The sequence below is a fragment of the Papaver somniferum genome, chromosome 2 (genome assembly GCF_003573695.1).
Source record: "Papaver somniferum cultivar HN1 chromosome 2, ASM357369v1, whole genome shotgun sequence".
Lineage (NCBI taxonomy): Eukaryota > Viridiplantae > Streptophyta > Magnoliopsida > Ranunculales > Papaveraceae > Papaver > Papaver somniferum.
In genome coordinates, this window is record NC_039359.1 from 94,611,095 (window position 1) to 94,683,183 (window position 72,089).

General features: G+C 37.3%; 2 protein-coding genes across 2 annotated transcripts; both read right to left on the minus strand.

Annotated features, from left to right (window-relative positions):
• Positions 1–20,173: 20,173 nt before the first annotated feature.
• Positions 20,174–23,413, minus strand: LOC113348453 (dicarboxylate transporter 1, chloroplastic-like). Its single transcript, XM_026592225.1, has 3 exons — positions 22,157–23,413; positions 20,867–21,088; positions 20,174–20,723 (listed from the first exon to the last, which is right to left on the minus strand). The coding sequence occupies exons 1-3, from the start codon at positions 23,288–23,290 to the stop codon at positions 20,361–20,363; spliced, it is 1,719 nt and encodes a 572-aa protein (XP_026448010.1). The 5' UTR covers positions 23,291–23,413; the 3' UTR covers positions 20,174–20,360.
• A 4,827-nt stretch (positions 23,414–28,240) lies between these two features.
• LOC113348454 (25S rRNA (cytosine-C(5))-methyltransferase nop2-like) lies at positions 28,241–33,768 on the minus strand. Its single transcript, XM_026592226.1, has 17 exons — positions 33,353–33,768; positions 33,067–33,266; positions 32,912–32,972; positions 32,687–32,820; positions 32,467–32,550; positions 32,249–32,323; positions 32,099–32,170; positions 31,925–31,998; positions 31,558–31,610; positions 30,824–30,933; positions 30,199–30,267; positions 30,022–30,096; positions 29,416–29,508; positions 29,256–29,335; positions 29,077–29,176; positions 28,716–28,981; positions 28,241–28,501 (listed from the first exon to the last, which is right to left on the minus strand). Exons 1-17 carry the CDS (start codon positions 33,675–33,677, stop codon positions 28,417–28,419), a joined length of 1,956 nt encoding a protein of 651 aa, XP_026448011.1. The 5' UTR covers positions 33,678–33,768; the 3' UTR covers positions 28,241–28,416.
• Positions 33,769–72,089: the final 38,321 nt, after the last annotated feature.

Genomic DNA, 72,089 nt, shown 5'->3' on the forward strand with positions numbered 1-72,089 from the left:
GTTCCTTCAAACCTGCAAAGACGAGCAAAATTCATTATTCAAAATCATGACTTGATTTTCATTAAACCGTGAATAACCCACGTGAATTTTAACATCCACTGGTTTTTCAAAAATTGGACAGACGTCCATTCTATAATTGTGAAAACTTACATACAGACATTATTTCACCGTGTATAATTGTCTACTTTCAACAGTTGTTCAAAATCAAAACATTGGTTTTACAAAAATATATATATTTAACGTGAAACTCACGTAAGTTTGAAAAATAATATATATATATATATATATATTTGCTCCCTCGCGCGAGCTTCTGTCTTTGAAGCGAGAGTATATTTTCAAAGATTTCTGAAAGATCGAAGATAAATTTTTTAATGAAAGCTCATAAAAAATTTTTTTATTACTAACAGACGCATGTCTGTTCAAAAAAAATTCTCTTGTATGAGCATCCACCTTTGAAACGAGAACTTATTCCACTTTGTGAAATCTCACGTATTTAAAAAATAAAATTTTGTTTTTCGTGAATGCTCATAGACAAAATTTTTATCATTAGACTCAGGTCTATTTTGTTTGTTTCTTAAACTAACGAACGAACGAACGTCCGCGCTAAAACGGATTCCTTTGTTGGGATCGGATCCGTTAATCCTAAACCGACCAAGGTTTCATCACCAAATTAGCGGTGCTACACCACTTTACCCTAGTTAGACAATGCTCTATCATGCCACTGGGATCTTCGTTCAAGCCATGGTTTACTCGTACAATCGAAAATCCGGTAACACCTTCTCTTACGACTAAGTTCAATTACTTATTTTATTTATGACTAGAAAATCACCATCCAGTACTGACTGAGGAACATGACTGTCCCTCACAAAGGCTAAAATCGTAAAACCATAATTGTACATACTCCTGATCCAGCAATCAGATGAGTATTGAGGCTCATGTCTCTCATCGAAGCATGAAAGTTCATGCCGCAAGAACCTCTGACTGAGAATACTGTCTCTCAGAGCATATGCAGATGTGCAGTCTCTCAACTGAGACAACGACATATCTCATGAATACTGAGCAATTTCAGTAATCACTTTTATATAGAATCGAACGATTTGACGGCTCCTAGACAGCTTGCCTGCTAGTATAGAGCGTTAACGTCTTCAGGATGTAACAATGTTTTCCCTGACTATATAAAAGACATGTGTGTAGAATCATTATGATTGGACGGCTCCTAGACAGCTTGTCTGCTAGTATAGAGCGATAACGTCTTCAGGATGCAACAACGTTTTCCGTGACTGTATGTAATAAATATGACGCTTCAACAAGCTCATATTACTTAATTCTAAGATAATTAATGCTCCTAGACAACATGCCTGCTAGTATAGAACCATCAATTAATTATTTCTAATCCTTAAATTCATTAACTGAATATTCAGGAATATTCTATGTTCTTCATAATATTTCGTTACTTTAATTCGTGGTTCTTCCCAGCAGAATTCCATGGGTTAGTGATAAATATTCAACGTACGGACATCTGAGCAGCTATTGAGTAAGCTCCGACTAAAATGGTGCAAGTATATTCAACAATGATGCACAAATGAGCACCTGAATGCACAAACGAGCATTCCAAAACACGAAGGAACGATGAACCTATGCAAAATAAGATAAAAAATAATAATAAAAAAATATTGGCAAAGGCGCTGGCGGACTGGTCTCACCGGCCGGCCGGTCACGCCGTGGCCAGTCCCACGCCCAATTTTATATTTTATCATGTTTTATTATTTTTCCCTGATCTCATGAAAATCCCTTCATTTGAACAAATCTCCTTCGTCTCAAGGAAACTCCCTTATCTCATGGTGTTTCCTCGTATCAAAGAAATAATAAAAATTAAGAAAGGTGTCGTGGGACCGGGACCACTAACCGCCCGGTTATGCCTTAGCCGTGGCCAGTCCCACACCTCGTGGTTCCTTATTATTTTGTTATTTCTCTCATACCATGAAAATTCCCTGATTTCATGATATTTCCCTCAACTCATGAAAATTATGTAAAACTAGGGAGAAAACTCACGGGACCGGGTTCATTGGCCGGCCGTCCATACCCTAGCCGTGGCCGGTCCCGCACGCCCATGTCTTATTATTTTGATATTATTTGTTTCCCTCATCTCATGGAAACTCCTTCACTTCAAGGAAACTCCCTAGTTTCAGCAAACTCCTTGATTTCATGATATTTCTCAAAAATCATGAAAATAATATAAAATTAGGGAAAGTGTCATGGGACCGTGCTCATTGGCCGGCCGGCCGTGCATTGGCCATAGCCGGTCCCACACTTCGTGACTCCCTATTTTATTATTATTATTTCTATAATCTCATGGAAATTCCCTAACTTCATGAAATTCCTCAGTTTCATGGTATTTCCTTCACATCAGGGAAAATACTTAAAATTACATAAAATTGGGAAGGGTATTGCGGGACCGAGCTTGCTAGCCGTCCGGTCATGCCCTAGCCACAGCTGGTCCCACACCTTAAAATCCCCTATTTCATTAATTATTTTTCATCATCTCATGAAGATTCCCAGTTTCAGCAAAACCCTGAATCCTTCATATTTTCTCAAAATGTTGCTCAAACGCGCATCAGAAAATATTGAAACTCTCAGGACTGAGACACGTACATTATGATGGCATGGGCATGTCTCCTTGACCCGACCAAGTCCGGCCCTAGGGCTTGAGAATATTCGGTCCCGTATGTTTTAATAATTTTGACCTAATTTGCTCAATTGCTCATATTGGGTCCAAACTCTTCTCAAACAACTTGGAGTTTCCTCAAACGACCATCAGCTGGTCCCACGATCACCAAGAGCCGGTCCCATCGCCCTTGGTCGGTCCCTCATCTCTCCATAATCAGGTTTTACCACCTAACGCTCACACGAGCATTATTTTAATAAGTTAAACTAGCATTTAATCATTCTTTCACCAACTGGTCTTCAGGAGACTTTGGTATTTTACTCATTTGAGCATCTGGGAATTACATGGTCGACTTGTCATCCCATGTATCCGGTCCCCCCTTCACTCTATGGTTGATTTTCAATAAATCATCAATTGATAAAAATTAGGGTTTCGTATCCAGAGCTCTGCAAAAACATAATTCTGAGCAGATTCAAACACCAATAATTTTACGTCGATCCCGTGATCTACACTTTTATTATTATGCTCGGCGTAGCTGTCAGTATCTTAAATTAATATTTTATTTGGTCCTGCCACCAACAATTCATCAAATGAGCAACATTTTCTCAGACGAGCATTATTTGCTCAGACTAAGGAATATTGGTTCAAGTATCAATATTCAACAGTTCAACAACATTTTCTCACCTTAATTATCAACATTTATTCGACAATACCTTTGTCTCAGCAGACATGTTCAACTCATGAGTCTCAGAACATTTGCAAATCACGTTCGACTCAACAATACAAGAACTCATCGTCCCATAAAGTCAGCAACTGACTCCACAATCATGAGATGTCAATCGTGTCACATGAGGGGATATTAACTAGGGTTTTGGTCTGGCGGTCTATGGCACGTGTGTTCATTCACAGGATGAGAATGTTAGCAAGTCATGCGATCAGTTGGAGGAGTTAGCAAAGTAGTGGGTGAAAAATTAACCAAGTCTCCGCACGATGAGCAATTGGTTTTGACACGATTTCCAATTCCTCACTTTTTGACTTCAGCAACTGTCACACTTCATGGGATCAAGGTGTTTACAATTATGGCAATATAAATAAGTCTCTTAATCATGATTGAGAACGAGGACAATCTCTGGTCAAACAGACAACACGAGATTAATAACTCAACGTATGAGCAATCACTCTCAACAGAGCAAATTCAATCAATCGGAGCTTATCTTATTTCTTTACGCAGAAAACACAACATACTTACAATCTTTTATCACCGTTGATCTCACACATTTCTCAGCCTCCCTCCTACAGATCAACCCATCCTCTCTTGTGACCGAATTGACTCTGGAACGACCATTGTCTTGGTTTAGGCCGGAGTCCTAAAGATTGATCTCTCGAACTTAAAGAACTCCCTTCTTGCAGTTCATTTGTGTGAGGTTGAGCATTTTCTCGGTTCAAGGAGTCTCCTCTGCACGGTCATCTCCTCAATTCCGTAAAAACCAGCAAATCGTTTTTCCCCATCTACACATCCACATACTCTACCAAAGCCATCTTCGTACCAAATTTATCATAAAGAAACATTGAATTGTCAACCTCTAGAGGCATGTTTCAATCTATAAAAGGATTTCTTTAAGTGACATACATAAAATGGATGTTCAAATGAAACAAAACCAGGTAGTTGTTTCATATACACATCTGCAGTAAAATATATATCCATGCAGGAAAGCATTGGATACATCAAGTTTCATGATCGCCCAATTTTTTTAGTCATGGTTATACTAAATACATACCTAATTATGGTTTCTTTCACAATAAAAATAAAAGTTTCATCGTAGTCAATCTCATATATCTGATGAAACCCTTTAGCTACCAACCTAGCTTTATATCTCTCTATAGTGCCATATGACTTCATTTTGATCGTGTAGACCCACTTGCATTCATACCAGGTTCATATAGTACCTCTTCCTAAGTGTTTTTCTCATGTAAAGCAATGTATTCGTTCTTTATTGTTTGTACTCATATAAGGTCTTTAAGTGCTTGCTTAAATATTTTTGGTTATATAACAGAAGTAGATACATAACGAAAATTCATTGGTACAAGATTTTTGGTGCGACATGTCATTATTCTAGAATTGATGTCTTCCCTAGCAGTCCGATTATGCTAGACAACATATTCATAACCAAATTTCTTAGTTTCATATGTACCATATTTTGACCTAGTATGCATAAGAACTATAATTAATAGGAAGAGAATAAACATCAGATATATGGTTTACCTCTCCTGTGGTAGCTGAATCTTCAGAAGTAATGCAAGGCAAAGGAGAAACAATCACATAACTTGGAGGAAATATAAAAGGAAGAGCCAAAACAGTTGGAGCAGCAGTTGTAGATGACTTAGAAGTACTTGCATAAGGAAAAAATACACTCACCGAACACAATGTTAATAGATGTTTATACCTTTACACCATAAGGGTCATAACACCTATAGCTTTTATGATTAGAAACGTAACAAAAAAAGATACTGAAAAGACTAGGGTACCCAAATATACCTCAATCTAAAAATTTTCCACCTATAAGTCCTTTGTCCGAAAGTGATTGTCTATAGACCGAGTCGAGACAATACAACTAATCGGTTCACACTCCGTGTGATCGTCTATGGATACGAGATCGAGAGAATACGACAACAAGATAACTTGTGTGATTGACTATGGATATAAGATCGAGAAAATACATCAACGAAGTATGTTTACTTAATAGGATTACTATCAAGTAAATAGGAATTAAAGTTTGTGTATTTTACTTCTAATTATAATAAAAACAATTATAATTACGGAAATAGAAAAGTAAAAGACACATCAAGATTTTGTTAACGAGGAAACCGCAAATGCAGAAAAACCCTGGGACCTTGTACAGAATTGAATACTCTCAGGATTAAGCCGCTATACAAAATCAAACCAACTTTGTATAGTTCAGACCAAGCAACTAAACGTATAGTGCATCTAGTTCCGTATGTATTCCAACGCCTCCAACTTGTAATAAGTACGTACTTGGAACAATTCTTTTGGCTCGTATTCCAAACAGTAAAGGAACAACAAATCTGTTTGGTAACAACTCTTTTCAACCAAGTGATGTGAGTTCGACAAAAGGCTCTTCCGTTTATCCCAATAAACCCTTTTGTCAGGTCCTTAGATCTATCTAATAATAACCACCAAATTAATTGTCAAGGTTTTGAAATCAATAATTTGAATCACAAAGAATTGTATTGATGCCGGTCTACTCAATTAATCAATCCAATCTACCACAAGGATAAACCGATTATAGTTGGATCCTCTTTAAACCGAAACAAGTATTGTGCACACCAAAGATTATGAACCCAAATCAGAAATCTTCTTCGTTTTCAAATATTCTTAGATCTTCAATAAACACCTGCAAAAAATCAACTTGAATCTCTTGTGATCAATCACACACAGAACGGAGTCTGTTAACAATGAATTATCACAAGACGTCTTTAGATCTACAAAGAGTCTAAAGATCCCCGTCGAAACTTCGATCTAGTTTGAGTGAATCTTATATCAGAAGAGAAGATTCTCAAGCATAAAGAAACTAGGTGCAATCAAAGTTCACCAACCGTTAGTCAATCAAATCAATCGAAAACTAATAATAAACCGCAATTATCTAGTTTCCCACCAACGGTACTAATAGAGCTTCTCAATCCCAAAGAAGTATTTAAACCGCGCGGTCGTAAGAGATTTCGCCTAATTATATTACTTTCCTCTCCGAATAGGAGGCTCCACCAATAATAACACAACTAGGTAATTTTGCTGGCTCTGAGGATTAGTTTGCTAGATATGCAAACTTTGATATTTATAGACCAAGGAAGTTTGGGCACCAAGGAATTTCCAAATCCGAAAATATTCTCAAGATATGCAATATATTTCCAAATTCGGTTTCTATAATTCCTGAAAATGCTTTGTCCAAACATTGACCGAAAATCTCTTAGAAAATCTCCAACTAGTAAATGCACAATACTAATTTTCATTTTCCAAAAATAAAATTAAAAACCTTAATTAAAAGATTCTCAATTTATTTTTCGATCCGGGATTTTCCTTTAGATATTAAGGAATATCTTTGAACAATAAAAGATAAGCGTTACTGCACATGTTCAAAGTATGTCGACATCTTTACTTTGTAAGTCCTCTTTCATACTTACAATCTTGAAACCGATTTGCCACACTTCCAAACAAGTTCAGAATTGGTTCATCTGACTTTCAAGAACTACGTGATTGATTATCCTATCAAATCACCAAACATGGGTTTCACGGTTCTACCAAAACAAGTTTCGGTTTTACCTCCATGTGGGTACTGGAATTAGTCACACTAGCTTTCCGAAATTCGGTTGACTAGGTACTAGGATCGGTTCCCACATATATATGGTATCCAACTTGTATTTTTTGCACATGTTCATAGGATCGGTTCCCAATATCTAAAAATGTGTTGCACATGTTCCTAGGATCGGTTCCCAATATCTAGAAACGTGTTGCACCTCTTACAAGGATCGATTCCCCTCTGTGATCGGTTGAACCTCTTACTAGGATCGGTTCTTGGTCATACCAATTACAAAAAATCGATCATACCATCTTAGGTGATTACTTAAGATCGGTTTCACTAATAAAAGGCATACCAATACATAATTCAAGCCTTGTGAATAGTTTTACCAAGAACATAAACAAGTCATGAGCGGTTATACTAATCACACATATTGGTAGTTCAAAAGATATGCAATGAATAACAATACCAATAAGCCTAGCGATTTCCCTTTCAATTCACGAAACAATTTCATGAATTTACTTCCTTTAAACAAATGTAAAACATTGCTTCCTAGGATGAAATCTTTACCTCATACCCATAGATAATCACAATAGCATTCAAACGATTATGTCGACGTCTTATATTCAAAGTTTAATGGTTAAGCAATAAACCTCGTATTGTATTCCTTAATACTACGTCTAATTAGAGTATAATCATTCATGCTTCGCAGTTATGTTTTCAATATGCACGACTTGAAAGATACGTTAGGGAATGAAACAGTTCAAGTCAAATATCACTAACCTCAAGTGGAAGGATGATGTTGTCGTTGTAGCTCCTTACTTCTTCACTTCTTCAAGTCTTCACGTAATACTTGTAATGTCTCATATCCTAATACTTTCAAGCTAACCTATACGAAGTTGACTCTAGTACATAATCAAGCGACTGTTTATATGAGTTTTGGCTCACTAAAATATGACAACCAAACTTGACATACCAACGCTTGGTGGGTTCAACCGAGCTATGCTCTAACAGTTACAAGTTATTGTTTTTGGGCTCAACTTGTCATGTCTTGTGTATGTAAGAATAAGGAAACAAAGACAACCAAATACCTTCAAAAATGAGTAGTCAGGTTGTCTTGAAAAAAGTACTTCAAAAGGGAATCTGTTAATATGGTAAGTAATTAACCTCATATGAAGAGAAGCATTAAAAGCAATTGTATTTCCCATCTACGCCATTTGTCTTATTTTCCTCTTTGCATAACCATTTTGTTGATGAAGAGTGGGAAAAGAAATTCTAACATAAATATCACAGTTATCCGAAAATTTTCTAAAAGGGTCCTTTAAGTGCATTATCACACTTACCAATTCAAGTGCATTATCACACTAAAACTCTTTCATAGTATATAATCCAAAAGAGTTTCCATTGATTTTTTGAGTGAAACAAGACAAACTATCATTGGAAATATCCAGTTGTACTTTCAATAGTCATTAAAAAACAAAATGAAGTACTTAAATCCTAACTGAGAATATACATGGGTCCCCAGATATCAAAATAAACCAAAGCCAAAGGCTTAAAAGACACTGAATCAAAATGATAGAAAAATTAAAAAATAAACTCTTACTTTTACCTAACTGACAAGAAGTAAAAACTGTATCAAAAGTCTTAGAAGACAACCTTAATGTTGATGTAGATGCGATATGTTGAACAATCTAGGAAGCAGTATGACCTAATCTTTGATGCCACAAAGTTTGTGAAGCTAAAACGAATCATAAGCAGTCTGGAATTTCACCTTTCCAAGCTAAGCAGATTGAATAGGATATAAATTCTGGTACATAAATCCTCTTGCAAGCACTAGTTATTAGGAAGAGACTAGATAACCTCGTGGATATAATTCAAAAGAGTGAAAGTTATCATAAGTAAATCTAGTAATGGGTAACAAATTATGCTGGATATGAGGAGCTAGCAAAAGATCTTTGAGCAGAAAGAAGTACAACTATCTCAAATACTATAGTGCAAGATCCAGTAAGATATAGGAAGCATCTTATCATCACCTACCATGACTTGATCTGCACCAAAATTGTAGCGCCCCCAAAGCTAGTATCTGACTAATCCAAGAGATTAACTAAATAAAGAGGCAATAAAAATCCAAAACATTTACTTAAACATTCAATTAAGAAATCTGCTACAAATCTTAACCCAAAACTAGCCCCGCTCTGAAATATATACATATACAACAACTCCTCTCAAATGATACATATAAAATAGTCATTTGGTTTACAAATGGAATATACAACATAATAAACATATCAGAAGTTAACCAACTAACGGACTCAACTCCTCGAAGCTTTCGCTGCGCAACTCTAATTTGTATCTGAAACTAAAAGTGGGAATGGGTGAGCACATCATCCCTAAAGGGGTTCCCCGTAGGAATAACATTTAACTTTCAAGTAATTATTGGAAATCATTTGAAAACAATTCATGTTTTCCCTAAACACTATAATGCAACCAATTTCACATAGGTAAACAATCATGTATATGGAACTAACTCCTTCCAAACAATATATAATATGGTGACTCGTCCGGCACCTAGATAGCTATATGGTGACTCATCCCGCACCTATTAAGCATAGCTCAAAAGTGAGTAGTATAAATGAAGGATCCGCATCCTATATACCACATATGGAAAATCTCATTCTCCAAGCAATCAATGGAAATTCTTATTTCCCAAACAATTCATAAAGACGAACAAAGCATTACGATTCCTTTCCAAGCAATGGAAAGATTAAAAGAAATCAACAGTACTTTCGGAATTTTAAATAAAACAATGCACGGAATACACAATCAGATAATGCATGAATTTGCTAAAAACAAACTTTTATAAAGAAAACAACAATAATCACAAAAGAGTTAAATATAAATTCCCACCTCTTTTGATGACAAGCCACGCCTACCTCGACATCCACGATCCACTGGTTCATCCTTTGAATCGATCGTTGTTAATAAAGACTAACTGTTAATCACACAAAAACTCTAAGAATCTATCCAAAAGGTTCACACAAGTCTCATTACATAATTCATACAAGTCTAACTAATGTTTCTAAGCCCATTATGACTTTACACTTCTTTCAATCTCTACCTTTAATGTATCTAAGGTTTGCTAATTCACTTAGATTGGTTCCATAGTTCATTAGCTATGTCTTATGAATATCCACAACTTTGTAGAAGAGAACAAAGTCTAATTCGGACCATAAGTGGTCCAATTCAACAAATTATGAAGACATGATACTAAGCCTAAGTTTTCTAAACAGGCCCATAACCAAAATCCTAGTCCAACTGGTCAACTGAAAGTCTCTAACGGTCAAACTAATGGTCAAGGGTCAACTAACAGTCAACGTCCAAGGTCGGGTCAAAGTCCTGGTCAAAGTAACTAACTCAGTCAAGGCCAACTGAGTAAAACTGATTCAACTCGGTTTAATAGGGTCAACTCGACTCAGTCAGATTAACTGAGTCATACAAGACTAACCTAGTCAGACATCTGACTTGTAAGGAACTCGGGGCAATTAATGGAAGCAGCCCTTAATACAAAAAGAACTCTAACACCAGTTCAACAAGGAACTCTCTAATGTGCATTTTCACTAACTCAGTTTTATCCAATTTATCAGTACACAAATATTTACTTCAACATAATTCTAGAATTCAAAGTACAATTGTAATTTAAGCTTTACCTGCAATTGCAGTACTAAGACAAACTCATATCAACTCAACCCAAACAACACTCAAACCTCAACCACAATTCTCATTTGATTACACTTCATTCTAACTGTACTTCAACTTCAGCATAAACAAACCCATCATTACAAGTAATATCAGTTACTTTCAACAAACTAATTGATGTAGTTTTTTAAGTGGTAAATAAAGTTCGTTCAACTCGGACTTGTGTAGACTCAATTTCAAACTTAATAATAGAAAATAATAAAAATAAAGAAAATATATACACAAGGTTTGTCACAATGTCGAGAGATTACTGAGACTCAGGATTCCACCAAACCTCATACCATGTGGTTCAAAAATCAATTCTTAGACAATTATAGCTCTTGTTTATTGACTCTAATTCTTTGCCAGGGTAGATTTTAAAAAGATTAACTGTAAATCACTAACATGATGCATCAAAAGCACTTAGACCAAGCATACATCATCATACGACTTCACAACTAATTAAGAAAAATCATAAAACGATTAAATTAATGCAAAAAGTCATAAAAAGAATTAAATATAATTACCACACGTATGAAATATGGCTTCCTCCGCCATCCCAGTGTTGGGGTTTAGCTCCTCATATTAATCATGATCTCAAAATATGTGTTTGTGGCTCAAAAGATGATTAAAAGAGTGAAAAGTAATAACACAGACTGTTTGCAACAGTGTATTGGTGTTGCAAAATAGCTGTTACAATGGAACTGTTACAGAAACTGTTGCTTTGTCGCTGATTTTAAGACCCTAGAATAAGACTGCCCTGAACAGCTTAATGTTCTTCAGCTGTTAAACATCGACACTTTTCTGCAACTGTCTACCTAGGGTCAATGTTCTTCAGTTGTTCTTCTTATTCAACAACAGCAGCAGCAGAAATAGAGTTTGGTAAAACTCTGATTTCTTCTTCTCTGGCTCTCCTTAGGTTCCCAAACTCTCGACACCTCTTATATATGACCCAAGACATCTATTTATATCAAAAATACCGATTAAATCTCTCCCAAATCTTCCAAAATCTCTTTCCTTCTCTTCACGGCCAAGTTGCGACAATTTCTTGTTTTAGGATTTCTACGCGTTTCTGAGCTTTCCTTTTTATTCTAAACTCTTCCTTAGATAGATACAAATCTTTGGGAAGGTTTACAGCGTTTTAATCACTCTAAAATTCCATAAAACAGGTCACACACGTGACTTTCCATATTTTCTTGTTATGAGAAAAATCCGTCGTTTGAGCCAAATCTAATCGATTTAAACGCCCATATCATATTCCTAGACCCATAAGGAGTCTATCCTATGAAAATCAGAGGTTTAATCGACCTCAAACTCCTCCAAATCACGATTGCCAAAACTGCTCTTTAACTACACTTTTTTCCCGCCAAAACTTGAACTTTGAATGTTGAAGATGGTTTCCCCTTATCCAGAGTAGGGGTGCGATTAGCAGATGCCTGGAAATGGGATGCCCTTTAGTAATTAGGTTACCCCATATCCAAAGTGAGGGTCCGAATATCAAATGTCCTCCCATGAACGCAAAAAACACTTTTCGAGCCAATTTTGCGGCAAAATCTTATTTTTCCAAAAACACCTACAAAGACATAAAAAGCCAAAATAAATACAAAATCGAGCACTAACAATATATACAATTGAGATTATATCAGACACAAAAATGTGTCTATCACCAATCCACCACCTATACATACATATTCTATCAACTACTAGCCTGCAATTCAATGGCAACATCATATCACACTGCACATCCTTTTCTATGGCCCCACAACAACAACACAGGAAACACTGCACACTCAACTTGAATTCCTGCAGTAGTATCATTGTCACTTCAGCCAATTACAGATAACATACCAAACACCAATAACTCTACCACTAACTATAATTCCAACTTCATATCCATTTCTTGTTCTTGGTCTAATTTTAACTACAACCCTAACTTCATTTGTAGAAACAGTTCAAATCCCACTATAAACTTAATCTCTTCATAATCACTACTTGCAGTTAACTTAGCATTTATCTAAAAGAACTTCAATCCACTCAAAATTTTGAATTAACATCTCATTCCTCCTTCCTGAAATCCACAACAATACCATTACCCTTCATATTATCTGGATGTTTTTCTTCTTCGTCCGATATCCGATTGACACGTTCGAGTATCCCATTCCGCACAACTTTTTGAGATCTATCCAATGATACTAGTTTCTAATAATTAACATTCGTGTTAATCGAGTTATTATTGGCTAATACGTCTCTTAACTGGTATAATGGCGTTGACGAGCTTGAGGGTCCTTGCATTCTCCCCACCTTATTCATTTTCGTCCTCGAAAATCAAACCATCCTTCTAGTCTTCAAGAACTCCCCACCTTATAGAATAATCTCGTCTCTTGTCTAAGCGCAAACAACATAAACAAAACATAAGCCTAGATAGCTTTTGACAACTAAATTTTTTGGCTCTAGGTTCAACCATATTAACTTTAATAACTAACAAATAAGGAAGTCTAATTTTTCTTAAACTAATTTCTATTTTATAAGATATCTGTCTCTAACTTCAAGGAAGAATTCTACGAATCTTTCTAAATGAACTTACATCTATTGGTTTTTCAGATTAAATTACAGTATACTTCTATGATCGGTCATCTCTGAATGTAGTGGCCCTGTCAAGGTTGGCCAATCCCAACAATGCCTTCCTACGAACAGAGAAAACACAACCTTCACTATTCCCCAGTGCTGGATTAACTAAATATAAATTTATTACGATTAAGTAAGTATTAATTTATTAAGATTAATTAGTCTCTAAACTTTTATCGTAATTGGTGTAAGTCTGATAAATTTACTTCGTAAAATATATAAATAGTTTACATCATTTTAAATAATTTAATCATCTGAATCATTTATTTTTATTTTCTTTTTTACATATTATCTTCAATATATCTATTTTCTTATTTCATTATAATCAGTAAATACCTACTAACAATTCTTCACAGTTGTTTGGTATTAATATTTTATTATTATTATTACATTTATTCCTTATTTCTTATGATGATAAAATTTAATCGTAATTAATTATAATGTCATGTTTAATTTTATTATTAATACTAGATTTGATTTGATCCTACTTTATTCCCTTAAATTTATATTATTGCTCAGTAAACCTTAAGTTGTACTATTAATAAAAAAATTACATTTTGTTTTACTATCCTATATTATTATCCAAATGATATTTACAATAACTCTAAATTTTATAGTATTATTATTTTCTTATCTCATCAAGAATTATTGTCTTAGTTATATTATCATTTTCATTGTTCTTAAGTTAATAGTCCAGTTGGTGCGTTAAGCCTTAATCTTCTAAACATAATTCTACATTCACGTAAATATTGATATCATAAATTTTTATTTATTCAGATTGAATTTGTATACTATATCTTGTTAAATACTGGCATTGGTAATGTAATATGATTTACATTTGAGTCTGCATAAAATTTTAATATGTCTTAATAGTCTTTAGATTTTATTATTAATTAATAAGTATCTTATTCATATGCAAACTTTATTCTCCTTTAAGTTTAATTTTGTACTAAGCATTCAAGTATTATAATTATCACTTCATGTGTATATAATTTAGTGATTCAATAATCATTTATTGGACTAAAGAAAATTCGGGTATAAGGTTGTTAACAAGTTTAGTCTTTATTGTATGCATCATATGACCTCACGATCTTAATTCTGCCTAATAAGTCTTATATTATCCATCTGGTTTAAACGCAAAATATATAATTCTAATTATTATTAGTTAACTAGCAAAATTTAATTTTAGATAAGCTAATCATTATTTTATCATCATATAATTGTTAATGAGATTTTAATTTAAGTTATTCTAAATATAAGTCGAATTTAAATTCTAACAGTATAAGTTCTTCACTCTAATTTTTTCCATTTCAAAAGATGATTGAATCTATTTACGAAGAAGGATCCTATTTATATATGAATTTATTTCCTTTTAATTCTAATATCACACTAATTATCTGAATACTATTATTACTACTTCATGTGTATTTGTTTCATTTTAAAAGTTCACTAAATCATTTGTTAGACTAAAAATTTAGTTGAGTCTTTTTATTTATATATTATATCCTTGCTTTCTTAAGTCTAACGCCTAATAAGTATTATATTGATTATCTACTTTAGACGAAAACATATATCTCTAATTTGTAATTAGTTTAATTTACAAAACTTCATCGTACACAAGCGTTATTCATTTTCCATAACTATTTAATCATAATTATTATTTTTATCCGTTATATATCCTTATTGACATTTTAGTTAACTTAAGTTCAATATGTAACTAATCGAGAAATGCTAACATTACTTTATCAAAACTATTATTATTATTTTTACTATCATTTATAATTACTATTAAGATATTTTATTATTAAGACTGATGATCGAAGTATTATTCTAACTACTCTTACACATATTATTAAGTCCCAACAATATTATTAATATTTATGTGATTATAAATTGTTGACTCTACGTATAAGTCAAGGTTCTCAATAAATTCCTATGTGACTTTCAAGATTTATCAATAACATTAATCTCACTATTTTTATCGTATTAAATTGTCTACGTGTTCATACTTTTTAGATTAATTATTCTCAAATCCTTATTAATTAAAAATTGGTGTATCCTACAATTTTTACTTCATTACATACACAAACAACCAAACAAACGGATCAATCAATCAGATCAATCTTTTAATTATTGACACTTTTAGTGATTAACATTTATCTCACAACCCAACCCAGTTCTAAACTAATCTATTTCACGGACTGGCACTGGCTATTCCTATTGTTTCCCATATAGGATCTAATAGTGAGCTCTGATACCAACATTGTAGCCCCCCCCCCCCCCCCCCCCCAAAGCTAGCAGCTGACTAATCATGAGATTAACTAAATAAAGAAGCACTAAGAATCCAAAACATTTACTTAAACATTCAATTAAGAAATCTACTACAAAACTTAACCCAAAACTAGCCACGCTCTGAAATATATACATATACATATACAACAACTCCTATCAAATGATACATATAAAATAGTCATTTGGTTTACAAATGGAATATACAACATAATAAACATATCAGAAGTTAACCAACTAACAGACTCAACTCCTCGAAGCTTTCGCTGCGCAACTCTGATTTGTCTCTGAAACTAAAAGTGGTAATGGGTGAGCACATCATCCCTAAAAGGGGTGCCCCGTAGGAATAACATTTAAATTTCAAGTAATTATTGGAAATGATTGAAAACAATTCATGTTTTACCTAAACACTAAAACGCAACCAATTTCACATAGGTAAACAATCATGTATATGCAACTAACTCCTTCCAAACAATATATAATATGGTGACTCGTCCGGCACCTAGATAGCTATATGGTGACTCGTCTCGCACCTATTAAGCATAGCTCGAAAGTGAGTAGTATAAATGAAGGAGCCGCATCCTATATACCACAGATGGAAAATCTCATTCTCCAAGCAATCAATGGAAATTCTTATTTCCCAAACAATTCATAAAGACGAACAAAGCATTAGGATTCGTTTCCAAGCAATGGAAAGATTAAAAGAAATCAACAGTACTTTAGGAATTTTAAATAAAACAATGCACGGAATACACAATCAGATAATGCATGAATTTGCTAAAAACAAACTTTTGTAAAGAAAACAACAATAATCACAAAAAACTTAAATATAAATTCCCACCTCTTTTGATGACAAGCCATACCTACCTCGACATCCACGATCCACTGGTTCATCCTTTGAATCGATCGTTGTTAATAAAGACTAACTGTTAATCACACAAAAACTCTAAGAATCTATCCAAAAGGTTCACACAAGTCTCATAACATAATTCATACAAGTCTAACTAATGTTTCTAAGCCCATTATAACTTTACACTTTTTTCAATCTCTACCTTTAATGTATCTAAGGTTTGCTAATTCACTTAGATTGGTTCTATAGTTTATTATCTAGGTCTTATGAATATCCACAACTTTGTAGAAGAGACCAAAGTCTAATTCGGACCATAAGTGGTCCAATTCAACAAATTATGAAGACATGATACTAAGCCTAAGTTCTCTAAACAGGCTCATTAACCAAAAGCCTAGTCCAACTGGTAAACTGACAGTCTCTAATGGTCAAACTAATGGTCAAGGGTCAACTAGCAGTCAATGTCCAAGGTCGGGTCAAAGTCCTGGTCAAATGGTCAAAGGAACTAACTCAGTCAAGGTCAACTAAGTAGAACCGATCCAACTCGGTTTAATAGGGTCAAATCGACTCAGTCAGATTAACTGAGTCAGACAAGACTAACCTAGTTAGACATCTGACTTGTAAGGAACTCGGGGCAATCAATGGAATCAGCCCTTAATACAAAAAGAACTCTAACACCATCCCTGGCCGCACAACAGCAACACAGGCAACACTGCACAATCAACTTGAATTCCAGCAGCAGCATTGTCACTTCAGTCAATTACAGACAACATACCAAACACCAATAACCCTACCACTAACTCGAATTCCAACTTCATATCCATTTCTTGTTCTTGGTCTAATTTTAACTACAACCCAAACTTCATTTGTAGCACCAGTTCAAATCCCACTAATGAAGTTTGGGTTGTAGTTAAAATTAGACCAACTCGAATCCTCTAAGTTTCATAATCACTACTTGCATTTAACTTAGCATTTATCTAAAAGAACTTCAATCCACTTAAAATTCCGCATTAACATCTCATTCCTCCTTACTGACCTCTCCAAATAAGAAACTTAGAGGATTCGAGTTTTCAGACACAAAATTAGACATATTTTGGAAAGGAGATTGAAATCGTAAAAGTTGTAGTAGATTTGGGGATGGTTGATTCAGTGGATGCGGAAATTATGGTGGTGGTAAAGGAGAAAAATTTGAGCTGTTGTTGATAGGATTTTCCAAGGTAGAAACTTGATCGACAATGGAATTTATTGAGTTGTTGGTTTTCTTCACCATTGAAGATGAAGAAGCTCATAGATTTGATAATGAGTTATAGGATCGAGTTGGTATGAAAGATCCGGAAGATCTTGAATAAGTTGTAAAAAGAGAAAACAAATGAGTTGTGAAGATGATTTGTATAAGTTGTATTCAATCAAATAAGAAAAAGATTACATGACATGTCTATCTATAGCTAAAAACCAAAGAAGACTTGGTCCAACTAACAATAACGACTAACGGAAAATAATAAAAAAAAAACAGAATGGTAGTTTTCGTTAATAACACTGCTATTTGTTGTCAGTGAGCTAGCTGTTGGAGAAAAATGAGTTTTTAATTAAATATTTTTGGTCTTGGTATGGTTTGATCTTAGGACTTAAGGGTTTTATGAATACTCACTCATTTCCTTTGAGCAAATGAAACTCTTTAGTCCCACATTGGGTACACTAGAGAAGGATGACCACTATATAACCATTCTTTTATGGATAGTTAGACAAACAAGGGTGGAATGGGTGATGATAGATGGCCCAACACATGCTATATGCGCGTATATCATACACCAAGTCCATGTCTATCTACTCGAAATTATTTTTGCAAGGTTTTCTTTAAAAAATTATTTTCAAAATTATTTTCTTAAGCGTTTAATTATTTTCTTATCCTGAACACATCTCCCCACGCTGGTGGTTTATCATTGCTCTTCTTTAGTATACCCGCGAACTAATGTGTTAAAGGCAACTTATTGAACATGTAATTCTGCCTTCGTGAAATTGTTTATGGTAGAGTTGTTTTAATTCAGTATTTTAGTTGTTATTATTTGATACATTTTTTTTATAAACATTAATATTAGATAAAGAGTATTATTACATTAACTAGTTGGAAGCCTAACAAGCTAAGCTCCAACATCGTACTACTACATTAATTTGAACAGGTTGTCGTGCTAGCCTACCAGCGAGCCTCATGAGGAACCAAACAAGGGAGCCGAAGCGGATAGGGGGGCTGATTATGTCGTAAGGGGGGCAAGCTAACTCTACCTTGCATGTCAAATTCTACAATATTGCGCCATCGGGGACTCGAACCTGAGACCTCCTGGAGCGCATCAACCTTTGATACATCTAAAGTGTGTTTTTTTTTTGAAGAAAAAAAGCAAATTTTATCGAACAAAATACAGACACATGACTTAGAAAAGCAAGAACACTGAAACAACAAGCATACAACTAAAAGACTTCAAGCAAAACTCTAGTTTAACTGATTTTCCTAGATTAAATGACAAAAACAGTCTGAGCTTGCTCCCTAGCAGCTATATTTTTGAGCAAATGAGGAATGATCACTGCTAGATCTTGGTTCAGTCATCCACTGTTGATTACATTTATTTATACGGGCATGCTTAGCTAATGCATCAACTACCCTGTTACAGACATGATTGACAAACCTACAAGTAACTTCAGATAAACCCATAATGATAGTTAAGCATTCAGCCAATAGAACTTGATCTTCCCATTTGATATTTTCAATTTAATTCTTGTGCACAGCTTCCATAATAGATTTATTATCACCTTCTATTAGAACTTTACTTAAACCTTTAGTTTTAATCCATTGTGTCACCATCTTAAGAGCTAAAGCTTCTACCTGATCTACATTCCTTATATTTTTTGTCCAGGCCATGGCTACCACGAACTCTCTTGAATGATTACGAACCACAAAAAAAAAGACCAGCAAAGTTGGTATCAGGAAAAATGGATGCATCATTAAACAATCTAACATGTTGTTCATTGTTGCAAAATTTCAACACTAGTTGTAGCTTGCTCTAACAATTCGGCTATGTTTACGCCCACGAGGTAATGAGATGAGTACGAGTTACGAGTGTTTAGTCGGTTTGAGAGAGAGCAAGGCAAGTAATACAGGTCTCAAGGATGCTATGGAAAATGCTAGCTTGGCCCACCAAAAATCCCACCTTTAATAGATGCCTGGGCCCCACTTTACCGCATCCACCACCCCAAACTAAGAACTCGGCCACTTTACCGCATCCACCACCCAATACTAACAACGCGGCAGGAGCCGTCCATTCTCCTATCAGGATAAAAATCGGGAGAAACACTCGATGAGTGTATCACTTCCGAGGATGCTAAACTATCTACGCTCTCTCGGTGAAATGCCAGTGTGAGTAAAGCTATTAAATACAAGTCTCAAATTCTATAACTCCTTTTGGATTTTAGAGATTAGGATTCATTTTAGACTTTAGGAAATCTAATAACTGTGATTTTCTTTGAAAGCCTTTTGTCTCCCATCTTCTTGTAGAACTACAAAACAGAGTCCGCCACAAAAAGCATCAGCTTACCAACATTAGCAGTTAACCAACTTGACAGTCATTAATTCAATGTCACAAAAAAAAAAAAAAAAAAAAAAAAAAAAAAAAAAAAAAAAACAATTCAATATCACAATGATGACTCGTATGCTAAAAACTTCAAAATTGAAACCATATCTTTGAAATTTCAAAATCCATACTAGGCAGACATGAAGGAAGCTTCCATAATTCTCAAAAAAGAATAATAAATCACACATTTTTACACATGATCTAAATATGACAAAAAATCAGTAACTATGTCACTGCTCAAACAGAAAAACTCTATAAAGATGTGTTTACCACAATCCAATAAATTTCCACCAAACACCTCCAACACCAAGCCAGATGATAATATTGACAATAGAGATCACGAACCCGTATCCCCACCATTTAGCCAGAGGAACATAGTTTGCACCATAGAAAACAGGGGCGGAACCAATTCCATAATGAGTTAAACCTCCCATGAGGTTGGAGAGGAAAGCAAGAACCATAGCCGCGAAGAGTGGTGGGGTCCCTAGAGCGCTAGAGACAGATAGAAATGCTGTAAACATTGCACCAATATGAGCAGCACCACTAGCAAAGAAGTAGTGAGAGTAGAAGTAGAGAAGAACAAGAATTCCGAAGGAGAATTGCCAGGATAGACCTAGACCCCCAACAAACTGCAAAAAAGAAGGAGATGATGGTCGTGTTAGCTGACATTTGTTTAGATTGGTAATGAGCATGTCGAGTGGGAACATAATATCTAACTAATTAGCTGAACAATAAAAGTAACAACTCATGAGGTATAGAGAAGAGAAAAGACCTTAACAACAGTCTCACTGAACCAGGCGATCAGACCATATTTGTTAAGATAACCGGCCATTGCAATAAGAGCTGCAAACCACGTGAGGGTGTCCCAGGCAACTCCTTCAGCTAGGCACTCCTTCCACGTCACTACCCCTGTTATGAGAAGGATAGATAATCCAAGAATAGCAGAAGTGACTGCATCCACACCTAGCATGCCCCCAAAAATCCAAAGTCCCACCTGAGCATGATATAAACAACGAAAGGTGGTTAAGAACTGCATACTAAGACCTGGAATTTCAATAAGAAAAATAACTAAATTGTATCGATTTTGGCTTTCCAGCATAAAGTAGGGAACAAAAAACTTGTATTGTATGCGCGGAATAGAGGATATTCCTTACAGGAGCTATTGTAAACATTTGGATATATTTACATGCGTGATCCCTTGTTTGTAGACCAAACAACAAAGTTTACTGTGAATGTACGATTTGGCCACTACATTCCTCGATAACATAATACGAATCGAGGTCTTGACAGCATCATAACTGTTACCAGATAATACCCACTTAGAGCATCCACAATGGTGGAAGCTAAAATGGTAAAATTGCTAAGCTAAATTTAACTTTAGCAAAAGCATATAGGGCAAAACCCACAGCGGTCAAATAGCTACACGGTGAGACGTGCTTTAAAATCCCGCCTCAATGAGGCTCACTTTAAGATCCCATCACATGTAGTTTAATTAATAATGTAAATGCGTCCAGCATAATTCAAGAACTCGCTCCATAAACCAGGTGGATTTAAAAGGGAGCCTCGCTCATATGGTTTTACATATCATATGTGAGGGCGCTATCTTAACCCTCACCTACTATCAAGCTCAAGTTTAAATTTCGCCAAGTACCAAACATAATTTAAGAGACGCCCGGCCAAATTTGGCAAATGCTAAATTTTGCTGCCACATTTGGCATAGCAATTTGGCATTTTTGGCTTTTGGCAAGTTTAGCAACTCCCACTGCGCTTGGATTTTTATGCATAAATAGCATATATGGCCGTGACTATGGATGCTCTTACAACCGAATCTTAATGGAGTTCGGGATACACTATTGTTTTTTTACTTTTTTGAAGATCTAACTAATAACTTTCTAACTGGACAACCTTGTTCTACTCCCATCCTAGTAATCAAACAAGAAGAACAACAGCCTTTCACCCTCAAGAATCTAAACACACATAAGAGCAGTAAAAGAAAGTGGAAAGGAAAAGCATAAATGAGCGCACACAGAAAAACAAAGAAAAGGATTTTTGAGAGTTATACCGTCAGAACTAGAGTGATGGCCATGATGATCTCATTCTTGGACATGGGACCCATCTTCTCCAACCTCTCCTGTGCAAGTTTTGGCGCATCCGGACTGCTCTTCACTGATGGTGGATAAATGACATACAACAGTGCAGGAACAACAATCAAAGAAATCAAACCAGGCACAATTGCAGCCTTAGCCCAAGTAGTCCACCCAATCGTCTGTTGAATTGCATTGTAAGTCAAAGTGGCACTCAACGGATTTGCAGCCATAGCAGTTAGAAACATCGCCGACGAAATCACAGATGTTTGAAAACAAGTAAGCATTAACCAAGATCCTAACTTATGTTCTGTACCATCTCCAACATTACTACCACAAGCAACACAAAGGGATTTCACAAGTGGAAGAAAGATTCCACCAGCCCTAGCAGAAACAGAAGGAATTGCAGGTGCTAAAAGTGCTTCACTGAAAACCAAACTGTAACCTAACCCCAACGAAGAACTACCGAAAAGCTTCACAAACTGATACGCAATTCGATTCCCAAGTCCAGTTTTAATAAACCCGCGGGCAAAAAAGAAAGCAAGTGCAATTAACCATGGAATTGGATCACCAAATGCAGAAAATGCAGCAGCAAAAGTTAATGTTTTAGTAAGAACACAAGCACCTAATCCCATCAACGCAACAGCACCAAGTGGTAAAGGCTGAGTGATAATCCCAACAATAGTAGCAAGAAATATAGACAGCAATTGCCAAGCATTCTTAGTAACACCAGTTGGTACAGGTAAAAACCATATGATAATACCTGTAGCTATTGAAGCCAATAACGGCTTCAAAGAAGCACCTTGCCATGGTTCTTTTGGAACAACAACAGCAGGAGTTTCACTTGCCGAAGCCTTAACAGACAGTGATTGATTTGTTCGAGTCGTCGAATTTTGAGTCTTTTTTTTCAGTAACGGAAGAACCCCACCATTGATAAACTGATTATTAAACGAACTACTGAAGGAAACCCGGTTCTGAGATTTGGATCTAGAGATCGATTTGAGATTAATTATCGATGGGGACGATGATTTAATCGAGAAACAAGATCTGGGTTTGGAGATTGATGGAAATCCCACTTTGCAGGATGATGTGAGTAGGATTGAAGACGCCATCGATGGCGTTTTTGTGAGAGATTTTGCTCAGAGTTTTTTCTCAGAGCTGCATATATTGTTGCAAGTAACGAAACAGAACAGAGAAAAAAATGAAAGAGACTCTGATTTTGATTCCTGGTTTTAAAATAGAAAATAAATGTGGAGATTTTTGATGAGATTTTTATGGCTCTTATTTAGGGTGATTTTTGGACCGTAGGATCGGGGAAACAAAAATTGATTTCGTTATCTGCGAGGCCTGTACAGAGTGTCGCCTTACAAAATCCGACTAGTTCAGTCAGTGTAAGTGATTTCTTTCAGTTTTTATGGTTCAAATCAGTGGCAATTCGGAGTCTTTTAAGCATCTCCAGAGCCACAAGGACCACAGTTGGACATAATATAGACAAATAATACAAAAAATTACAAGTTTGATCATCGGAATTTACTAAGACAAGGAATCTGGTCATTTTTGGAACTACCTACTACAAGCACCAATTCTGGGTAACAAAAATTTTATACCAGAATTTGGCACTGCCTGAGGCAAATTCATATGCGTCTGCGCCTGGCTAAATGAGTTAGGTCTAGCATTTAAAAAGTCGGATATGATGTCAAAGTTTTATGACGGCATCTTTTGACCCTAAATAACCGTGCACATCAACTTCCTTCGTTAACACCAATGGCTGTTCAAGACATTTTCTGCTCGTATGCTAATAATTTAACCTCCTTGTGGATTTACAGCACACAGAATTATCCAAGTGTGCAGTAATATTTGGGTTTCTAAGGGTTAAGAAATGGGAAATGTTCATTTGGTCTTTTAGGTTTATCCCAGTCGAGAACCCATTGCAGGGGCTATGTGCACATGTGCCTCGTGATTTATATGAAATAACGGTGCCAACCATGTACATTGGCCGAGGTCAGAAATGCAACCATAGTTTTCGCCACTAACAAAAAATATTTGAGGTGTTCCCGTGGACCAGTTTCCCGTTGTCTTGTGCATGTATATATGCAATTCCTTTTGCTACACCAATTGTTATCTTTACTCTACCCTCCCAGTCTAGAGGTACCCTACCTTCTTCTGCAATAGAGAGTAGTCATCAGTGGATTAATTTTACCTTTAAATTTGTGCGTTGCAAGCTGCAAACAAAGGCAAGTGATTGATTCTCCCAAGCCACCTTCATGAAATCTCCGTTTGCTGCTTCTACTACAGCTTTAGCATCCATCTCAAAGATAACATGTTGAAGTTCCAGTTCCTCAGCCCAATGTATGGCTTGCATCAATCAATTGCATTCAGCTTCATCTGCCATTAGTCCATATCCAGTTTCCGTAACATTATTAAATTTCTTAAAAGAAGCATCAATGCGTATTGAATGAAATGGTTGTGCTGGTGGTGTTATAAACTATATCAGCAAAAGTAGCTGCAATGCCATTGCAGTGAGTCTGTTGCATGTTGCTTCCCGTAGAGAGATTTAAGAACTGCACACTGCGTATAACAGTAACTGGATCAGGTTTGATGTTATCAAAAACATGTCTGCAGCGAGCCTTCCATATCTCCCAGGCTGTATTTGCCATTTTAACTATTCAGTCTTCATCCAAGCTATTCATCCCATCTGTAAACCAAGTCTTGATCCAATCTTGTGTATTGTTGCTGGTTTCCTGTATACTTCTTCTTGCACCAGGTATAGAAGAAGTCCAAACTGCTCTTGAGAAAGGGCAATCACATAGAATGAACTCCAGTACTGCTTCATCACAAGTAGAACTGCTTTCAGTAACTCCAGTACAACTGCGCCTAGTCTAGCTCCACCTACTAAATCAGCCATTTCTTGCAGTGAAATATAACAACTTTGTGTAGCATAAAGAAGGAAAGGATGAAATCTCAAATCTTAGTGGTTTAATCCATTTGCACCAAGAGCTATCTACAAGAAGCTTCTTATCACTTGTGTCTGAAAGTCCTAAATCTTTCTTTACTAAATGCCCGTTTCGCCTTGACCAGCTATATTCGTTCTCTATTACCCACTTAGACTGCGACTGAAGGGCTCCAAGGCACCTATGACCCTGATCAATGTATATAATTACTGCCTATTTCATTTTCAGAAAAAATGCAAGAATATTAGCTTAGTCAGGTGGTCCCATATGTTTAATGCAAGATATATAGCTGTTTATACAAGTTGAGATTTTTGAACATCATTTCTTTTGTTGATTTGTTCTTTTATATTGTCTAGTTGGTTTATGGATGTTGATGCATTTTCTGCTAAGATACATTAGATTGAATATTGCTGAACTCTCAAGAGTTTTCGGCTGCAGCTATATGTTATCAAATTTCTGCACAACTATGCTCACGTAATGCTTATCCTAGGAAAGTACCATATGGCAGTGCAAGCAAGCTGACGTGTGCCAGTCAATAACATTAACTAGCATGGATTGCCTCAACTATGGACTTTGTACCTGCTCGGGAACAGACGGAGCTATTTTTTACTAAGATGATCATGTAAACCAAATGACTGCGTCTGATTCTTTACTGGAACGAGACGCTGCTGCATGATTCCGTCCAAGTGGTGTAATATATCTCCACATATTAGAGATGTATGGACAGGTAAAGCCATCCTTTCCTGGTAAGAAAAATGAATAGAACAGATTTCAGGGACCAGTGAGTAAAGCGAGTTTATGAAGTACTGAAGAATCAATATAGCATAAAACACAAGAAAAAAAATACTAAGGCTGATATTTATACCTGTAAGAAGTCGCAAACAACGAAGCAAAGTCATGGCGCTTCTGCATAAAGATGAACTTCTCATCAAGCAATTGATAGATAGACATTTAAGATCAATGATGTTAGAAAGTAATGCAGTTAAGTATTTATGAATCCTAACCAGCACTTACATGGTTCTTCAGTGAGTTGATTAGTACCAAGAAAGATAAAATATCAGTTAAGGATCAGATATACGAAGTAATTCATCTCATAATGTACCAAATATTAACCACACAAATGATGTATTTACAAAAAAAAAAATCTCTAATACAAACCACTAAAACTGAACATTCAAATACAGAACCCAGGTTTAATACAGGTGCAGTTGCACTGTTTCCTGTGTACTTACGGAAGAAGTTTCTTCATCTTACTGTTACTGTTCTTTCTAACCGTCTTTGAATTTTCTCCAACCAATGCACTTTCTTGACAGCAACATTTCTCTTACCTGTTACTGTTCTTTCTAACCGTCTTTTATCAGCTGTTGACGGCTTAGATTTATTGGAGCCCAGAAAGTGACCAACTACACCTCCAAAGAAATTTCTGACATTTCCATGTTGTTTGGGCTCGTTCTTGACCTGTGTTCTTCTGTTCACCATCTGGTCATTGCTTTGGCGAGGATGGAGTTTACCGTTACTTACAGGATTCGCAACGGAACGATGGTGAGCGTGGACAGTTTCATCCTCCTTGGATGATTTAACACCTGTATTATGACGGCCGGGATGGTGGTGGTGGTCGTCCTGATGATGGAACCCAAGTTTGTTCTTTATTCTTCTAAACCATCCCACCTTGTCAGTGGAATGATTTGATGGATGAACATTGGAACCACGACTCCTCCTATGCGAGTAGACCTCATCTGGTGATCTACTACGTGAAAGGGACCTGCTGGAACTACATGAATAATCTGGCGAACGGCGACGGTGATCCAGCGTTCTGACTCGTTGTGGATAATTAGGAATTATCACCCTTTAAACGGATTTAAAAAGAGATTTAAAATATTTCTCCTCAATCGTCTGTTTGATCACCGGAAGAAAAAAAAATCAGGGAAATTCCAAACCCTTTAAACGGATTGGATAAGAAATTAAGATATTTGATCATGAGTTGGATGAAATGTGAATGTATACCTTTAGTTGGGACTGCACAGCATGCTCCGCGATATTGTTTATCACCCTTTTAAACCCAAGTGTATCCTCATCTAACTGGAAAACAAACAGAAAGAAAAAAAAAAAAAAGGGTTTCAGAGGAATAAAATCAAACTGCTTGCCATCAGAATAACAAGATTCAAGAACAATTAGAACACGACAACTTAGAATCGAAATAGGGTTCTGATGGAGTGAAAAATCTTTTGATTTCCAATGCAAGAAAAAGAAAATAGGTTGAAACCAGAAGAGTAGGATTAAGAAATATTTAGGGATTCTTTACTTACTGTTGGCAAATTTCTTGAGATTTGGTTTTCATAGAAGAGTCGCCACATATTTTCAATGGAGCGCATGGTTTCTGCAATCTTATTTTCGGAATCCATTTTTCTTTCTTTCTTGATTTTAAAATATCGCTGAGAGAAGCGTGAGCCTACTGCGAACGAAAAGCAAATTATGCGGAGAGTTATTGTTAAAAGAGCGGGAGACTATTACAAAATAAAATGAGTAAGTTATGAGTAAGTATTGCAGGGTATTTATAATGCACGGATAAGTATGTGTCAATTCTTTGTGTTGATTGAAACATTGTTTGAAAAGACACTACTCTCTACAAGGACAACTGTTTACAAGATTAAGGATTTGTTCAAAAGTCTCCTCTCCTATTCAGCCAACTACCAGAGTCAGCTTGTAAGTCGTCCTGACACTGCAACTCCTTTGTGACTGCAATAGCAACAACAATGTGGGCAAGGAATGTTCTATATGCCCAAATGGTGGCCTTATATAAAGCTGTGTTGCTTATCATTTTCTCAACTATCTAGTGTAACTAGCAGTTCTGACTATAAAAAGTAGTAGATGGTTTGAATGTATAGTGCCTTGGCTTGATAGGCCGCTGCTGTTAAGAGGAATGCCAAGGTTTCCTAAAATCAATAATGGAGCAGCTGATAGTCTTGCCAAGTTGGCTAGATAATAATGGAGCCCTAATGGTCTTGCCAAGTTTGCCAGATCTAAAGTTTGTATACGCAGGTGTTCTCTGCACCTCCTTTTTAAGGGGTTTTGTAACTGGAATCATCAATTCACAACATAGTACACAAGAGATACAACACCAAACCGCAGCTCTGCTCTTCTACATAACATTAATTAATTTGGATCCTTACATTTTGAGTTGCATATAGTATGGATGGAATAAAGTTGAAAATATTTCTTAAGCATTATAAAAAATCAAAAACTGTAAACTGACGTCAAAATTCCCGTGAACAGGTTTCAGCTTCCATTCAAGTATCTCGTTTCTCTTTTTTACCACCCTTAATTTTCTTGGTTTTGGGTTTTTCTTCCCTCAGGGCTTTCCTTTTCTCTTCTCTGCAAGAGAGAAATATAAAAAAATGTGAAAAGAGTTGACCACCGTCCTTGCAAAACAAACAAAGCTAAACCCACATGGAGATCTGATGACACATGATACTTTGGCTAACGGAAAATTAAAACTCAACAGTTGCAAAGAAGCCAAACATGAACAGATTGTATAAGAAAACCAGATACACACCACAATATCATGTCATCAGTGTAAAATGTTTACCTGGCTTGGGCTATCTCTTCTCTAGATGGAAATTTCCTTTTCGGCCTGCGCTCCTTGGGCTTTGATGGGTTATTGCTCCCATTATTGAATTGAATGGTGTCTTTGCTCTTCTTAGGACCACTAAAATCCTTAGGTTGTTGGGATTTTACTTCCGGCTGGACTTTCTCATCAGTAATGCCATCAACAACAGGTTCAGGTGCCTGTTCCTCTGTCTCTGATGGCTCTGATGTTTTGGGAGGTTGCTTCATATTGCTCATCTTTTTCAACTGCAAAGATGTAACTAAGCTATTAAGTTTTTTCCAACAACTTCAAATAATATGCATGAAGACTACGTACATGACGAGACAAGTTGCAACAATACCTTGGCCACAAAAAAACCATCCATGTTATGAACATGAGGGTAAAAACGCCTGGTCTTGTCCAATGAGGGGTGGAACCGGTGCTCTCTAAAGCGAGTAAACCTGGAAGTAACCAAGAAGGTTAAGTGGGAAAATTACATTCATTAATGATTCACGCGAATAGTGAAATATTGAAGCTTACCCAGGGCGTCCAAAATCTAGCCCACATGGCACGAGTTGTACATCCCTCTTCTTGAGGGCATAATCTATTATCGCTTCATTCTGCAAGCAGAAAGTTTAGACTGTTATGTAAAAAAGAATTAACACATTGGTTATGACTTTAACTTGAGAATCACACAAACCTCTGGAATCATTATAGAGCAAGTTGAGTAAACTATGTATCCGCCAGATTTGGAATTAGCATCCACCATATCAATGGCTGCAAGGATCAGTTGCTGCAACAGAAACGTGAATTAACAACAGGTTCATACATCATAAGCAATAACGATGGAGACAAGAAAACCAAGTAGAAGCCACTATAGAGGATGATCAAGATAACTCAGATGAATGAAATGTATACAGGAACGCCAACCAAGATGGCATGAGAGTAGAAGGGTTAATTAGGTGGCCAGTGTTCAAGTTGAACCATCGAAAACTTAGTTTTTGAGCACATGCACATTACTGAAAGTTTTCGTGGGTACAACTTGAACACAGGCCACCTAATAAACCCTTCTACTCTCATGCCATCTTGATTGGCGCTAAGTTTTCCCTCCTAATTTGCCCATTCCTACATACATTTCAGCACATACACATTACTGAAAGATCAGGAATTTGATATCCATGTTTGAGCTTATATGACTCCAAAATGGAGAGCATTCACAACTTTCAGAAGCGGTCAACTGGACATCCATAATTCAAAACCTGGGTATCACAGAAACTTGCCGCGGTAACAGAAAGAACGAATATACCTTCTGCAAGAACACACAATTTTGTATATCTTCCAAACTTTTTGATGCTTTAACTGATTCATCTTTAGATATAACCTGCATCGTGACCAGACTCGATAAGCTCCTATAAAGTGATATACATATAAGAGGAACAGTAAATGAGAGACAGGTGCTAAAGAAAAAGCCAAGGTCACTTACTCCAGTCCCGCTGCAAGGTGCATCCAATAACACTCGATCAACAGTGTTCATCCCCAATACCTTAGGGAGCTGAAATTAACACATCTCATTAAATACCTTGATGGAGAAATTTCAGAAAGATGAAATTTGTCTCGCTCCAAAACATGATCGAGTTATACAAGGTTCCAAGGTCAATGATTTAAATTTTACGCAGATCTTTAAAAACACTTTCACCAAAACATATGTTTAGTAATTCAACATTCAGTAACTGCAACCATCAAACTTAACTCCTCCCCCTTGTGGACATGTATCATATTATGTTCCAACATACGAAACGCTGAACCCAAACGAACTTATATGCGAGGAATAATATTCTTTACAGGATAAGAACCTACAAATGAAGTAATATTCTACTCCCAATGAAGAAAGAGATTGTTTTGATATTTCATCAGCAGAACATTTGAAGTGGGATTCTACAACATTAACCTAAAATAGTATGTGAAATGTGCATCCATGAAAGCCATATCAAATGTCTATACATAGGTTCGAAATATTCCATATCTAGTAGGGGCGTGTGACTCAATAATGTTATTCATAACTCAATAATCTACTTTTGCTAAATAATGATAAGAAAAATCAAACATACCTCCTTCCCGTCGTAGTTAGAGACAATGGTGTTAGTCACTCCCATCCGTTGCAAATTTGCAGTAAGTGACTTGAGTCTAGACTCCTTTATCTCATTTGCATAAATAATTCCTGATGAAACAGCCAAAAAAGGGAGTAAGAAACTGGGCATTGCAAATAAATACAGGGAAAATCATGAATCTGAAAGGGGGATAAACAAAACTAAGGACAGACATGTAAATTCCGATGCATACAGGATACGAAGTAATGGATCTATAAAAAGGATGCATGCAATAATTGTATATTCACAAGTCATAAATGTTTCTAGATTGAAAAAGGTTTCACTTTGTGCAGTCACCTGCTCTAACTTATGGTATTGTCCCACTATCCTGATAACAGCATCTCATTAGTAAGTAGCACAGTATGTGGACAAAAATCAGAAACTAGTTTTCAACTAGTCAAGATGTGAATTTTTGACAAATGGTAAGACACCAGAAAAACCTCAATCCGAGGCCATGAGTATGTTCAGTTTTGTTACCTATCCTTCATCAAATATTAGATTTAGCATACTAGCATGTTTGATTGGACATTCCTAAATAGGTAAGGAAATGAAATCTTAAAATTAAATGTGAATAAAAAAATCAATTTGGTGATAGCTCATTCGTAGTGAAAGTAAGCCATTTATTAAAACTGTAGCAAGCTAAAATATTCGGATTGACAGACGCTTTACAGGAATAGTGAGTGACAAGCGCATACCACTATTCTTCATAAGAGCTGCAACATAGGTTGTTTTACCACCAGGTGCGGCACTGAAAGAGAAGAAACGACAAATATATGGCATCAAATTTAAAGAGCAAACTGGTGGTTGAACAGCATGTGATGTACATAAGTTCTAGGAGACATGAACAGTCCAAGAAGACTACTTTTCCTAAAGAACTAAATAAACATTGGAAATCTGAATAAATAAACACATTATCATAAACTAAAGCGTTTGAGGTCCAAATTTAAGAAGTATGCTCAACTGTACTACATTCTGTTTAGTGTTAGTCAATGGTGAATCAGTACGAAAATAAAAATCGCAATAAACTAAGAAAGTACCGAGGAACAATGTTGTTTTACTTACGCCATATCTACCACCCTTTCATTTTCTTGAGGAGCAAGGGCCATACAAGGTAAAAAGGAGCTTGCACTTTGCAGCTGCATATGAACAAAATGTAAAAATTATAAGCATCCAAAAGCCACACACGAAGAATGTTGCAACACTGTCGTTGTCTAGTTGCAATGAGAAAAGAATTACCATGTAGTAACCAGCCATGTACTCTGGAGTAGCACCGATGGGAACTTGAGAGTCATATACGACCAGTCCAACCTGTTAATGATAATATAAGGTGACCCGAATTTATTGATGGAAACTAAATGAAAAATCAGCCTAGATTCCCTTTATTACCTTCGACCACTTGCTTAATGGATCCAGGTTTACTCCTCTGTTTAACAAAACATCTGCTAAATCCCGTCTACGAGCCTATAAACAAACATGAAGTCAATATTCAAACGCAGTAAGCAAGAGCGAAAAGCCCATAAAACCTAAAGGGGAAAGTTCAGAGAGCATATTTTCCTATTATAATATGCTGAGAAATATCCATGAGTAAGTGAATATGTTTGCACCTTCAGGGTATTTGTCCTTAGGCAAATGGGTCGAGGCTTTTCATATGCTTCAATAAGCTCTAGAAGTTCAACTACTGGGAACATCTGCAGACAGATAAACATACCACATTAACAAAAAAATGGTGCCAACTATCAAAAGCTGAAAAGCATGAAGCAGTGAAAAGAAAATGAGAGGCAGTTACAAACACAAATACTTAGTTATCCGTAAAGTTTTCATTACCTCAACAAGAACACCAATCAGGAACTCATTGTAACCATAGTAAGAACTCAAATCCAACTGAAGTTGCTCAACATAATCCTTCCTCGACAGTCCCTCCTGCCTCAAACCCTTAAAATTGGAAAGAACTCGGACAACTAAAACCACCAAACAAAAGCAAAAACTGTATTAGCTTAAGAGTTTTAAAAAAAGAATGGGTAGAAACAAAACAAGAATGGCTATGCTTACTCTCTTTTATTCTTCGTTGAAGACGGGTAAGATCAGGCCGAAGCTTCTCCTCTTCAAGTTCCTGAATTTGTCCAAATACATTAATTTTAAGCTCAATCATTAAAGTGCATTTTAATAACAGAAACTCTGTAATTAAATGAAAACTGCAATCAAACCTCTTTAGTTGGCAATCGGAATTCATCAGTATCCAACCCCATTTGTATATTAGTCACAAGTTCCTTTCTAGAATCATCTTGCTCTTTCTCCCTTTTACCTATAATTTTTTCTGATTTCTTTTCGGGATCATCATTATCAGAATCTGAATCAGAATTATCAGAATCTTCATCTGAACCCACATCCAATTCTGAAGCTTTTTCTGCAAAAATCAAAAACCTAAACTTAAAATCATCGTACAATCACTAAAAAATTACATGAACACTAAAAAGCGAGTTAAAACTGTACCTTCATCATCATCGTCTCGTAGAACATCTTTGGAAAGGGGGTCATCATCATCAACATCTGAAGACATATCTGAAAAAGATTGACCATCAATTTCCTCTTGTTCTTGTTCTTCTACTTCTTCTTCGTTTTCTTCTTCTTCTTCTTCCTCCTCCTCTATTGAACCATCAGAATCGTCGGAATCTGATAGTTCTTCGGGTTCAGGAACAAACTTCTTCTTTTGCTTCTTCTTTGGTCGAGCCTGTGGTTTTCCGCCTTTTTTCTTACTGAGTGATGTTGGCGTCGGTGGCTTTCCACCTTTTTTCTTACTGAGTGAATTGGGCGCCATGAAATCCAAAGATGGAGGAGACACAGAGATGGTAGAGGTGAAGTTCAGCTGAAGAAGACGAAGAGCACAGATTTTAGGGTTGTGCTGTTTTGTACTAAACCCTAAACGAAAGAGGTTTAAAAGAAATGGGAAAGTTTTATACAAACGGGTGCCGCCGAGTTATTAGAACCGGTTCGGTTCATGTCCCATTCTTTCTTTGCCTACTAGGGTGTTAGTCCTCAAGGGAGTTGGGTGTAGTTTGGTTTTTTCCTGTTAGTCGTGGGGGAATTCAAAGGAGTCTCTCGAAATCTCTGTTAGTTGTGGGAGAGTTTAGAAGAGTCTCCCGAACTCCCTAGAAAACCCTGTTAGTCGTGGGGGAGTTTGAAAGAAACTCTCAAACTCCCTGTTAGTCGTTAAAATTAGAATGCTAGGGAGTTGGTGTTTTTGGGGGAGTTCTGGGGAGTTCTAGGGAGTTTATAGTGTATTTTTTCCTCACTCCAAATCTCTCAAAAAAGTAGAGATTTCTGGAGAGTCTCTCAAACTCCCCACACTCAAAACACCAAACTCTCTCAAACTCCCCACACTCTCTTACACTCCCTCAAAATCCCCAAGATTCAAAATACATTAAACTCCCCCAAACTCACTCGTGGACTAACCCCCTGTACTTCTTTTTCTTTTTTATTTTCTTTTTTACCTAGCATTTTTAGGGGCCACCCAAAAGGAATTAGGGGCCAACAATAAGACAAAATAGGGTCACCTAAACCTAAATGAAAGCTAGCCCTTATCTCGTATATTTCGTAATGGCAAAATTGCCCTTCCACAATCGGTAGTTAATACTACAATCGGTAGTTTAATTACAATCGGTAGTAAAGTGTTTTTTTAACCTCCGAATATACTCAATTTTCGAATTTTAGTACTACTATATTCGGTAGTAAATTTAACTTCCGAATGTATATTGACCCCAAAATGAGATTTTTCCAAAATTCTAAGATTTTCAAACTTTGGTACTACCATAATCGGTAGTAAATTGTATTAATTTGACCTTCAAATATACTCGATCTTCGAATTTTAGTACTACCATAATCGGTAGTGAATTTAACTTCCGAATGTATATTGGCCTCAAAATGAGATTTCGCGAAAATCCTAAAATTTTCAAACTTTGGTACTATCATAATCGGTAGTAAAGTGTATTACTTTAACCTCCGAATATACTCAATTTTCGAATTTTGGTACTACCATAATCGGTAGTAAATTTAACTTCCGAATGTATATTGGCCCAAAAATGAGATTTCGCGAAAATCCTAAAATTTTCAAACTTTGGTACTATCATAATCGGTAGTAAAGTGTATTACTTTAACCTCCGAATATACTCAATTTTTGAAATTTTGGTACTACCATAATCGGTACTAAATTTAACTTCCGAATATATATATTGGCCCCAAAATGAGATTCTGCCAAAATCCTAAAATTTTCAAACTTTGGTACTATCATAATCGGTAGTAAAGTGTATTACTTTAACCTTCGAATATACTCAATTTTCGAATTTTGGTACTACCATAATCGGTAGTAAATTTAACTTTTGAATATATATTGGCCATAAAATGTGATTTTGCCAAAATCCTAAAATTTTCGAACTTTCGTGCTACCATAATCGGTAGTAAAGTGTGTTACTTTAACCTCCGAATATCTACCGATTGTGTTCATGGCCCAAAATTCAAATTTTTAAAACTTAACAAAATTTCGAAATTATCTACTTTCACAATCGGTAGTTAATGGTGTTCATTATCTACCGGTTGTGCGTAACTTTTAGTACAGAAAAATTAAATTTTTTGAATCGAAAATAATCGGTAAGTAAAGTAGATTATTATCTACCGATTATGTTTCTGCTACTACAAATCCAAGAACATCAACCATAATCGGTAGCTAAAGTAGATTATTGTCTATCGATTATGTTTCTGCTAGTGTAAATGCAAGAAAATTTTCGGATCAAAATTTTGATTTCAAGTAATCAAATCCTAATTTTGAATCACAACTACTATCATCTATTCGTTTTGTTTGTTTAACTCTTTTTTTTTATGTTCTAAATTTCAACTTTAAGGTTAATTGAATTTTGAGTTTTAATTTTAAACAATCAATCAAAACATTTGTTTGATCGACGATCTTTGTTTTCAATCAAAACTAAAATGATGAAAAAAAATCCCATGGGTAGAAAAGAGAAGAAGAAAAGGAATGATACGAGGGACATATGTATTGATTTAGTATAAAGGTAAAGGGTAATATAGACACTTTACTATTTTTAAGACACCCCTTAACCATCTTCAATGGATGGGAATAAAAAGGTGGCCCCTAATTCCTTTTGAGTGGCCCCTAAAAATGCTAGGCTTTTTTTACCATGAAAGCAACATTTACGGTATAATGAATACTCTCCGTACTAACAAAGTGATGCTTTCACTTTTTCGATTTTTGACCTAATTTTAGGAAAAAACGAAAAGATTACAAGTTCGTATTTGGAGACTAATTGTTTTTAGGAATCAAAAATTATGTTCAAACTTGAACATTCATTTTGTCTAGTTTACGAATGAATAGTCTAGATACAGTCCATAGAAAACGATTTTCCTAAACTTTGGTCAATTAAAAGATGATATTCAATGATTAACTGATGTTATTTTTAATTTACAGTAGCTATAGGAATGTGATAGATGTTGAACATCTTTTGAACTACCCTAGTGAGAAAATGATGAAGTTATAATATCGAAGAAGAAATTATTTAGTTAGTAAAAAATGCTGCTAATAGTGATTAGAATGATCATGAACCAGATGATAATAGTTTTATACTAGATGTGGTTGCGAAAGAAGCTCTTCAAGAAATAGTCACCATGAAAGAAAAAAAATACTTGCTAGAAGAATTTCCCCCTGTGAGTTGTCATTCGCTGCAAGGAAAAAGAATAACAAACAAGACAACCTTTACTAGAAAAAGGTTGACAAAGTCTTAAATTTTACGTGCCAACCTTTGTAGGGTTTAGATCTTCCAATATTTGGATTAACAAGTTAACCAGATCAAGTCAAACAGAACTACCATATTCAGATACTGAAGAGTACCACCAAATGATAGCTTTCCTTTCTAAATACAGCTAGCAACAACAAGTCTATCAAAAGAAAACTAGATCTAATCGGATCCCAGCCGATCAAGTTTGTACACGAAGCAGATCACAAGGATACGAAACCAATAAGGAAAATCTTCTCGTCTTCAAATCTTTAATAGTCTTTTGTACATGCACAATAACAAACTTGATTCCAACTTATAATCAACCACACACAAAACGAATTCTGTTAAAAATGGATGATCACAAGTCAACATAAGATCTAAAAACTGATTCTCTTGATCTAGTTTGAATGACCTTATGTCATAAGAGAAGGCTCTCAAAAATAATCAAACTAGGTGCAATCAAGAGTTAACAACCGTTACTCAATCAAATCAATAATCTAAAACTAAAATAATAATGCAGATTTTAGTTTCCTGCCAATAGTAGTAGTAGACACTTCTTGATCCCAAAGAAGTCTTTAAGCTAGCGGACGTAAGAGATTTCTCCTAATTAGGTTGTGTTCCTCTCCAAAATAGTATTACAAGTAATATTATTAGTCGGCTACAACAATGACTACGAAACGAAGTGCCTGCCTTGAGACAAGTTTGTGAGAAGAACAAACTTTACTATTTATAGACCAATGTAGTTTGGACACTAAGGAATTTCCATTACCGAAAATATTCTTAAGATATGCAATAAAACACCTAAATTTTGTTTTGTCTAATTCCAAACAATATCCAACTGTACAACCGAAATTTCTATTGGACAACTCAATATTAGCTAGCACTTAATTAATATATCTTTCTAGAGATACGTTTTGCTTGCTGATGAAATAAAAACATATTCATTCGAATATCTTAAAAAGATTCTCAAACATTTTCGGTTTGGGATATCACCTTGAGTATCAAGGAATATCTTTGAACAATTAATAAATAAGATTTCATTTCATTTTCAAATTACTCATTACGTCGACATATCGAGCTTTCCTATTTTGAAAACCCAATTTCCAAATCACACAAACCTTAAAGTGTACGTGACTTACTGAAATCAGTTTTGCCTATTAGGGTCGGTTCTACCTTGACTCCCAACATAGGTTAGGATCAGTTCTACCTTGACTCCCAATATAGGTAGGGATCGGTTCTAATTTGACTCCCGACATAAGTTAGGTTCGATTCTACCTTGATTCCCTATATAGCTTAGGATCGGTCCAACCTTAAGATCTTCAGTGAAAACCGGACCTTTAACCCTCTTGATTTATTTCAACTACGAAACAAGTTCGTAAGTCTACTTCCTTAAACTCATGTAATTAAACATAGTTTTCTAGGTATGAAATCAAACCTATTTTCACTATACAATCTAATAAAAAGTTATAAAATATTGATGTCACAATTACAAAGTTCAAAAGATAAGCATTATACTTCGTAATTCAATATACCAATATATAGCATTCATAACTATTGATATATTATTCCTTGACACTTTGATCACAAAATGTTGATCAAGACTCTTATACTAGAGTTTCATGTATATAACTTGGCATGCTATATTTTCAATCTAAAAATGATTGAAAGCTTACAATATAGAAATGAAAACAAGTCAAGTCACGTATTACTAACCTCAAGTGGAAAGATGATGTCATCATTGATGTTGATACGTCTTCGGAAACTTCAGGTCTTCAGAGTAGTACTTGTAAGTCTCAACATTTCTAGATTTCTTACTCTAACCTAACAAAGTTGACTATAGTAATCTAATCAAGCGACTTATACGTTTTGATACCGCAATCGCACGACGTCTAACTAGTAGACAACAACAACTACAGTTCGAACCCATAGGGAGCAGTGGAAATATCGAACTAATATTCTTTATTGACTAACCATAAATGATGTTTTGGGTATTTTTAAAATTAAGAATTTAAAAGAATAAAATTAAAAATAATTACTTAAACGCAACGAGAAAGAGTTGGTAACCAGGGTCTACGGTATCCAGCATTATTTCTATTCAGTAATGAAAAGAATACATAATTATGTATTTGTATTTATATCTTTCTTCTATTGCAACACCTATTATTGGTATGATTTTATCTAATTTAACTTGCATCTCCTACAAAAGCCTTAAAACAATATTATTAGGCAAATAACGAGTACTAGTTAATGTAATTATGGGTATAATTGTGTCGCAATAACGTGCTTATCAAATTCCCCCACACTTACATTTTTCTTTTCCTCGAGTAAACCAGAAAAAATATCCGCTCCACAACGGATAAATATCATGCAAATTTTTTATACCCGCTCAACAGCTGGATAAAAATCAATTTTTTTATATTTTATTATTAATTATTTTTCAGTGAAATTTAATTGAGAATTCCTAACGAAAATGAATACCTACAAAAATCTAAATGCTTAACCACTCCCTCACACTTAAACATAATATTGTCCTTAAAGCGATTGAGTGATCCAATGTCAAAAATAAGATGAGAAATTCATAATATGTAATATGCAACAAGCAGACAAATAAAAGATAGGAAAGAAAACAAACCTGATGGGTTTACTCCCATGAAGAAATTCTTTTTGTATCCCTGCATGCGCACGCAAAGAATCTCAAACAGGATGTTGATACACCAAAGTAAGCTGCCAAGCATATATATAAAGTCTGAAAAGTTGGGGATTAATCCAATAAATTAGATCAGCTGCAAATATGAACCTGCAAACACTAGAAACCTCCAAAAAATGTGTAAATTCATTCCCAATAGAAAACTATAAGTGATACTCAAATAATGTATGGCAGGGATAAGTAAATCACTCCTATAAGAGTTCAAGTTGTTTGACAGTTTCCATTCGCGGAGCATGCTTTAAATCAGCTGAAATACATTCGGTCGACACATTATCTTCACAAAAATTAGAGGAAGCAATATATTGAAAATATAAAAAGGTATATCAAATTATCAGACTCAGTATAATGGTTTAAACCTATATCTAGTGGTTCAAGTTTATGAACCTATATCTAGTGGTTCAAGTAACTCCTAAATTTGGTTATAAGTCGACGAAAATAACTTCCTTTGTTGAATTACCTTGATTAACCATTGGAGGACACAATGCATTGGCAATGTCAACAAGCATAGGATCTTCAGAGTCAGCAAAATGAGATACGCAAACAGATACAGGTTCAAATTCATCGGTGCAAGTTATCTGACCAGTATCAAATAACATATCCACATAAGCATTCATAAAATCATTATATGGACCAGCGAAGAGAAGCTTAATGGAGCAACAATATCATTAATAATTGACCCATTATTATCTGCAACTAAGTGACTTATTGGAATATCACTATTCAAATGACTATAATGTATTTCATTATGAACCTCTACTGTATCTAAGTCGTTATCCTTAACAATTTCCAACAGATGTCTTTTTGGTTTTTTTCGTAACTGAATTTCTTCTCTAGACCTTTACAAGTCTGCTGCGGGGGGATAAAAGACTGCAATAGATATTAAGAAGCACCATGAAATTAATTCAAATTCTTAAAAAGAGAACCCACACTGAGAAATTAGCATAGAAATATACCCAATCTCTTTTTCCATTGACTCGCTGCCTCCTTTATATAAACCAACCTTCCGTGAACTCGTGTCGACACAATTTGGCTAGGTTGTCATCTGCCTCGACAAAATTGTGATATTTGGACAATTTTTTTTTTATTGTTCACAGTGTTGATTACTTGATTTAACCTGAACACTATTATCACATGCACAAGGAGCAATATAATTCTTAGGGCCACTTGGTTAGTGAATTGGTTAGATAATGATGGAGATATATTAAGTATGAAAGAAAAACATACAGATGAAGAGATTTTACTACAAAATATTTGCAAGATATTTAAAGGGTTAATTTACCAAAGAGGTTTAAGGTTTAGACATTTATAGGTTTTAGAAATAAGACTTAAGTGAATTACTAGTGATAGAATTCAAGATGGAGGAGACTTTCAAGATGATGAAGATTCAGTGGATATTTTAGGAGGAGACTTTTCTGTCAAGAAGTGTTATGAAGCCCGAATTCAGGATGGAGGTGTTTGTGAATTTGAAAAGTATTTATGGAGAAAAGGCATCCCACCTAAAGTTAGTTTTATCCTTTGGGCTAACTTTCATGATTCCCTTCCTACTTTGAGTATGTTAAGTCACAGAAATATTATTGTGCAGAGTGTGTTGTTTAGTATTTGTAAGAAGGAAGAGAAAACTGCTGATCATGTGTTTCTTCACTGTGAGTTGGCTCATAAGGTTTGTTCTCATTTTATTAAAGCTCTAAAAATTGATTGGGTTTATCTGGATCTGTTTTGTCTCACTTTCAAGCCTGGAGTGGTCTAGATCTTCAAGGGAGACGTAAAGAGGTGAATAAGAAGCTGAATTATGTTGTTCTTTGGCACTTGCGGAATGAGATAAATATTAGAGCTTTTGGTGGAAGGGGGAGGACGGATGAAGAGAAGTTTTTTTGGTTATCGAGCAGACTCTAATTTTGTAGTTCTTTGATGAAGATGTGTTTAAAGATTATGATGTAAATCAGATTATTTTTAACTGGGAGATTATTCTGCATATCTAACTGTGTGTAGACTTGTCTCTTGGTTTTGTACAATTTTTCATCTTTCATATAACCTTCTTTTAAAGAAAAAACTAGTGATAATTAATAGAATAAAAGTTAGTAACAATTAGTTGTTAAAGATATTTTTTCAAATCAAAACCGTTAGAAGATCTCTTGCCAATCAAAACTCCTCAATAACTACACTGAATTATCATTATTGAGTCCAACTTTGTGCAGTCCGGTTCAACCCTTCATGGGTTTGCTAGATTTTCTTCAACCGTCACATATTATTCTCAATTCTTTTTAATTTTAATTTCTTTAAAAAATAAAAAGTGTATCGGGAATTATTAATCCTATTATTTTGCACATCTCTCTATAACTCCATTGTCAATTCCTCTTATTCTCTTTTTCTCGTTGTTCCATATAATTTTACAAAATAATAGAAGTAGTAAGTGAAAAGCTGGGGGTACTACAACCACACCCAATATTTCGATTAACAATCTGTATGGACAAACTCTAATATACTTATAAGAGAATCAACTAGACTCAATCTTAATAAAGTATATCAAAGAGTTATATCTCTCTTTCTCGATTCAATTCTTACTCAATCAAATAGAAATCTGCGAGCCTAATTAAATACAAGAGAAATCACTTGAACGGTACCAAAAACCAATGTTCAAGTATCAATCAATGTAAATCAACAACTAAAGGTTGGATATTCTAATTGATTGATTCAAACGCACAACCTGTGATATTTCAATTATATAAAAAATATAATGCGGAAAAGAAATAACACAGACACCAGAAGTTTTGTTAACGAGGAAACCGCAAATGCAGAAAAACCCTGGGACCTAGTCCAGATTGAACACACATTGTATTAAGCCGCTACAGACACTAGCCTACTACAAACTAACTTCTGGACTGTAGTTGAACCCAAATCAATCTCACACTGATCCAAGATACAGTTGCGCTCCTTACGTCTCCGATCCCAGCAGGATACTACACACTTGATTCCCTTAGCTGATCTCACCCACAACTAAGAGTTGCTACGACCCAAAGTTGAAGACTTTAATAAACAAATTTTTATCACACAGAAAAGTCTACGATAATAGATAAATCTGTCTCCCACAGAAATACCTACGAGTTTTGTTTCGTCTTTTGATAAATCAAGGTGAATAGGAACCAATTGGTAAACCAGACTTATATTCCCGAAGAACAGCTCAGTATTATCAATCACCTCACAATAATCTTAATCAACACAATGAAAGAAGATATTGTGGAATCACAAACGATGAGACGAAGATGTTTGTGATTATTTTTATATCTTGCCTATCGGAGATATCAATCTCAAGCCAATCGTTATGATTGTACTCAATACGATAGAAACAACAAGATCAGATCACACAACTACAAGAAAGTAGTATCGGTATGACTTCACAATCCAATGAAGTCTTCAAATCGTTAACCTACAGGGTCTCGAGAAGAAACCTAAGGTTAAAGGAGAATCGACTCTAGCTTATACAACTAGTATCACACAGGAGGGGTGGGGATTAGGTTTCCCAGTTGCTAGAGTTCTCCCTTTTATAGTCTTTCAAATTAGGGGTTGCAATTAATGTTAGCTTAGTAACAAAGCATTCAATATTCACCGATAGATGAAAACCTGGTTATCCATATGAGCACTTTCATATCAACCATATTCTTATTTACCATAACTAGTTCAAATGACTCAAATGAACTAGTTAGAGAGTTGTTCAATTGCTTAGATCTTATAGAAGTATACAAGACACAATCGAAGCAAAAACGATTTGATTCACTCGAATCGATTCATGAACTTTATAGCCACGGTTTGCAAACTTGCATTCCTTAGTTTATACAAGTATAAGTTCACGAATAATCGTTTTTAGAAAATAACCAACCTAAGTACGCGGACTAGGTACATCGACTTAAGTACCCGGAATAAGTTTGTAAATGGTTTACAAACTCCAGCAGATTTTCTCGGGAAGAGAACCTCCGATAGTTCGCGAACTGGGTTCGCGGACTCTGTTCCGGTTTTCCCGATCAACAAAGTACGCATACTTTGGTTCAAGGAATAAGGACTTATACATATACGTGTTACCGCAAAATGCTTATATCCAACAATGGTTATATAATCTAAACTCTCATTTCAATTATTCAAACATTATTAGAGGATGTTATATAGTTGTTGTTCACAAACTATTTTTCGTCAAAGCCATTTTCAAGTAATTGAAACATAATATGACTTTCGTCACTAAGTAAAGATGAACTTGTCCAAAGAGAAATCTTACCAACACATATTTCAAGAAATAGATAAGCGAGATAAACTCAGCTCGAAATAGCAAATGTGTATAATCAAAATCTATATAACAAAACGATTTTTATCTCAAGATAGGAGATAAAGTAGATAGACTTTTGAGTGATAGATAAGTTCAAGTCTCCACATACCTTTTAGTCGATGAAGTTCCACCAGTTCCTTAAGTAGTTCTTCGTCTTGTATGATGATCGCCATGGAGTTCTTGAGCTCAACTACACTTTTTATCCTAGTCCGAGACTTAGCTACAGTAGACTAGAAATCAAGACTTATAGTTTTGATCACTAACATTGAAAAACATGCTTGAGATAGCAACGCATGCGAGTTCGACAGAGCAGTGCTCTAACAGTAGGTAAACCAAAAAAGTGAAAAAGAAGATTTCCAAATAATTATAAATCTCTTGAGAAAGGAGTGAAAAAATCTTATGAATTAATTTAGTGTAACCCATGTAAACCATCAGAGAAAAAAAAGATAGTTAATACATGCGGTTTGCCTATTGTTCCCTAAAGAAGTATGTGATATGATATTCGATTATTTTCCTCAGTTTTTGGCATTCCCTTTTGTGGATCAATATTATTGTTAGATTAAACATTAAAGGTGATCAAATGTGCAGGTCGAAGAAGGTTTTATTTCATCATTTCTCGCGATAACAAATTATAACTGACATTTTTCTCACTGAGTATTCCCCTTGATATTTCATGTGTTATTAAGAACTGAAAATTGTTGGTACGTAGCCATGTATCCGTTGTTCAAATGACATAAACTCGCTTAACATATATGGGTTTTATTCCAAAAGAACCATATCACTTCCATATTGTTTAGTTCTGGTGAAGCAAGTATATTTAAAACACACACACTAAAACACTAAAACATAAAAGCGCAGTGTAAAATTGGAGCGCCAATTATGTATTGGATCATTCCATTCCCAGACCATTGTTCAGTTTTTTATTTTGCAGGCGTCATAATTTTCCTATGCCAACCTTGGCTTGAATGGACGGTAATTGTTATCGATGGATTTTGCTACAATCAACGATGTTTGTTCTTTCAATCCGTACACTAAATCCTTTTTTTTTTCTTCATATAGTTATTATAAAAAACTCATAATTAAACTTTTTATGGATTGTTTATAATATCATTCCAACCTTTGCTTCTCTTCATTCCCAAATTCAGTTATCTTATAGAAAAGTTCTTCTTTCGATTCAGGATTTTCTGCCAATTTATAATCAAATTCAGGATTCACAATATTAATCTTCTATTTCACAATTTTATTCATCATATGAGGAACCCAATTTATTATCAAATTATACTCCAATCATCATCGCTGCTTTCTTCACATTTCACTAATCTCATTGTTGCATAACTCATGTTCCCATATTATTTGGTATTGTTGGCTGATTAAATTATATAAAAAATAAAAAATATTCATAAACTAGTTTATTTATTTATCTCCATAGTTGTATCTTCATAAGCTTGAACATCACTATTTTTTTAAGCTGAAAATGCAATCAAATATATTCAATAACATGTTTTAGTAAACCAAGAGATGAATTAGCAAATGACAAATACATCTAGGTCATTTTTCCAGAACATGCTTGATCTCTTACCAATAAACTTGAAAATCTCTTTATCTCCAACCTCATCGAAATTTCGGTCTAAATCCAGCCGCATTATAAATTCCTTCAAATCTTCATTGAATCCGAGAACCAGGTCATAGGGCTTGAAATCAGTCTCACTAAGGGATGTGTAGTCTGCTGTCTGGTAAAACGTAGTCGAACCAGTGGATACGTCAAAGTGAACTCGAACAACTACTAGATTTTTTTGTGGCTCACTATTATACTCTCCACATTGTACTTCTAATTCTCCACACTCAATCTGTTTAATGATCTCGAAGCTTAAAATATCGTGCAAATCCTCCTCACGAGACATAAGACTTTGTTTAGGAATATAAATAGCGTCCAACATAACCGTGACATGCCATATTGGTTTCACTGAAGGGAATTTTAGGATTTCTTTTTCTAATCTTCTAGAGCCATCATCTTCACACGTTTGCACTCGAGATTCCGCAACCACGGCGGTTCCCCCAACAATCTTCATCTTCTCATGTTTGGAAGTATAATACACCGTCTTCTTGAGTAACTCCACGATTTCAGTTTTTGTTTAAGCTTGAACATCACTAGTTATATGTGATTGATGATGCCATCGTGTTTGTATGTTGTGCAAGAGATAAACAATTTCTAAAAAGATCATTGATATGTAGAAATTGAACTTTCTCCTGATATTCTTTTGTATGAAATCCTATAATTAAGACATTCGTCTTCATTGTTATTAAGAAGAGAGGAGAAAGAAAAAGTGACAATTGGGCACTAGAGATACGTGCGAAGTAATAAGATTAGTAATTACTGGTATAGTTTTTAGTTTTTTAAAGAAATTAAAATTAAAAAGAATTGATAATAATACGCAGGGCTGGATAAGATCTAGCAAACCAGGAAGGGACAAATGTGCGCCTCGGTTAAAATGTGATGCACGAAGTCGAACTCTAGATTTTAACCATCAAAGTGCCTATCAAAAAGGAAAAAAAATACATAAAAGGTTTTTTTGAATACAATGAACGGGGACCGTAAATCATCTCCATGCATAAAACATTGGATAAAAAAATCTTTTATTACTGCAATTCTTAAGTAAATAAATTACTTAACATGTACAAAAATAACTTTGTATCTAAATTCGTATGCAAGATTAAGATGCAGTTAAATAATTTATCTCTATGAATGCTCATCATTTAAAATGTTAAGAGTAAGATGAATATTGGTCACTATTTCTTCATGTTCATAACCTGAGAGCTCAATGACATATACACACTTAATTATAAAATACGACTGAAATGGGGAATTAGACAATACCACATTTGTCACTAAGACGAGTTTTATTTTTTTAGTACTAATAAATTTCTTGGCACAACTTTTTATATAATTTGTATTGATAAAAGATAGTGTACTTTGGTAAAATGAGCAAACCTCATTGGCATATAAGCAAATACGATAATAAATCTTATCTTATGGTTGGGATTGAGACGATAATAAGACATATATTTTGTCTATAAATATCCTTAAGAATCATTTTATATTTTGGGTCCTTTACAATCCATAACAATCTAAAATAAATTGAATACCTTGAATATTTGTAGAATCTAAACAATCCGTTTTTAATATCTTGGATATTTTATGGTTCCATAAAATTCTTAATGGAGTACTTAAGAGTTTTGGGGAGCTTTAATTACCTTATACATTTTTTTTTATCGTGGCTTGCTCCTAGATAACTGATTTCTAAAAATGTTATGAATATCCAGGTTCAAGATCTCTTGAGTAAGTTGTTTACCCGGTGGATTACAAATGAGAACACATAAAGAACAAGTATCCAAAATTGTAAGAATTTGAAAGTTGTGAGGCAAACATACCAGAGATGATCAAACAAGGTAATTCAAGAAGCAAATTTAATTCAAATGCGACGGAAGAAAATATTTTTCTAAGATTAAAACATGATTATCTGTCACGAAAGAGAATAAAGAAATTTTCTTCGACGACTATTGAGCATGAATTCGATCATTTCCAATACACTCTCTGGAAAAGGAAAATTCTTCATTTGGTCATTTTTTTCTTTTATATATAAATTTTTTTCTAAATCATCTCAAACACACCATTAATAGATTATGACGGATGGAATCGATTATTTTTTAGTAGGCTTAGAGTATACAATGATGCTATGCTTATACAAGTAACTTTTGGCATTTGACTTGAACCAAAAGCTTGATTTTCAACATCTTCAAAAGAATGACCAGGATCTGATCTATATATTGTGCACCAATATTGCTAAAACATATTGTTGAAGTATTTGTAGTTTTCATATAGAGTTCTTCATGAATCTAATATATGAGCGAAAGATGTATTGTCTAGTACTTGTACAACTATATAGGTACCAAAAGTATTTTTAGAATGAGTCGTTTAATGCTTATCTTTTGAATCCAGTGATGGTTAGCAAAATCTTTGTACTAGCTCATTTGAATCTTCATACTAGTATGCTCATTTGAACTTATTCTTATAGGAGGGTTACCAGCTTGCTGTAGAGTTCGATAAACCAAAGAAAGAAAGTGTATATTCCGGAATCTCTGGTGGCATTAGCTCTAGCTTGACGCGGTAACCTTACTATCTTTTGTCAACAAACCTAAAGCAGAATCATCTGTTAAAGTCAAGGAATCTAATTTATATCGTGATAAACAACTTGGTCTGGCTAATTCAAAACTGTGTTTGTAACTGAAATTGTTAATATTATCCCTGGAAATTGACCGAGAACGATACCAAAACCATTTCTTATGGCCTGAATGCTTTGATATACTGAGTATGGTGAGGCATCCAAATATGGCACTGTCAATACATAGCTGAAGCGTTATAACTAAGTCTGATTATCTCATGGTTCTTAATATTGTCTTTTTCATATAAGAATTTTACTTACAGAGGGTTTCATATTGTCACGATTATGTTGCTAGATGTCGTATTCTTATTATGCATCTATAGCTTATAGAACCCCAACATGACATGGGGAGCTCAGTTGGCTTATAAGAGAATATATAATGCATGAGAATGTTGGTGATATATCCATACAGTGAATAATGAATAGATGAAATAAAATATTTTGGTTTATAATTTTTTATTTGTACATGGATAGCATGGCGATGAATTCCTTCTTCTTCTCCTCCTCCTCATTCTTCTTCTTCTTCTTCTTCTTCTCCTCCTCCTCCTCCTTCTTCCTTTCTAACGATTTCTTTGTTTTTTTTCCCTTTTTTCCCTCTATTTTTTTTAATGGTTTTAGCCCTCATACTTCACTTTTATTGTTGTCTGGACTATAAGATCAGAAATAGCAACCTTGGTAAATGCACGTGGCGATGCATTTTACTTTCTTTTCTATGATTTTCTTTGGTTTTAATTTTTTTCTGCACTTTTCTACAGTTTTAGCTCTTCTAACAATGGATGAACAAGTAAGTGTTGCATTTTTTATGACTTAGATTTATCAAAAGTACATTTTTTCGGATAATCTTTGGGTTATGCCAAGTTATATATATATATATATATATATATTTTTGCGAAGTAAGATACACGATAAAGTGAAAGTCGAGATATGAGAGAAATATAATCCCAATATTTGATGGCGAGTTAGACGACAGAAAAGTATTTTCCATTGGAAGTTTCACACTTACAACTAAAAGAAAATTTATTTCAGTTTGTGGTTCGATAAATTCACCGAGAGATGTTGATCATTTGAGCTCTCCAATACATATGTTTAAGTTCATTGATTTCGGAACTGTATCTTCAAAACGGACAATACAATGTATTGTTTGGGCAAGGCTTACGACTCGCTTCTTAACAAACTAGTTATTAATTTTATACAATTCATGAATAATGATTCAAGAAAATAATTTGTTGTAGGTGCATGCTATTTGGAAGTTGATAGTTGAATCACCTGTTATTCTGCTACGCACCAAATAAGAAACCGTAGGAACAAGAAGAAGTCTCAATAAGAAAAATTTAAATATTTATCATATATATATATATATATGATGTGCATTGCTTGCATTCAAGAGAGTTTATGTATTTTTTGTGATTGAGTTGTGTATGTCACGTAATTTGGCATGTATTTGTTCATAGTTGTTGCTTATTCAGGGGCGAGAAATTGTAGGAGGAATAAATGGCAATCTCAGATTAATATAATTCTTCAATGGGTACATTTCAGAATGTGCACGCGGTGAAACCACCTTTCTTTAATAGATAACAATTCGATAATTATTTATTTGAACTTTTGAAGTGTGTAATGAATGTAATATTAAATGAATCATAAAGGTTATTTCGTGTGGTTCCCACTAAAAATTCAAAGGTTTTTGCTTTGTTTGTATTTTTCCATTGCATGGCTTCTACAAAATTAAAATTAGATTACTTTAAACTTCGGAGAATCAAGATCTAAATTTTGTTGCCATGATAATGCGTGGTAGTGCTTGGTGCATATTCTAATTCTAGCAGGGAATTACTGGAATTACTATTTCCATCCAGTGAATTGAAATTCCTATCTAATTATAAAAGCAATTTTGGAGTTTTTTTTGCCATAATAATATATTCATGGAGAGAAATCTTTCCAATTAGTTTTACTTAATTTTCTTCATAACTAACATTTTCTTAGGTGTGTGTGGTGATTGTTAGATTTTTACTTAATTTGATTATGAAATTGCCCATATTTTAGCTATATAGTCTGCATGACATTGCTAATTGTGCATTTCACAGTTTTTAACTTTTGAAATGACATTTACCCTCATATTTTTCTTTAGTATTGAATACATTTAGCATGATCAGAGTAGTCATTGATGGGTTGAACGTAATGATCAGTTGAGTTTGTTTGCTATATATGGTTGAAGTCTAGCGCATAATTAAGTGCGGCGAGGGAAACATTTTTCTTTGACTTCAGTCTATAGATAAGAATGATATATCAGAGCATTTCCTTTTTACATCTTCTTTTACGGGATGCACTTCATATGTTTTGCACTATTTAGAGTTGTCAATCTATTTTATATTAATATCGTGTTTTTTTAGTGTCTGTCAGATATTAATCCAACTATATAGTGAGTGTGATTTTTCATTTAATTACATGAAGTTGGAGCTTGGGAGAGAAGTTGAGTTGGCCCCTTGATCTTTTGTGCAAGTATATGAATTTCGAATAAATATATATGAGTGCATTCCCTGATAACATCGTATCTGAAGGGAAGCACTTCATATGTTTTATATTATTTAGAGTTGGAAATCTACTTTATATTAATATCGTGTTTTTTTTAATGTCCCTAATGTCGGATATAAATACAATTATATAGTGACTGTGATTTTTGTTTTAACTACAAGAAGTTATATCTTGTAAGAACTGTTGAGTTGGATGTTTGATTCTTAAAACAAGTATATGATTTTTAAAGAAAGATATACGAGTTCATTCCCTCATTGCATATTATTTGACGAGAAGCAATTCATATGATTTGTAATATTTAGAGATGGCAATCTATTTTATATTAATATCGTGTGTTTTTTTAAGTGTCTCAAATACTTAGAAATCAATGCAACTATTTAGAAAGTGTAATTTTTAGTTTAGCTACTAATAGTACCGATGTCGGTAGTGTCATGAACTACTTACCGTTTTCATAGGTTTATATAAATTTTCACAAGTATATTTTTTAAGAGGATTTCTTAATATCCAACAGTTTCAACAGTATGTAGATGGTGAATTTCGTTCCAATTGTAAATCTACTAAATGATAATTGACGTTTCGTTATATAACGTAGTGTTTAATTGGGACCCCTTCTCGAACGGGTGCGGGGCGGAGCCTCGCCTCTCCAAGCGTGTAAATTCCCATCATACCCGATACATAGCACGGGTTACATACTAGTATTTATTAGAGTCTGGGTAGTAAATTAAGCAGGGACTCATACTAGCCTAGTCAATCTTACACTTCAAGACTTAATATGGAAATTACACATTATGCCAAATATGAATTTCAAATTCTTATCAGAGTCTAATTTAATGCTTCATTTATTTCTGGATTTCGTTCCATTTAAAACACGTTCTTTCCATCTCCATGAATATGTTTATTGATTCCATTAAAATGTTGTGCATTTTTTGCTAAATTTTTAATGTAGGAGAATATGTACTCATCAAACCCTCGGTCGAGGTTTGCACGTTTTATTCATTCCTTATCTGAAACCACACTGTTAAACATAAGAAGTTTGAATTGATAGCCATAAATGTCCGTTGTCTGGGATTTAAATATGCCAAAAAGAAAATGGCATAAATCATCACTAAAATTATTCCCCGGATAATGCGTCCATGTACGAAGACTTGCGTATATGCTCATCATGTACAATCGAGTTCTTTTAAGTCGAATCTAGTTTACGTTAATGTAAATAAGCATCCGCAGTTTCCTTTTCGTCTATTTAATTTGCCTGGGTTAATGTTTTTTCTTCTTCTTAAATTTAAAGGAAATGATTGAAATTTTAAGAAAATGGTTTCTAAGCGCATGCTGTACCATGCAAAGGATTGGTTCCATAAGTAGAAGTATGAACTAGTAGTCTTGGTTTTCCGTTTTTTCGACCGACAAAAAATATACATATTAAAGGCACTCTTGAGGTTGCAAAACAAGAATACGAAAATCCCACATGTTAGATGTAAACCACAAGGTTAAGGAAAAACAATATCACTACTGTATAAGAGAAAAACTTGAAGCTTAATGTCTTTTATTACTTGGTCAAAAGTACTGAGTATTTTCACTAGCAGAAAAATGAAAGGTCATTACCCAATTTATACTCAAATGATTTGAGTCAATACACATGTTGCACATAAATCCCTTGCTAACAAACTTGGACTCGTGTAACAAATACTTGTTCATAACAGACACTACTGCAGTTAGTCAACTGATGTTGTCATTACCAAGTCTAAAAATAAAGGAAAATGGAGATATATGAGAAGAAAGCAAACCTAAAAGAATTCATGTTAAAGTCTGCAGGAATCCAACTCAAAACCAATTGGCAATGAGCAGAGAGGTCCTTCCATATTATATTCAAGTTAATTATGCGGAAACAAGCGACATGGGACTATTGTCCTTCCACACGCCCCCTCACGTGTAAGGACAATAACTCGGCCTAACATGTGGACCATGTACGTTATGACCAAAGTCGGGTCATGGGTGCACAAGTGACAAATCGGTCACGGTGATAATAATGGCCAAAATCGGGCCTACATCCCGCGTTCGGACCTAGCTATGATACCATGTTAAAGTCTGCGGGCATTCAACTCAAAACCAATTGACAATGAGTGGAGAGGAACTTACATATTATATTTAAGTTAATTATGCGGAAACAAGCGATGTGGGACTTCACGGCGTTCATCGGTTGAACCAAAAACCATTTTCAACAACTTCAAAAGAATGACCAAGATCTGATCTACATATACATTGTGCACCAATATTGCTAAAACATATTGTTTAAGTATCTGTAGTTTTCATATTGTGATAGAATTCTTCCTGCATCTAATATATGATCGAAAGATCTATTCTCTAGTACTAATACTAGTACAACTATAGTTTTAAGTGCAATGGGTTGCTGATCCGCAAGAACATAGGAAACATGAGCTAACAGAAAAGTAAGGGAACAAGCACAAAGATATTGGTACGGGTTTCTTGAAATTTTCCATGAAAATTCAGGGAAAATTAAATGGTTTTCTCTATATTCGAATGAATGATGGTTTCTTTTGTGAAGGAGAAGGACTGACGCCTTAATAATATGTTTATTGGATTCTTTTAGACGTGAAGCTTCTGGCGTTTTGCTGATCAGAAAAATGGGGTTATATACGTTTATGCGGTCATATGAAAATGAGTTTCGTTGCTTTCCCATTAAAAATTGTGATAGAGAATCGATGGATCCTATAAGTAAGAATATATAAATTTCTTCTTTTATTCCTTTCCTGCAATCTCAATACATAATTGATATCATCAACACACACACATAAAAGAGAAAAGTAAATATAAAACGAAAGATCTGAGCAGATGAAGAATGACAGGAGATATGCATAGTCAGTTGGTGAAGTTGTTATACGCGTCCTAATATACTCATCAAGAAGGAGACACAATTCTGTTACAGTTGCTGCATTAGCTGAGCCCTACAATTAGGGAAAGACCCCTGCTTATCTTTGATAAGCCATGTTTCGATACAAGATGGATGTAAGTCGTGCCCGCATGCACTTTTCCTAACATCATCACCAACCCTCCATTTTTCAAGGCAAATCGAACTGCCGACCACCTCATCATCACCAACGTATAAGGAGTATCTTTTGAAGATCCGAAATCTGTTTCTTTGTATCAAAACAATGTAGAGCATTATGATTTATTTTCCCGCATAATGAACATGTTTGTGGACAAGAAACATTGGATAAATCCCATTTCAAACTCATAGCTTTTTCGGAAGCCCGTATGTCACGCAAACGTTTCTTAGCAGACAATTCCTTAGGAGTAATTTTCTCCATGCTAGGTAACACCACATGAGTATTAAAGGTAGACACTGAAGGAGTCTTACTCACTAAAACAGAGTTTTCCCTTTTCAAGGATTCACACTGTTCCTGGGCTAGTAACATAGATGCAACATGTTTCTCTTTTTCAACATGAAAGCTGTTCAATTCTGATGAATGCGTCTTGATTAAACATTCTTCTATGATAGAGTCTTCTTTAACAATATCTTCAAGCATACTAATCTTTTCGCGATGTAAAGTAGTTTCTTGAACAAGATTTTCGATGTTGTTAAAAAAGACTCAACAATACTATAGAGTTCTCGTTCTCTATCAAGAGACTTCTCAAGTTCATCAGTGAGGTGAGTATATTATTCCTCAAGCAATCTAATTTTAGAAAATTTAATATCAATAATCTCATCCGATTTTTTAAAAGTTCCGGTGAGCTCCATTTCAGATTCTGACATAGTGTCAACTGTCACTTTAGAGGGAATGTTATCAGAATCTAATAGCAAAAGTTTTAGACCACGGGATTCAGAAGAATCAACTAAGGAGTTATCCTTTGAGGTAAGCCCAAGACATTTGGAATAATCAAAAACTTTGGAAGACATATCTATGTGCGTAAAAGCGAGATAAACTTCTATCCACAGAAATCAGATTGCTACAAACACAGACTTATGAGGTCTTAACGTGTTGCCAGCTATGATACCAATTGAAAATGTGGGGGTATGAAAACCACACCCAATAATTCGTTTGGAAATCTGTATGGACTAACTTTAATATAAGTCCGAGAGCACCAACTTATAAAGCGAGCTCAATCAAGAAATATATCAAAGAGTTATAATCTCAATTTCTCAATACAATCTGCAATCGAACAAATAGAAATATGTGAGCCCAATTAATATGAGAAATAACTTGGACGGTACCAAAGACCAATGCCCAAGTGCCAATCAATTACTATCCAACAATCAAGGTTGGATTTACCAATTAATTGAACTACGCACAACCTTTGATATTTCAATTATATAAAAAAATATAGAGCGGAAAAGAAATAACACAAACACCAGAAGTTTTGTTAACGGGGAAACCGCAAGTGCATAAAAACTCCGGGACCTAGTCCAGATTTGATCACCACACTATATTAAGCCGCCACGGACACTAGCCTACTACAAGTTAACTTCGGACTGGAATGTAGTTGGCCGTAACCAAGTCTCATACCGATTAAGGTACAGTCGCATTCCTTAGCCTCTAGAACCACGCCGGATTCTGCGCACTTGATTCCCTTAGCTGATCTCACCCAAAACTAAGAGTTGCTACGACCCAAAGTCGAAGACTTATAAACAAATATGTCTCCCACAGATAAGTCTATTCTGATAGATAAATCTGTCTCCCACATAAGTACCTATGAAGTTTTTGTTTCGTCTTTTGATAAATCAAGGTGAATAGGAACCAGTTGATAGTGCGGTATTATACTCCCGAAGAGAAGCCTAGAAATATCAATCACCTCACAATAACTTAACTATATGGTAGTAGAAGAAGTTATTGTGGAATCACAACGAATGAGACGAAAATATTTGTGATTACTTTTTATATCTTACATATCGGAGATAAATCTCGAGATAATCTTATAGAAGATAGTACTCAATACGATAGAATAAGTAAGATCAGATCACGCAACTAAAGAGAAACTAGTTGGGTCTGTCTTCACGAATCCCAAATGAAGTCTTCAAGTCGTAAACCTATAATGGTTTTGGAAAAACCTAGGTTAAAGGAGAATCGACTCTAGTCGCAACAAGGACACAGGAAAGTGTCGGGATTAGGTTTTCCAGTTGCTAGAGTTCTCCCTTATATAGTCTTTCAAATCAGGGTTTGCTTTCAAGAAAAGCTAAAATATATTAATAACAAAGCATTCAATATTCACCGTTAAATGAAAACCTGATTTAAGATTCAAGATAATTCTGCTTAAAACCAAAGCAATATCACTCCACCGTTAGATGGTCTTATCTTGTTACACACAAATAAAATATACCTTCATTTAGATATGGGTAACCGTACCTAAACATGTATATTGAGGTGGCTCAATAATAGTTAACCGAAGTTAGCTATATGAACATTTTTTTCTTAACCACATTCATGTAATTATTTTAGATCAACTATGATGATCAATCAATCATGAAAGATAATCAAATGAATCTAATTGTGTTCCACATAGAGTTGTTCAATTGTTCACTATCTCATAGAAATATATATGAACCAATTAAATCAAAATCGGATTGATTCATAAGAATCAATTCATGAACATTAATCCACGGTTTGCAAAGATTGCATTCCTTAATTTATAAGTGTATCTGTTCATGAGTATGAAAAACATACTTAACCGATTTTAGAATTTTAACCACTAAGTTTGCAAACCAGTATGCAAACTATAGATTCCGGATTTTGGTCTTGTCCAGCCGTTTGCAAACGGGTATGCAAACAACAGTCTCGGGCCTAACTCAGGTAGAACTGTTCGAATAACTTGTATGCAAACCTGGTTCCCAGACTTTAACAGTTAAAACCGTTTGCATACTAGGTATGCAAACAAGTTTCCCGGACCTGAATCATACCAAAACAGTTTGCATACTAGGTACGCATACTATGTTGTATCCAGACAAAGGTTTTTGTTCTAAACTCTCATTTCAATTATTGAAACATCCTTAGAAGACGCCAATATCTTCCTCACACAAACTATTAGTTTCAAGTAATTTTCAAGTGATCGAATGATCAATACGAAACTTTTCGAGTCGACATCAAATGATTGTCTCACACAAATCATATAAGATGTTTCAAGGCAATTTTCACATGATCATCTTTTGACTTATTATTTAGTTTCCAACAAATAAATTGTCTCCAACAAATAAATTGTCTCCAACAAATAAATTGTCTCCAACAAATAAATTGTCTCCAACTAAACTCGTCAAGAATATGATGAACGTAGCTAAAGAAAAAAGCTTCCAACACATATTTCGAGAAATAAATAAGCGAGATAAATTGGGCTCGAAATATCGAATGTGTATAATATAAAAGTCTATATAGCTGTTTGAGGGTGAAAACATTTTCTGCTGATTTCAGTAATTTCGAGTGTGTGGGTGAGAAACGAGTCTAAACCCTAAACAATATACTGCAAGGGAGTACTTTGATTCGAGAGATCAATCTGTACAAATCCGGCCTAACCCGAGAAATGGCCATTCCAGACTTTCTTCGGTCACAAAGTGAAGAAGAAGGGTTGGTCTAGGGAGGGAGGCGAAGAGAGTGTTGAGACCAGAATAGTTGATCCGGGAAGAGTAGTTGTTTGACGACTTGTACTAGAAAGTGAAAATCTAACAGATGGGAAACCTAACAAGTGATTTCTGAGTGTTGTATTCTCCTGACCAAAAAACTGTCCTTTGGTGGAAATAGGTGAGACCTATTTATACAAGTCGCAACGAAACGTACCTTGGTCTCGTAAGAAGTGGAAACAGTTGAGTAAATGGAAGGAAGCGGTAACGGGTAACGCCTGGAACTGATATTTCCATAATGAAGGAAACGTTTCACCATTACTTCCTGTATTTATTAACCGCATCACTCTTATGACACTTTCTTGTAACAGGCGTAGTGTACGCCGCACGCTGTAAACCGCCAGACCAATACGCTGATGAGCATCCCCCAGTTTGTGACATATTTTGATGTCTCGAGTGTTTTCGTGGAAAACGTGTAGCATGTTGCTACATGTGGCGTGGCCAAAGGGTTTGGCGTTTGTATCCAAGTTGCTGCCATAACCAAACAATGGGCATCGTAGCCAGGTTGGTGCCGTGACCAGAGAGTTAGCATCGCAGCCAAGTTGGTACCGTGACCAAGAGTTAGCATCGCAGCCAAGACATTGCCACGAGTCGTTTGTTGGCAGGTTTGTACGGATGAGATCTGCATCTCAGGAGGAAAGGTAGCCGTAGATTGTTGCAACCCTTCATTTGGCAACCAGCGGTATGGTTGCAGCGCTTGCATGCTCTTGGCACGACCAAATTAGGGTTTTGGCGTCGTGGCCAATAGATTGCCATAAATCGTTTGGTGGCAAGTTTGTATGGCTGAGATTCGTATCTCAGGAGGAAGGGTGGCCAATGATTGTTGCAACCCTTTGTTTGCATCCAGCGGCATGTGGTAGGGCCGACATGGCTTTGGCACATTTTAGGCGCGACCAAAATTAGGGTTTTGGCAAAACCTTGATGTTTGGCCTTGGGCCGGAAGTTGCCATGCGTTAGGTGGAGAACTTGGACGGCTGAGATCTGCATCTCAGATGGAATGGTCGCCGTTGATTGTTGCAACCCTTCGTTTGGCAGCCAGCGGCATGGTGGTAGGGCCGCATGTCTTTGGCATGTTTTAGGCGCGGCCAAAATTAGGGTTTTGGCATAAACCGTGATGTTTGGCCTTGGGCCGGAAGTTGCCATGCGTTAGGTGGCGAACTTGGACGGTTGAGATCTGCATCTCAGATGGAAGGGTAGCCGTTGATTGTTGCAACCCTTCTTTTGGCAGCCAATGACATGGTGGTAGGGCCGCATGGCTTTGGCATGTTTTAGGTGCGGCCAAAATTAGGGTTTTGGCATAAACCGTGATGTTTGGCCTTGGGCCGGAAGTTGCCATGCGTTAGGTGGCAAACTTGGACGGGTGAAATCTGCATCTCAGATGGAAGGGTATCCGTTGATTGTTGCAACCCTTCGTTTGGCAGCCAGCGGCATGGTGGTAGGGCCTCATGGGTTGGCGCGGAGATGTGGCTGGAATGGCATGTCATTGGCACTACGGTGCGGCTGGCATGGTTGGCATGCCTTGGCGCCGAGATATGGATGGCATGGCATGCCATTGGCACTGTGGTGCGGCTGGCATGGTTGGCATACCTTGGCGCGGAGATGTGGATGGCATGGCATGCCATGGGCACATGTGATGCGGCTGGCATGGTTGGCATGCCTTGGCACGGAGATGTGGCTGGAAAGGCATGCCATGGGCACATGTGGTGCGGCTGGCATGGTTGGCATGCCTTGGCGCGGAGATGTGGATGGCATGACATGCCATTGACACATGTGGTGCGGCTGGTTGGCTTGCCTTGGCGCGGAGATGTGGCTGGCACGACATGCCATTGGCACATGTGGTGCGGTTGGCATGGTCGGCATGCCTTGGCGTGGAGACGTGGCTGGCATGTCATGCCATCGGCACATGTGGTGTGAGAATAAGGGTTTGGTATGTTTTTGGCACAGTAACTTGGGAATTAGGGTTTGGCATGTCGAAACCCTAATTAGCCTTAAAAAAGGTACCCCGTAAATTTCTCACAGACGTGTTGAAAGGCTCAATAAATGCATTTAGCGGAGCCACTATTACTCATGTTATGTTTCTTTCCAGAGTGGCGTCACTGTTTGACTATGGTTTTACGATTTTAACCCTAAGCTAAAAACCACCATCAACATTAAGTCTCCTGCTTAGCTCGGAACATGGGCATTATTGCGAGGTAAGCATAAGATGGTGATAGACAAGGAAAGAATCGAAACACAAGTCATGACAAGATGACCAGGAAGATCCGTCTAACCTTTTTCGGGAGTGTTCTGAGAATCCGTGATTCTTGTGTTGACGGCCTTGCGTAAATCCTGCCCGTGGTGTTGCTGGTTAGACCGTGATAATGGTAGGGGCGGTTGCTGGTTGAGATGCAGAATGTTGGCTTGGTATGGCGCTCGCTCGACATGGCGCAGACTCTTGGCACGGTGCCAGCGTGGCATGACACGGACTGTTGGGAATCGTGAGGCAAGGCATGTCGCGGACTGTTTGGGCACCGTGCAGCCTGCTATTGCGAGACTGGTTGCCTCTTTCTAGGCGTGGCTTCAAATAGGAAATCCCTTCCTTATTTAAATTCCAAAAGCGCCGTGGCTACAAAAGGGGACGTGATTCTTCCTCCTCATGTCATATCGCTGGTTTTGCTTCCAAGTCTCGGTGTTGGCGGTGGAGTGGTAGCAATAACGCTGGCAAGCATGTTCCCAGTACGTATCTTCATTTTTTTTTACTCTTGGTTAGTGTTTTGACGGGAGATTTCACTGAGGCTGAGTTTGTGGCTGTAATATAGGCCCATCTTGTCTGTTTGGCATCCGTTTCTCTTTCTCTTTAGGGTTTCCGCAGTATATATGCCGGTGAACTTATATCATCTCCCTCTTTTCAGTGCAAAGGTTTCTTCTTGCCGAGTTCATCTTCATCATGCCAATCAGAAGTGGATCATCATCGAGCTATCCATATTCTTCAGTCAAGCGCGTGGGGTCTGATTCTCGTAACAATTCGCCTACCCGGTTCGTCCGAGTCAAGAAGATTATACCGGTACGCTTTCATTGATCAATAGATGTTTCATTATTTGCTGACGAGTGACAAAAGATTTTCTTTAGTGCAGAGATACCCTGTTGAAGCATGTGTGACTATCGTTGATGAGGATGACTTGGTTGCGCCCCTTCCTTCGAGTCCGATCCTGCCAACCGTTGTAGATATGGAAAACGCCGATTTAGGCATTTCTTGTCATGAGTATCCCAATGCAGGTTTGTCGTTCGAGATCCGCACGAAGTGTTTATATTCTAACTACCAGAACGTTGGTGGGTTTCTGGTGCGGAAGGAATTCGCGACCCTTTACATGAAGATATGGAAAATATACGGCCACATCGCTACCAGGAGTGTGGTGCAACACTGCTCGTCTGCTTTGGTTTCCACAATGAATTGTATCTTGCCTATAGTAGCTAAAATGGAAAGTATATCCATCCGTGCTGCCGTGGAACCAACTATTCAAAAGTGGGAGAACATGGTGTCTACCCGAGAATCCCTGAAGTTCAACGTGAGTTGGTTGCGGCATCGTCTTGACATCGTGAAGGTCGACAGAGAAGGTATTCTCGCTGGTGTCGTTCCTGCTGCAAAGGCTATTTTGGAAGAGGAGAAGGATCTGGCCATGGATTCACAGAAGGTGGAAGAGTCAATCCAGAACTTGAAGAGCAGGACTGAAAGGTATCAAAACAGGTTGAAGATGATGCTTTCGAGGAACTACAATCTGTTGGATGGGATTTTCTGAGTTATGTAGTTGCGAGGTGTTTGGTTTCTTTCTGGGTCTCGAGCGCGTATTTTTCTCTTTTTTTTTTTGTTTTTTGTATCGGTTTCCCTTTTTTTTGAAGAAATAAGAGAATTTTATTGATTTGCTCCAATTAACAAAAGAAAAGAAACTTGATAACTGAGATATGAAAGGAAGCGGAAAGATGCCTGGCTAGCCGTGCTATGATATGGCGAGGTGTGAGGCGACGGTCAGGCGTAGTATTCCTTGAGCCATTTTCCGTTGATGACTGCTTCCAGTTTTCCTACGTCTTCATTAATAACCTTGTAGTATCCACTATTATACGCTTTCGTGACTATATAAGTCCCTGCCCATTTTGGGGAGAATTTTGGAGCGGATGCGTCTTGCTGGATGTGTTTGGCAGTCTTCAGTACCAAATCTCCCACTTGAAAAACCCGAGGCTTCACGGTTTTGTTATGTGCTATGGAAACCATACTTTTGTACGCTTGCGCTTGTTCTTCCGCTCTGGATCTTCTAGAATCCACAGTGTCCAACTCTGCTACCCTGGCGCTCAATGCTTCAACTTCATTCCATCGAACTCCGCTTGCTTCGACAATCCTAGCTGATGGGACTTTAACTTCTGCTGGGAGGATGGCGTCTGCGCCGTAGACGAGGGAGTAGGGAGAGGCTCCAGTGGAACTTCTTGGTGATGTCTGATACGCTCAAAGTGCCATTGGCAATTGTTCGTGCCATGTCCGAGGATTATCATGCACTGTCCGACTGAGGATTCAGATCAAAGTTTTGTTAGTGCTTTCAGCCTGTCCGTTTCCTTGGGGATAGTACACGGTGGAGAAAACTTGCTTAACTCCGTATTCCACAAGTAATTCCCGTAATTTCTTGTTAGCTAAAGGAGTGCCGTTGTCGGTGATGATATGTTTAGGAACGCCAAATCGGAAAACGATGTACTCCTTAATGAATGACGCGATTGTGTCTCCAGTAGTTCCTCGTAAAGGTATGGCTTCGACCCATTTGGTGAAATACTCGGTTGCCGTGATTATGTATTCGTGCTGTTTTGAAGATGACATGTTGATCTTTCCAATGATGTCGAGTCCCCAGCTATAAAAGAGCCACGAACATATTATTGAGTGCAGAGGAGTCGACGGTACATGGATAAGGTTTCCGTGGATTTGACATTTTTGGCATCTCTGAACAAAAATAGCTGCATCATCCTCCATGGTTTGCCAATAGTATTTCTCGTGTATCTGAAAGAATAACTTCTATTTTCCTTGGTGTTCGCCTTCGTGCATTTCTTTCAGCATGATCGGGATTTCTTCCTCGTACAAACACCGTAGAAAACTTTCTTCAAAGCTTTTACGGTATAAGATTCCTTCGTGGAATATGAATCTCTTGGACCTTTGTTTTATCTTGGCTGCGTCCTTCTTGTTGGTGAGGAGTACGCCGTCGCGAAGGTAACTGATGTATGGCTCCTGCCAGTCCACGGCGTTGCCAATATTAAAGACTTCCAATTGATGCGGCGGCGCTTGACAATTGGAAAAGGTTCTTTGAAGCAGCCGAGATTGAGCCTCCATTTCTGGCCAGTAGTAGCCAAGGCGTTGCAAACAGCGATAGAGAGTTACCACTAGTATTAGCCCGCAAACTTCACCATGGATGCGGTTGAGTTTTTGTTGCGCCTCTTCCTCTCCGAGGCATCTTGACAATGAACCGTCTGGGTTCCGATGGTATAACACTCCTTGGAGCATGAAGAAATTTTGTAAAGTTTTGAGAATGACCTTTCCCTGGGAAAGCGAGCTGTTAAGCTCTTGGAAAATCGGTGTTCTCCAGTCGCCGGCTTCAGCCTCCTCTGGTTGCGAAAGCCATGTTGAAGCCACGGTTCTTCTCTTCACTGTCAGGGTTTCCTCAAAACCTTCGAGTTATAGTTTTGATGCTAGTGCGGCTAGACAATCAGCGTGTTTGTTGCCGCTGCGGCCAACATGAGTTATGGTCGCCTAATTTAGTAGATTTTGTGCCTCGGCTCTATACGGGGCCAATGTCACTTCCTTCAGTGCATATACTCCATTTACCTGGTTGACGAGTAATTTAGAATCCCCTCTTATTTCCAGGCGCGTGGCTCCTGCTTTTTTAGCCAGTGACAGTCCGATGAGAAAGGCTTCATATTCTGCTGAATTGTTGGTGCAAGGGAAGTATAGCTTGAAGGAGTGCGAGGAGACTTCACCGGGCGGGGATACTAGAACCACACCTGCTCCTCCGATACCGTTGTTAGGGGTGACAGAGCCGTCGAAAAATAGCAGCCACGTTTCTTACTTGATGAAAGAGATTTCCGAAAAATCTCCAGGAAGCTCCTCGTGTTGTTTCTTGGTATTCTCTCCCGGGAGCGCTGCTAGCAAATCTGCAAATGCTTTCCCTTTGATAGATCTCGGGGAAGCGCATGTTATGTCAAATTCTGACATTTGGAGGAGCCATTTGGCTGGCCTTCCTATCAGGGCCGGTTTTGAGAGGAGGAACTTCACAGGATCAGACTTAGATATCAGTATCACTTTGTTGGAAAGCAGGTAATGTCTGAATTTCTGGATGGAGTGGATCAGGGATAAGCACGCCTTTTCTGCTTTGGGATATCTGAGTTCGGCATCTCTTAAAGTTCGACTGAAGTAGTATATGGGATGTTCAATCCCTTCGTCATCTTCTTGGGAGAGGAGAGCTCCGACGACAGTGTCGCTAAAAGCAGTATAGAGGCACAACGGTCTTCCTTGTATGGGAGACTTCATGATGGCTGGGAAAGACAATAATTGCTGAATCTTCCGAAACGCCTCCTGTTGTAGCGTGGTCCAGACAAAGCTTGCTCCTTTCTTCAGCAAGGGGGTAAACGAAGCAACAAGTTGAGCCAACCCCGGTATAAAGCGGCGAATGTAGTTTATTTTACCCATGAAACTCTGGAGTTCTTTCATAGTTCGCGGTGGTGGCATTGTGAGGATGGCTTGGGTCCTGACCGGGTCGACTTTAATTCCCTCAGCGGTTACCTAGAAACCTAGGAACTTGCTCGAAGAGACACCAAAAGCACACTTCAATGGATTCATCTTCAGTTTGTACTCGCGACACCTTTCAAACACCTGCCGCAGAATCTCCGTATGGGCCACCCGAGTTTTTGATTTAACCATTATGTCATCTACATAATATTCGACTTGCTTGTGCATCATGTCGTGAAAAATGGTAGTCATGGCGCATTGGTAGGTGGTGCCAGCATTTTTCAAACCGAAGGGCAACACAGTATAGTAAAATTTTGCGAGAGGAGTTCGAAAAGCCGTCTTACTTGCGTCGTGTTTGTACATCTTTATTTGATTGAAGCCGCTGTATCCGTCCATGAATGAGAACATACCGTGTCCACTGGTGGCGTCTACCAGCATGTCAATGTTAAGAAATGGAAAATCATCTTTGGGTCAACATTTTTTCAGATCCCTAAAATCGACACAACACCTGATTTGTCCGTTCTTCTTTTTTACCAGAACTACGTTGTCCAACCAGGTAGGATGGTGAATGGGTTTGATGAAACCAGCATCCAGTAGCTTTTGAATATCCATCTTGATCTGTTCTTCCACATCGTTCCTGAACTGTCTCGGGGTTTGTTTGACCGGTTTGGATCCGAGAATTATGTGTAGATGGTGAGTGGACAACTTTTCATCCAAGCCAGACATTTCCTCGTATGTCCATGCGAAAACGTCTTGATATTCTTTGAGAAGGTCTACCATCTTTGCGCGTTCGTTTGCGCACATAGTCGAGCTGATTGAGACGGGTCACGGAGATTCCTCACTCCCGACATTGACAACCTCAAGTTCTTCCTTGGTAGAGTTGGTTCCGTCCTGTAGCTGTCGTGGTGCATCCGATACTTCCTCTTACGGCTCGTTACTGTGTTTGCATTCTGCTGGGCGGAGAGACTGTGTGGTAGTCTCCCCTGTTAATTGCTAACAACTGTGCTGATATACGGTTTTCCCTTTTTCATCATGACTTATGATAAAAGCCCGTTCTCGCTTGGTACGTAAGCGAGCCAAAATCTGGTTTGGCGGGTGGAGGCTGGTGCGCTTCTCTTCCGAAGAGGTGGTGTGAGACCGGGTTTCTCTGTCAAACGATGCAAGCCCATCGTATTCTTCGATTGACGTCCACTTTGGCAGTGGAGTGTGGTGAGTTTTTTTGGCTGTGCCCCGCGGGCCCTTCTTTTGCTCGAACATCTCCATGCCACAGATCGACGTATAGGGAGATAACGATGCAGATAACTTCTCCATTTAGCATGGTTTTCAGGCACTGGTGATTTGTTGAATAAATGATTATGTTGTCGTGGAGCTATGGCCTCCCCGGTATCATATGGTAATCTGGCTCCTTTTCGATTACTTCGAACCTCACCTTTGACTGGACCGGTCCTACTGACACATTCAAGTTGATGTATCCATACGTGCTGGTTTGGCTGCCTTCGAAATCGGTCATCGTAGTGGGATGTCGCACTGCTTCGCTTGGCTACACCCTGGCTGTTCTAAGCGTTTTTAGGGTAAGGACATTGGAGGACGCTCCTTTGTCGATGAGGTCCCTTTTGAATTCCACATCCTTGATACGAGCTGTGACGTGTAGGGCCCGGTTATGTCCTTCTTCTGCCATCATGTCGTCGTCGGTAAACATGACATTGTTGATGGACATTTCCGGCATTCTTGACGTTTCCAAACGCGAAGGAACCAGGGATGCGTTTAACGCTATTCGATTGATAGCAATGAACGTCTCCATCCGTTGATCCTTTGAAAGATGAAGGAGTTCACATAAACTTTCCACTAATGAGGCCGCTTCCTGGCCTACTAGTTTTTGATTGGTAGTGAAACTGTTGACTTGGGAATGATCGTCTGGGATGTTAGCCCACAGTCCCGGAGTTTCCAGGACAGGTGGGTCACTCAACTCCGATGTTAAGATGATAAGGAAGTCGAGTATGATGTTAATCGCCTCTTTCATCAGATCCATATTCCTGGTGTGGATTTCCTGAACCCGTGCCAAATCAGCCAACTTTGGAACTTCTTCGTCGATTGCGTCTTTAGATGTTGCCTTTGGAGGGGAAACATTGCCATTCGCCTGAGTGGAACTTGGGGGTACGGATTCAGTCCCAAAACCGACCATCTTCCTGAGTTGGAGTTAAAAAGCGTAATATGAAATTGGTATTGCAACCGAGATATTAACCTCCAACTGTGGTCGCCAATTGTTCGAGGGTGAAAACAGTTTCAGCTGATTTCGGTAATTTCAAGTGTGTGGGTGAGAAACGAGTCTAAACCCTAAACAATGTACTGCAAGGGAGTACTTTGATTCGAGAGATCAATCTGTACAAATCCGGCCTAAACCAAGAAATGGCCGTTCCAGACTTGCTTCGGTCACAAAGTGAAGGATAAGGGTTGGTCTAGGGAGGGAAGCGAAGAGAGTGTTGAGACCAGAATAATTGATCCGGGAATAGTAGTTGTTTGACGACTTGTACCAGAAAGTGGAAAGCTAACAGATGGGAAATCTAACAAGTGATTTCTGAGTGTTATATTATCCTAAACAAAAAACTGTCCTTTGAAGGAAATATGTGAGACTTATTTATACAAGTCGCAATGAAACGTACCATGGTCTCGTAAGAAGTGTAAACGGTTGAGTAAATGGAAGGAAGCGGTAACGGGTAACGCCTGGAATTGATGTTTCGATAATGAAGGAAACGTTTCACCATCACTTCCTGTATTTATTAACCGCCTCACTCCTATGAAACTTTCTTGTAACGGGCGTAGTGTACGCCGCACGCTGTAAACCGCCAGAAGAATACCCTGATGAGCATCCCCCAGTTTGTGACATATTTTGAAGTCTCGAGTGTTTTCGTAGAAAACGTGTAGCATGTTGCTGCGTGTGGCGTGGCCAAAGGGTTTGGCGTTTGTATCCAAGTTGGTTCCGTGAACAAACAATGGGAATTGTATCCAGGTTGGTGCCATGACCAGAGAGTTAGCATCGCAGACAAGTTGGTGCCATGACCAAGACTTAACATCGCAGCCAAGACATTTCCACGAGTCGTTTGGTGGCAGGTTTGTACAGATGAGATCTACATCTCAGGAGAAAAGATAGCCGTAGATTGTTGCAACCCTTCGCTTGGCAACCAGCGGTATGGTTGCAGCGCTTGCATGCTCTTGGCACAGCTAAATTAGGTCTTTGGCGTCGTGGCCAAGAATTGGCACCGTGGCCAAGAGATTTCCATAAATCGTTTGGTGACAAGTTTGTACGGCTGAGATTCGTATCTCAGGAGGAAGGGTGGCCGTTGATTGTTGCAACCTTTGTTTGCATCCAGTGGCATGTGGTAGGGCCGGCATGGCTTTGGCATATTTTAGGCGCGGCCAAAATTAGGGTTTTGGAAAAAACGTGATGTTTGGCCTTGGGCCGGAAGTTTCCATGCGTTAGGTGGCGAACTTGGACGTCTGAGATCTGCACCTCAGATGGAAGGGTCGCCGTTGATTGTTGCAACCCTTCGTTTGGCATCCATCGGCATGGTGGTAGGGTCGCATGGCTTTGGCATGTTTTAGGCGCGACCAAAATTAGGGTTTTGGCATAAACCGTGATGTTTGGACTTGGGACGGAAGTTTCCATGCGTTAGGTGGAAAACTTGGACGGCTGAGATCTGCATCTCACATGGAAGGGTAGCTGTTGATTGTTGCACCCTTCGTTTGGCAGCCATCGACATGGTGGTAGGGCCGCATGGCTTTGGAATGTTTTAGGCGCGGCCAAAATTAGGTATAAACCGAAGTTTCCATGCGTTAGGTGGAAAACTTGGACGGCTGAGATCTGCATCTCACATGGAAGGGTAGCTGTTGATTGTTGCACCCTTCGTTTGGCAGCCATCGACATGGTGGTAGGGCCGCATGGCTTTGGAATGTTTTGGCATAAATCGTGATGTTTGGCCTTGGGACGGAAGTTTCCATGCGTTAGGGGGCGAACTTGGACGGCTGAGATCTGCATCTCAGATGGAAGGGTAGCCGTTGATTGTTGCAACCCTTCGTTTGGCAGCCAGCGACATGGTGGTAGGGCCGCATGGCTTTGGCATGTTTTAGGCGTAGGGTTTTGGCATAATCCGTGATTTTTGGCCTTGGGCCAGAAGTTTCCATGCGTTAAGTGGCGAACTTGGACGGCTGAGATCTGCATCTCAGATGGAAGGGTAGACGTTGATTGTTGCAATCCTTCGTTTGGCAGCCATCGACATGGTGGTAGGGCCGCATGGCTTTGGTATGTTTTAGGCGCGGCCAAAATTAGGGTTTTGGCATAAACCGTGATGCTTGGCCTTGGGCCGGAAGTTGCCATGTGTTAGGTGACGAACTTGGACGGCTGAGATCTGCATCTCAAATGGAAGGGTAGCCGTTGGTTGTTGCAACCCTTCGTTTGGCAACAAGCGGCATGGTGGTAGGCCGCATGGCTTGGCGCGGAAATGTGGCTGGCATGGCATGTCATTGGAACTGTGGTGCGGTTGGCATGGTTGGCATGCCTTGGCGCGGAGATGTGGATGGCATGGCATGCCATTGGCATTGTGGTTCGGCTGGCATGGTTGGCATGCATTGGCGCGGAGATGTGGATGGCATGGCATGCCATGGGCACATGTGGTGCGGCTGGCATGGTTGGCATGCCTTGGCGCGGAGATGTGGCTGGCATGGCATGCCATGGGAACATGTGGTGCGGCTGGCATGGCATGCCATGGGCACATGTGGTGCGGCTGGCATGGTTGGCATGCCTAAGCGCGAAGATGTGGCTGACCGCACGGCTTGGCGCGGAAATGTGGCTGGCATGGCATGTCATTGGAACTGTGGTGCGGTTGGCATGGTTGGCATGCCTTGGCGCAAAGATGTGGCTGGCATGGCATGCCATTGGCATTGTGGTTCGGCTGGCATGGTTGGCATGCATTGGCGCGGAGATGTGGATGGCATGGCATGCCATGGGCACATGTGGTGCGGCTGGCATGGTTGGCATGCCTTGGCGCGGAGATGTGGCTGGCATGGCATGCCATGCCATGGGAACATGTGGTGCGGCTGGCATGGCATGCCATGGGCACATGTGGTGCGGCTGGCATGGTTGGCATGCCTAAGCGCGAAGATGTGGCTGGCATGGCATGCCATTGGCACATGTGGTGCGGTTGGCATGCCTTGGCGCGGAGATGTGGCTGATATGGCATGCCATTGACACATGTGGTGCGGCTGGCACGGTTGGCATTCCTTGGCGCGCAGATGTGGCTGGCACGACATGCCATTGGCACATGTGGTGCAGCTGGCATGGTCGGCATGCCTTGGCGCGGAGATGTGGCTGGCATGTCATGTCATTGGCACATGTGGTGCGGCTGACATGGTTGGCATGCCTTGGCGCGGAGGTGTGGCTGGAACCGCATGGCATTGGCATATGTGGTGTGGCTAGCATGGTTGGCATGCCTTGGCGCGGAGATGTGGCTGGCATGGTATGCCATTGGCACATGTGGTGCGGCTAGCATGGTTGGCATGCCTTGGCGCGAACATGTGACTGGCACGACATTCCATTGGCACATGTGGTTTGAGAATTGGGGTTTGGTATGTTTTTGGCACAGTGATGTGGGAATTAGGGTTTGGCATGCCGAAACCCTAATTAGCATTAAAAAAGGTACCCCGTAAATGTCTCACAGACGTGTTGAAAGGCTCAATAAATGCATTTAGAGGAGACGTTATTACTCAGGTTATGTTTCTTTCCAGAGTGGCGTCACTGTTTGACTATGGTTTTACGATTTTAACCCTAAGGTAAAAACCACCATCAATAATAGCTATACAACTTAGTCTCATTAGGATATAGAATAGAATGGACTTCTGAGTGATAGATAAGTTTTAGTCTCCACATACCTTTTGTTGATGAAGTTCCTCCAAGCGCTCCTCAGTAGATCTTCATCTTCAATCGATGAACTCCGTGAATTCTAAAGCTCAACTACACATTCTATCCTAATCCGAGACATAACTATAAGTAGCCTAGAAATCAAGATTATAGTTTTGATCAACTAAATTTGACAAACAAGCTTGACATAGCAACGCTTGTGAGTTCGACCTAGCATTGCTCTATAAACTATGAACTTTGCTTTGACAACACCAGTAGCATATATATTGTAGATTGTTATAGGTTCTCCATCTTGAAAAGCAATCATCTAAGCAATGTTATCTCTGTCCAAGTCAGCTCTCAATCTAAACTCAATAAAGAAAACTTCTAACTCGAAAATTACATTCTGCACATTCATATTTCCATAGTAAAAGAACAAGAAAATTCCCACCAACAGAATGAGGTCTTCCTCTAAGCACTTTTCGAAACACCTCTCTAGAGTGTATGTGAAAGATGAAAACATTCCTGCGATTTGTTGTGATGATAATGACTTCTCTCTCAGCACCCCATCTTTGTATGACTGCAAAACTCATTGCATTTCTAGTTACTTCACCTTCTCTACAAACATAACCTATAAGATCATAGGATTCAACAAATCTCCCCTCTCTTGTAAGTTAACATGTTTGGTAGCTCTTTTTGAAATGTTACAGTTTCTTTGAATATTGGAAGAAAGATTCTCAATATTTGATGATGAAGAGGCAATTGAGTTGAAATTAGTAAGAAACAGAATAAGATTGAATTTGATGTATAGGTTGTTAGAGCATTTCTCGGTCAACCTCGCATGCGTTTCTATCTCAAGCATGTTTGTCAATGTTAGTGATCAAAACTATAAGTCTTGATTTATAGTCTACTATAGCTAATGTCTCGGACTAGGATAGAAAGTGTAATTGAGCTCAAGAACTCCATGGCGATCATCATACAAGACGAAGGATTGCTCAAGGAACTGGTGGATCCTCATCGACTAAAAGATATGTGGAGACTTGAACTTATCTATCACTCAAAAGTCTATCTACTGTATCTCCTATCTTGAGACAAAAGTTGTTGTGATGTATAGACTTTAATATATACATTTTCTATTTTGAGGCGAGTTTATCTCGCCTATCTATTTCTCGAAATATGTGTTGGTAAGCTTTCCCTTTGGCCAAAATTATATTTACCTAGTGATGAAATCCATGTTATGTTTCAATCACTTTGAAAATGGGTTTGATGAATATAGTCGATTCTTTATGTCTAACGACTATTATAACATTATAGAAGAATGTTTCAATGATTGAAATTAGAGTTTAGATTATATAACCATTGTTGGATATAAGCATTGTTGTGGAAAGACATATATGTATAAGTCCTTATTACTTGAACCGAATTTTCCGACCTTTGTTGATCAAGAGAACCGGAACAAGAGCCGTGAACTCAGTCCGCGAACTCAGTCTAGTCCGCGAACTGGCGGAAGTTCTCGACCCGAGAAAATCTGCTGGAGTTTGAGAACTCCTTCCGGGAACTTAAGTCCGCGAACCCAGTCCGCGAACTTGAGTTAGGTTATATCTAAAGACGATTGTTTGTGAACTCATGTTTATATAAACTAAGGAATGCAAGTTTGCAAACCGTGGCTTTAAAGTTCATAAACCGATTCGAGGGAATCAAATCGTTTTTGATTCAATCGTGTCTTGTGTAGTTACACAAGATTTCCTTACAATTGAAAAACTCTCTAACTAGTTCATTTGAGTCATTTGAACTAGTTATGATGAACAAGAGATTGGTTGATATGAAAGTGCTCATATGGCTAACCATTTGGTTAACTACTGTTGAACCAACAATTGTACATGTTTGGGTACGGTTACAAAAACCTAAAATCGTACATTTCATTTGCGTGTAACAAGCTAGGTTTTTCGATCTAACGGTTGAAAGATATTAGCTTGAATCTAAATCAGGTTTTCATCTAACGGTGAATATTGAATGCTTTGTTACCAAGCTAACATTGATTGCAAACACTGATTTGAAAGACTGTATAAGGGAGAACTCTAAACTGGGAAACCTAATCCCCACACCTTCTGTGTGATACTAGTTGCATAGATAGAGTCGATTCTCCTTTAACCTTTGGTTTCTTCTTCTAAACAGGTTAACGACTTAAAAACTTCATTGGGATTGTGAAGCCAGACCGATAATACTTTCTCGTAGTTGTGTGATATGATCTTGCATATTCTATCATACGCGTACAATCGCAAAGGTTGGCTTGAGATTAATATATCTGATAGGCAAGATATAAAAGTAATCACAAACATCTTCGTCTCATCGTTTTTGATTCCACAATATCTTCTTTCTCCGCATCGATTTAAGATTATTGTGAGGTGATTCATAATACTAAGCCGTTCTTAGGGAATAT

What these genes read in the sequence shown, in the direction of transcription:
- LOC113348453 (XM_026592225.1), bottom strand. Translation starts at nt 23,290, where the DNA reads ATGGCGTCTTCAATCCTACTCACATCATCCTGCAAAGTGGGATTTCCA. An exon ending in CCATCACTCTAGTTCTGACG is followed by an intron (nt 21,089 to 22,156) that starts GTATAACTCTCA and finishes TATCATGCTCAG; the next exon opens with GTGGGACTTTGGATTTTTGG. An exon ending in TCAGTGAGACTGTTGTTAAG is followed by an intron (nt 20,724 to 20,866) that starts GTCTTTTCTCTT and finishes TCTTTTTTGCAG; the next exon opens with TTTGTTGGGGGTCTAGGTCT.
- LOC113348454 (XM_026592226.1), bottom strand. Translation starts at nt 33,677, where the DNA reads ATGGCGCCCAATTCACTCAGTAAGAAAAAAGGTGGAAAGCCACCGACG. An exon ending in TAAGGACAAATACCCTGAAG is followed by an intron (nt 32,324 to 32,466) that starts GTGCAAACATAT and finishes GTTTGTTTATAG; the next exon opens with GCTCGTAGACGGGATTTAGC. An exon ending in CATTAAGCAAGTGGTCGAAG is followed by an intron (nt 32,171 to 32,248) that starts GTAATAAAGGGA and finishes TATCATTAACAG; the next exon opens with GTTGGACTGGTCGTATATGA.